Here is a 72,089-nt window from a genome sequence, read left to right on the forward strand (position 1 = left end):
TCCAGGATGTCTCTAGCTGGGACCCAACTTCTCTCCTCCGGACCGTAACCTTCCCAGTCCACCAAGTACTGTACTCCGCGTCCCCTCCGTCTCGAGTCCAGAATACGATTAACCGAATATGTGGGTTCCCCATCTACGAGACGCGGCGGGGGGGGAACTGGGACTGGCGGATTAATGCGAGCATAAAAGACGGGCTTAATTTTAGAAACATGAAAGACGGGATGGATTCTCCTGTACGCTGGAGAAAGATTCAGACGGACTGTCACCGGACTAATGATTTTGGTGACAGCAAACGGGCCAATGAATTTAGGTGCGAGTTTATTAGAAACGGAGCGGAGAGGAATATCCTTAGTAGAAAGCCACACTTTAGAACCGACGACGTATACGGGAGGCTTCCGCCGGTGGCGATCGGCTTTGGCCGTGGTGCGCACCCCCGCTTGGAGTAGAGTCTCACGGGCTCTAGTCCAAGTGCGGTGACACCTCTGGACAAAGGCGTGGGCGGAGGGGACCGCGACTTCGGATTCCAGACTGGGAAAAATAGGTGGCTGGTAACCTATACTACATTCAAATGGTGAGAGGCCCGTGGCTGACACTGGCAACGTATTGTGGGCGTACTCCACCATAGAAAGTCGCTGACTCCAAGAGGAAGGATTCTTGGACACCAAGCATCGCAGTGTTCGCTCCAAATCCTGGTTGGCCCGCTCAGTTTGACCATTGCTCTGGGGATGGAACCCAGAGGACAGACTGACCGTCGCCCCCAGAAGTTTACAAAACTCTTTCCAAAATTTGGATATAAATTGGGGTCCCCTGTCAGAGACCACGTCCGTTGGGAGGCCATGAATCCGAAAGACGTGGTCAATGACAGTCACCGCTGTCTCCTTGGCTGAGGGTAATTTGGGCAAGGGAATGAAATGGGCCGCCTTCGAGAACCGGTCCACCACGGTCAAAACTACCGTGTGACCCTGGGAGGGTGGGAGGGCGGTGATAAAATCTAGTGCGATATGGGACCAGGGTCTCGAAGGCACCGGCAGCGGTTGGAGTAACCCGTCCGGAGGTCGATTGGAAGTCTTACCCGTGGCACAAACTGAGCAAGCCAATACAAAACTGCGAACATCACGAGCCATGAGAGGCCACCAGAATCGTTGCTTGACTAAAAACATAGTGCGATTTACTCCCGGATGACAAGCCACATTGGAACAATGACCCCACTGAATAACGCTGGACCGTAAACTCTCCGGTACAAACAAACGGTTCGGTGGGCAACGAGTCGGAGGCGTTACCCCTTCTAAGGCCTTCTTGACCTTCGATTCGACCTCCCATGTGAGTGTAGAGATGAATAGATTCTCAGGTAAAATGCACTCGGGAGTGGACGGGCGATCGGAACGGTCAAAAATGCGCGATAAAGAATCGGGTTTGATGTTTTTGGAACCCGGGCGGTATGAGATAGTAAAGTCAAAACGTCCGAAAAAAAGAGCCCACCGAGCCTGCCTGGAATTGAGTCTTTTAGCCGTACGAATGTATTCCAAATTCTTGTGATCGGTCCAGACGATAAAAGGTACCCCCGACCCTTCTAACCAGTGGTGCCACTCCTCCAATGCTAACTTGACCGCCAACAACTCTCTGTTGCCAATGTCATAATTGCTTTCGGCAGGGGATAAACGATGGGAGAAAAACGCGCAAGGGTGCATCTTGTCGTCTGAAGGAGAGCGCTGGGATAACACTGCACCTACCCCCACCTCTGACGCATCGACCTCCACCATGAACTGACGTGATGGATCAGGGGTTATCAGGATGGGGGCTGAAACAAAACAACCCTTCAGTTTGGCAAACGCAGCTTCTGCTGCGTCTGACCACCTGAACGTCGTTCTGGGGGAGGTCAAGGCGGTCAGAGGCGCGGCTAGTCGGCTGAAATTGCGAATAAAACGTCGGTAAAAATTGGCGAACCCCAGAAACCTCAGTAGGGCCTTACGGGAATCTGGACTTGGCCAATCCACCACAGCCTTCACCTTGTCAGGATCCATGCGCACTCCCTCAACCGAGATGATGTGACCTAGGAAAGGAACAGACTGTGCATGAAACACGCATTTCTCCGCCTTGACAAAAAGCCCATTCTCCAGCAACCTCTGAAGCACTCGTCGAACGTGTTGCACATGTTCCTGGAGAGACGAAGAAAAAATCAATATGTCATCCAGGTAGACATATATGAACTGATCGACCATGTCTCGCAACACGTCATTGACAAGTGCCTGGAAGACCGCTGGGCTATTGGACAAGCCGAAAGGCATGACCAAATATTCAAAGTGCCCCCTAGGGGTGTTAAATGCGGTCTTCCATTCATCCCCCTCCCTAATGCGGACCAAATGATAAGCATTTCTTAAATCCAATTTCGTGAAGATAGATGCTCCTTGCAACCTCTCGAAGGCTGAAGACATCAACGGCAAAGGATAAGTATTCTTTACCGTGATGTTGTTCAGCCCCCGGTAATCAATACAAGGTCTCAACGATCCATCCTTCTTCCCCACAAAAAAGAACCCCGCCCCTGCTGGAGAAGAGGAAGGGCGGATGAACCCCGTTGCTAGAGAATCAGAAATGTATTTCTCCATGACCTCTCTCTCCGGAATCGAGAGTGAATATAGTTTGCCCTTAGGCGGAGACGTACCTGGCAATAACTCTATGGCACAGTCATAGGGACGATGCGGAGGGAGAGAATCAGCCCGAGACTTACTGAACACCTCCTTCAGATCCTGATACTCCGTGGGCACGTTTGATAAATCCACCGTCTTCTCCTGTAACATATGAACAGAAACAGACGGACAGGCAGAGACAAGACAGGACTTATGACAAAAACTGCTCCATTCTGATATTGCGTTGAGTTGCCAGTCTATCTTGGGATTGTGACGGGTGAGCCATGGGTGACCAAGGACGATGGGGGCTAGCGGAGTGTCCAGGATGTAAAATGAAATGGTCTCTGAGTGATTGCCTGAAGTGGTGAGAATAATGTCTTCCGTAACCAGGGATATAGTGGGGAGTTTTAGACCATTGAGGGCGTGAACGGCGATCTGATGGGTGAGTGGTTTGAGGGGAACTTGGTGATTGCGTGCGAAATTGTGGTCCATGAAGTTACCTTCGGCTCCCGAGTCCAAAAGTGCATGACAATCGTGAAGGTGGTTGGACCATCGGAGTCTAACCGGAAGGAGAGTTGATGTCGATGAGGTCTTCTCGGCGGAGATCCCACCCGATAGTAGCCTCATACTTACTACCGGGCTGGGCCTTTTAACGGGCAGTTGTAGGCAAAGTGTCCCGCTCCTCCGCAGTACAGGCAGAGGCCCTGGGATCTCCGCCTCTCCCTCTCCTCCCGGGAAAGCCGGGCTCGACCTACCTGCATGGGCTCGGGATCGTGGATGTGACTGACCGCGTCCCCACCTCCGGCACGAGAGCCCTCGGATTCCGCCGAGGAGCGGCAGTTGTATCCTCTCCGCTCCACTCGCGACAATCTGGCGTCCACTCTCAGTGCCAATGCGATCAAATCGTTGAGCTTGGTAGGTAAGTCCATCGCGTAGATCTCTTTCTGGACGCGGTCAGCCAACCCATGCAGGAACATATCCCACTGCGCCTCCTCGTTCCATTTGCTCTCCGCCGCCAGGGTCCGAAACTCGATCGAGTAATCTGACACCGAACGATGTCCTTGGCGCAACTCGGCCAGCAATCTGGCCGCTTCTCTGCCTCCCAAGGCACGGTCGAAGACCCGTTTCATTTCGTCGGAGAGCTCTTGGAACGAGTTACAGCAGTTCTCCTTGTTCTCCCACACCGCCGTTCCCCATAGCGCCGCTCTCCCAGTCAGCAGTGTCAGCACATATGCCACTTTGGTTTTTTCCTCTTGAAAAGTTCTGGGCTGGAGAGAGAAGTGCATGGAGCATCTGGTAAGAAACGCTCGACAAAAGTTCGGCTCACCTGAGTATGTCTCTGGAGTAGGTAAACGTGGTTCCGACTGGGAGGGGTCCGCTGGTGGAATTTGGGGAATCGGCGGTGGAACTGGCGCAGCGGGAGTACGTAGCTGTTGTACTTGCTGGGTGAGCCCGGACACCTGCGTCACTAACGCCTGCACCGCACGAGCAGTCTCGTTGATGTTCCTCTCCTGATTCTCCATCCTCCGTCTGCTGTTATTGACGAATTCCTCCAGCGTCTCGGAATTGCCACTCGCTGCTTCCATAGTTGGTCAGATCGTTCTGTTACGTAAAGACTTAGGAAGCAATAGCAAGTAAAAATGTTTATTTAACACTCAGTACACTGTCCACAGACAAGCAGAATGAAACTCCGTTCACAGTCCTGGGACTAACAGTAACTCCTTCCACGGTCGCAGACCAGCAGGGTAGTGACGCAGGGACTCGATGGTCAGATGGATGAGTGCAGGTGAAGCGGGGTGACGAACGACAGACAATCCAGAACATCCACGGGAACACAGACGGGAACAATGAAGGATACTGGAACGCAGGGGGATCTGACACCGGACATCACAAACAACGATCTGACAATGGAGATGAGAAATGGGTGAGATTAAATAGACCGGGGTGATAGACTGCAGCTGGTGGTGAGTGATGAATGAGTGAGCTCTGATGAGCGGCCACGCCCCTCTAATAATCACACACACACACAAAACAACAGAAACACGAGACCTGGGGCTCGTTCTTCGTACGTCGCTAACTCAGTTAGCTGGATTTGATTGTTGGCGATTTGGCATGATCTTGGATCGTTTGGTTCTTCGACGCTCATCCTGGACTTGCTGTCATAGCAACAGGTCCGTCAGCTTGAACCTGCTCGCGAGCAGGCTTATTTCATGTAAACAGGATTAGATCGCGGCTGATACGGGAAGTCCTTCAGCGCAGCGCGATAGTGTGTAGCCTAATTTCTGAGATTTATTTTTGTTTTCTCGTGAAACGATCGTCGTGAGGGTGTCGTTTAAATACATTATTATTTTGTTGGAAATGCACATTAATGTTTGATTCGATGTCGGGCTTCAACAACAGTACAAAATGTTTGCATTGCCCTAAAATTATTTGCGAGTGGTTTCCTTTACACTACTGGAGATGCGGAGAACTTGATAAGCTTTCTGTCGTGCCATTCACAAAGTAGTGCTCTTAGTTTTTTTTTTTTTTTTTTGCCACAATGACATGCTTTGGCCAACTAAAGGGAAGATTTCAGGGTCTAAAAAGCCTGAGGGTTGCACCTGACAGGGCCTGTGACATTGCATGTGCCATATTACACAACACTGCCAACATCAGAAAGAAAAAAAAAAGTTTCATTAAGCCTAAAATAAAAGACAAGACAAATTTGCAAAACTCTATTTGCTTAGAGTTTTATTTCAATTGTTCTTTGTAAAGAAAAGCCAGTTATTCAGTCATCTTTTTAAAAGATATTATGCAAGGTCAGCAATAGTACTCTGTGATTTTACTCTGAAGTTTATTTTGAAGCAATTCTATTTCTAGTGCAATTTTTTCTTAGTCAAGTTCTGTTTCTCCCCCTGATTTTTGTTTTTTCAAAATACTCTATTTTCTGTTGAAGACTCATATAGGGGACGAATTTAACCCTGTGTCGTTTGTGTCACACATGCCTCATGCAACAAATAAAAAGCAAAAGTTGTCTCTACACTGCCCTCCCCTGTATCACTGCTGTGTGCAGACTCTTCTGTAGGCCTTTCTGTACATGTGGACTCCTCTCAGAAATAACAGGCATAGGCACAAGTAGAAATCAATTAAAGCCATCAATTAAATTAAAGTTCTTCCTCCAAAGGACAGTCATCTGAGAAGTTTTCTTCATTCTCCAGTGCAATGTGATTGATAACTCATGGCAAAATATTTTTACATTAACATAAGTTTATCAGTTTTTACTTTCAAAAGACAAAGCAATTTATCATTACTCAAGATTTAACAGCTGAAATGACTAAACCAGCCAATTTGGATTATAGGTCTACTTCATTTAATGCAGCAACAAATTATTTCACAGTGTACAAAGATAATTTAAATCTCATTTCCCAGTGATGAAGGTGTTGCTGCTGCTGGTCCCTGATGTGAGTCTGGAAGAACTGAACCCAGGGATGCCCTTCACAACAGGGCAATTCACATTCAACCCAAGGGTCAGCTCTTCTGCCAGGGTCAGGAGCATCATTATTATTTTTTTCTCAGCCTTTTTCCTGGTTGCTTTTATAAACAGACAATCATTTATTTAACAGTGCCTTTTTAAAAGAGACTAGTAGGCCTATAAGGCCTAAAATTACCATTAAGTAGAATATTTTTGTACTTCACTTTGACCATGTCCATTATTATAGTGCGGTGACTCGACATTACAATGAACAAAGTAATTATGAAATTATAAAAATAAAAATATAATAATAATAAGTTATTAAAACATCTAACATGGTCACCACAAACGCATTTAATTTGTCTTCTAGTTTTGCCAGCACTCTCTCCTGGCTTTTGCACACTTTGAGGTGTTCCCTGGCGTTTTAATTAAAGACTGAAATCGGCATAACCTTGCATTAAAAGCGCTTGCTCTGCTTGGGAGAAAAACTGGGCGTGTTCTTTGGCCATGCTGAACAGCCAATAGCAGCGCTGCTGATCACTGGTTCTGCTATCGATACATGTACCCTTTTAAACCAACGCGAGAACGCGCAGTTATCTCAGATAACTCAATTCAGCGATACTAATCATAAACAACAGGTGTGTTCGAAGAACCCAATTAGCCGGATCATGATTAGCACGATGATATCATCTTAGATCTCTCATTTGATCTCGGATGTTTTAAGCAACGTACGAAGAACGAGCCCCTGAAGAAGACATAGGATTTACCAACCGTGACAATAACATTAAGTTGATAGACGTCAATGGCTATCCAACGTTATATTAACGTCTATACGTTAACTCGCTTTAGTGTCAAATCAACAGAAACGCCAGTAATCCACAGAATATCGTCATCAACTTCTGAAAATATTTTAAACTAAACCCAAAGTGAGAATAAAGCCAATTATACTAATCACTTAACTAATAAACTTACCACCAAGAAGTAAGATCTTTTCTGGCAGTATCTTGCTCTGTCCATGTCGTGGCGGCGCAGCTCTGCGTTGTCCTCTTCACTGCTAAATTGTTCGCGGGAGCTGAGGACCTGGTAATCTGCTCGTGTGTTCTCTCAATATTAGATCGGTGCTATCCACATTCACTAGGTCCGAGTCAGTGAAATAACAAAGCAAAATTTGGAAAATACATGATTTCTGTTGAAATATCCGAAGCTATAATGGAATACCACAGACAGTCAGTATCCGCTGTCTGCGCCCCGCCCAACATGTAAGTTCAAATAGCAGTGTGTGATTGGACAATTGCCGGCAAGCTTGTTTTGAAAAGATTAGCTCTGATTGGTCCAAATGAATGCAACTGGAAATACTAACTAACTAACGGCCACAAAAAAAGAAACAACTATGTTAATATAAACATAACATGCTTTATAAACAGGTTTTTTATTCATTTTGGCTAAACAAATGTAAGAATCAAGCTTTAACAAATTTATTTAGTTTTTCTAGTATGTACACCTGATCTTTTATGTTGATGTGTGCAAGTACTGGTATTCACTTGTTTTGTGGAAAAGACTATTTGATTAATTAATGCAGAAGTATAGAAGTGCATTACTTGTAATTTTTAAACTTTATATATATATATATATATATATATATATGTCTCATTTGTTTTTCACAATATTTTTTTAAAGCAGGGCTGAAGCACATGCTACAGTATAACATAAATATTAAAAATATATTGCTCTAGTCCTATACAAGGTTAAATAAGTTATAAGGTTACAAATTGCTATACACACAAAGTAAACACAAAAAATACTTTAATTTAGCAACAAGTATGCTTTCTGTAAATACACTAAAATTTCACTAAAACTATGTTTGTTTTTAGCATATTTCTAAAAGTGTAATTAAGTGTACGTATATTTATTAGCATTGCGTTTCTAGTAAAACATTTTTAAATACAATTAAAATATGTTTGTATTTAGCATATTTCTTAAAAATATAATGAAGCATACATTTATTACCAATGTACTAATAATATACTTTTTTAGAAATACATTAAAAGTATGCTTTTCTATAGTGTATTTCTTAAAAGTGTATTTAAACATATTTATTACCAATGTAGTTCTAATATACTTTTTAGAAATACATTTAAAGTATAATTATCATTAGCATATTTATTAAAAATATAATAAAGCATACATTTATTACCAATATATTACTAATATACTTTTTATAAATACATTAAAAGTATGCTTTTCTATAGTATATTTCTTAAAAGTGTAATTAAATATATATTTATTACCAATGTACTTCTAGTATACTTTTTAGAAATATACTAAAATGCAATAAAATACATTTTTAGTACACTTTAAATAAGCATGTTGTAAATACAAATGTATTATAAACACACTATTTGTATTTCAAATATATTTTTATTACATTTAATACAACGTCTTTTTCACCTGGGTGGAGTATGTTAATCCCTCAATCACTGCTAATCAAGGAAGGAAATTGAATATAAGGGTGTGTGTAGTACCTGGGAAAATGCGCGTCACCCGTTTGTGCATTGAGAAGTTTGCAGTGAAATCGTGATGGATTGTTGGGGAGAGACGGCTGCTTGTCGATCTGTTGCTTCCTGTGGTTGAAGTCTGGTGCAGCGCGAAAGTCGTTGCAGTCTCAGACAAACGAACATTGAGCTGTTTTAACGACAAGCCAGAGCTGTTTTATCCGCTGATCTTAGTGTTGAAGAGGACACTCGATACTCACCAAACTGTTTCTTGCCTGCAAATGTGGTCAGTACCTTTACGCCGCCATTCACACACGCACGCACCCACTCGCATTTCACATTTGCACATTCAGTGTGCTTAGTTTTGTTTTTGTTTTTTCTCATAAATTGTTGTTGCCTGTTAAAATTATTGTTTGATGTTGGTGATTTACAACGAAATGAATGAGTTGGTTACTTTCTTTTTCTCTTTTCCTTTTTTTTATGAACAATTTGTGAATGAATGTGGACACGAATCTGCCAACGTGGATTAGTGACGCGCGAGGTTGTCTGCACCGTCTGGTCTGCACGGATTTAAATCTGTTTGTGGAACTTGGACTCAGGAACTTCTGAGAATCTATTTTGTTATTAGTATTTGTTGTGAATAAATATTCTTTGTGAAATGATTTTTTTTTCTTTTTTTTTATATATATATATATATATATACATTTATTGTGTAACAGGTGGTTACATTCTGGCTATCCTGGGTTAATGTAAATTTTGACAGGTTTTACCTTGTCTGGCGCCCGAATTTTTTCTTTAAGAGAGTTATTTGAGATAAGGCGGCGACCACCGTTACAATGGGTTCTGAATGTGAAAAATATATGGGGCCCATTTTGATAAACCGCATGAGTCAGACATGGGCAAACACAAACAGTCCCATTTAGGCTGCCTACATGGGCCCAAGGTAGTTCCTTCATAGGTAATCTCTATATGGGTTCTGAATGTGAAAAACATATGGGGCCCACTTTGATAAACCGCATGGGTCAGATATGGGCAAACACAAACAGTCCCATTTAGGCTGCCTACATGGGCACAAAGTAGTTTCCACATAAGTAATCTCTATATGGATCCTTAATGCGGAAATATATACAAGTATAATTGTGAATATAATGAACTATGGAATAAATATAAATTGTGCATCTGTAAATGACTTCATACTTGTAAAAAAAAACATATCTGTGCAATCATTAAAACATTTATATACAGTATATTTATGATTTACAGTATAATCCTTGTTAAAATACCACTAACAGTTGACCATATTTAGTAGTGAGGAAATTTCACAAATGGACTTATTCCACAGGTGGAAACCTATCATGGTACCACGCTTGAATTCACTGAGCTCCTGAAAGCAACCTATGTTTTTACACATGTTTGTAGAAGCACCTGCATACCTAGGTGCTTGATTTTATACAACTGTGGCCATGGAAGTGATTGAAACACCCCCATTCAATAACTTGGATGGGTGTCCCAATACTGTTGGCAATAGTATTGGTATGTGGATACAGTATAGGCCACGGCTCTTCAAATCCAGTCCTGGAGTGTTGGCGTTCAGCAGATATTAGTTCCAACCCTAATCATTGACACTAAATATTCAAAGTGTCAACTTTTAGTGGTTTAATTTTGTTACTGCAAAATTCTGAGTTACTGCAATATGCTTATCTCAATATAGTTATTTTAAAATGTATACAAATGGTTCAAAATATCCCGAAAATGGTCACTGTACAATATGAAGAACGGGTTACAGAAGCTACTTATCTATCAAAATATTCTAATGACTTGAGATGGCTAGAATAAATCAAACCCCTAGCATCAGCCAAATGCCCTTATTCAATGGAAATACTCAAGAGTTTTCTGGTCAGTCAGTTAGTGACAATGTAATTCTAGAGATTTTAAATATTGGGGTTAGGGTTAGGGTTTTGATTATTGAAAGAGGCTCAGTCCAGATGATGAAATAGCCCAAGTAAAAAAAGTTAGAATGCAACATGCAGTGTTTGAAGGGAAAATCAAAACTAAATTCAAAAATCACATTTGCAGCGAGTACAGAATGCACACAATGTACACAATGTAACATTTTAATGCTAAACAGTTGAATTTTTTTTATCTGTTTGTTGAATCAATGTCATGTCTTCAAGAAATCCATAACATTTAAATTATTATTATTTCTAATTATTAATTAGGGGTTCAAGCACGAAGTGCTGAAACCCTATTGTTTTTGTACTGATTTTTAGGGGTTCAAGCACGAAGTGCTGAAACCCTATTGTTTTTGTACTGATTTTTAGGGGTTCAAGCACGAAGTGCTGAAACCCTATTGTTTTTGTATTGATTTTTATTAGGGGTTCAAGCACGAAGTGCTGAAACCCTATTGTAATTGTATTGATTTTTATTATTATTATTATTATTCTGCCGTAAAACGCATCGTGCAGACCAAACCGTAAGTGCTGCAGCTCTGAAACTTTGTCAGATGGTAGTACAAAAATCGAGGAGAGGTTATCAAATTATGAGCCCGATTGGCCCATAGGTGGCGCTATAGCGACCAATTGCGCGAAACTGCTCATAACTCCTAGACCGTAAGTCGTACACTCAAGTGTCTTATATCGTTGGAAAGCTGGTCACCTGACGAAAAAAACGTATATATCCGATTTCATTTCCGTCATGATAGATTTTCCGCCATTTTGAATTTTGTCGAAAAACTACTTTTGCGAACTAGTCCCTGGATTTTTGCCCGATCGGAACCAAACCAGTGCAGAAATGTTCTCTGGAGTCTGAAGATCAATAATTATCAAAAAAATGTTGAAATTTCTCGTTCCGGTCGCTAGGGGAAGCAAAATAAACGTTGTGGGAGGAGCCTATTTTACTAAAATGGCTATAGCTCGAGAAGTAAATGAGATATCTTCACCAAACTCGGTACACATGTGTAAGAGTTCAATTTGAGGTGACAGTAAAAAAATCGCGACGATTGAACACTAGGTGGCGCTATAAAATGAAAAAAACAGATAAACACCTGACCGTCAGTCCGATTGACTTGAAAATTGGTATGCAGTGTCTTGGTCCAAGGCCTCATGTAAGTCTATAAGGACATTGGTGTATCTCAAAAAACATGGCCGCCATCGGCCAATGAAGTTTGAGGATCTATGAAACAAGGTTAACGAAGGCCGACCGGAACGAAACTCGTTGGGAATGTTCGACTCATGGCCTAAGAGGTCTGTAAAAATTTTGAAAGAAATCGGCCACTAGTTGGCGCTAACGAGTTTTATGGCTCTGTAATCACGTGGTGTTGCGCATATCCCCACAAAATGCATATCATTTGATAGATCTCCTCATGATGAACAACTTTGCCTCAAGAACCATTGCTGTCAATCAAATCGTTCGTTAAATATTCACAAATATGTCAAAAACCTACTTTTGCAAACTAGTCCCTGGTTTTTTGCTCGATCAGAACCAGACCAGTCTATGATAATTCTCTGGACTCTCTAGATCAATAATTATCAAAAAAAAGTTGAACTTTGTCTTTTGTTTTGCTATAACAGGGTCATTTACAAAAGGGGACATGACAAAATGCACCCAAAAGCCTATAAATCCTAAAGGAAAAGTCAGAACTTCACAAAAATTGATGAGCACATGTGTCATAGCTTATTCAACAAGCATGCAAAGTTTCATGGAGATCGGACTATAGATGGCGCTATAATTGTTAAAAATGTTAAAAACAATATATACCCTATGGTAAATTGCCATTATTGAAACTTAAAACTTAATGTCTTTTGATGCTTTTGTGCTTAAAGGCCTTCAAGGCCTAAACTGCTTGAACCCCGCTAAATGCTGCTTGCAGCTTTAATTATTATTATTATTATTATTATTATTATTCTCCCCTAAAACGCATAGTGCAGACCAAACCGTAAGGGCTGCAGCTCTGAAACTTTGTCAGATGGTAGTACAAAAATCGAGGAGAGGTTATCAAATTATGAGCCCGATTGGCCCATAGGTGGCGCTATAGCGACCAATTGCGCGAAACTGCTCATAACTCCTAGACCGTAAATCGTACACTCAAGTGTCTTATATCATTGGAAAGCTGGTCACCTGACGAAAAAAACGTATATCTCCGATTTCATTTCCGGTATGCAAATTTTTCCGCTATTTTGAATTTTGTCGAAAAACTACTTTTGCGAACTAGTCCCTGGATTTTTGCCCGATCGGAACCAAACCAGTGCAGAAATGTTCTCTGGAGTGAGAAGATCAATAATTATCAAAAAAATGTTGAAATTTCTCGTTCCGGTCGCTAGGGGAAGCAAAATAAACGTTGTGGGAGGAGCCTATTTTACTAAAATGGCTATAGCTCGAGAAGTAAATGAGATATCTTCACCAAACTCGGTACACATGTGTAAGAGTTCAATTTGAGGTGACACTAAAAAAATCGCGACGATTGAACACTAGGTGGCGCTATAAAATGAAAAAAACAGATAAACACCTGACCGTCAGTCCGATTGACTTGAAAATTGGTATGCAGTGTCTTGGTCCAAGGCCTCATGTAAGTCTATAAGGACATTGGTGTATCTCAAAAAACATGGCCGCCATCGGCCAATGAAGTTTGAGCATCTATGAAACAAGGTTAACGAAGGCCGATCGGAACGAAACTCGTTGGGAATGTTCGACTCATGGCCCTAGAGGTCTGTAAGAATTTTGAAAGAAATCGGCCACTAGTTGGCGCTAACGAGTTTTATTGCTCTGTAATCACGTGGTGTTGCACACACCCCCACAATATGTATATCAATTGATAGATCTCCTCATGATGAACAACTTTGCCTCAAGAACCATTGCTGTCAATCAATTCGTTCGTTAAATATTCACGAATATGTTAAAAACCTACTTTTGCGAACTAGTCCCTGGTTTTTTGCCCGATCGGAACCAGACTAGTCTAGGATAATTCTTTGGACTCTCTTGATCAATAATTATCCAAAAAAAGTTCAACTTTGTCATTTGTCTTGCTATAACAGGGTCATTTACAAAAGGGCGTGACAAAAAGCCCCCAAAAGCCTGTAAATCCTAAAGGAAAACTCAGAACTTTACAAAAATTGATGAGCATATGTGTCATAACATGTTGAAGTAGCATGCACAGTTTCATGGAGATCGGACCATAGGTGGCGCTATAACTTTTAAAAAGCTTTAAAACCATGTATTTCCAATGGTAATTTGCCATTATTGACTGTAAATGGTGTTTTCCATCTCTGATCATATCATAATGTTAAAACCAGTGCAGTACAATTCTCTGGACTCTCTAGATAAATAGTTAAAAGAAAAAGTTGAACTACGTCATGTGGATGACTATAATAGGATGGCTTCAACATTTAGTGTGTTGAAGCCATCTATTACTACACTTTCAGTGTCCCTGAAAGCGTTGATCTCTTCAATAAACAAGTCAGAACATGTGACATTAAATAATCATGAACATTTTCAGACAGATCTGACAGAATATGCCTAAATAACAGTTAAAAAGGTGAAATGATATCAATATGATGGTCTATTAAGCCAATAAGTGGTGTTTTACTGCCCTCTGCTGTTCAAAATAGTAATTGTCTCACTACTCAACTATAATTAATATTATGACTTTATTAATTAACTATTTTAACATTTGCAATCACATTTAGTCAAATATTGAACACAATCATTTTTTTTGTCAAAGTTTATCACTTCAGTTGGTCTGAATCTTCACATAATTGCTATTAACGTGGTAAATAGCTATACTATATTCCTAGAATCACATTAAAATCCAATCATCCAAGCCCCAATCACTGTAAATAATGATAAATCATGCTAGAACGTGGTCAATTAATGTACACTATGGTCAGAGGTGTAGTGGTAAAAAAAAGAGGTGGGTAAACTATAAATTCAGGTGTATTATTTTGAATAATAAGACACTATGGGCTGTTACTCTAGGGTCTGATCAAATTAAATCATTTACACTGAAAAATCACAATTGCATAAAATAATGTTATGACATTTATTTAAATTTACATAAGAAACTGGGAAAGAATGATACTACTTTTAAACATTTAACACTAAACCGCCAGTAGGTGGTGGCAGGCGACCGTCTTAATGAGTGAGTCATTCAATTCATTCATTCAAACGATTCGTTCAAACGGCTGATCATTCAAGAATGAGACCGATGTTTTTGAATGTGTCTTTGAATCTTTGACTCAATCGATTCGTTCAAAATGCTGAATGATTCAGTAATGAAAACACGTCGAGTGTTCCTGTGACATGTGCCGTGGTTCTGTTGTGATTATTGTTTGGAACTATTTTCGCTGCTGAAACACAACAAAAACAGCCAATATAGCATCTAAAATGTAAGTGATTTAATTTTTTACTGTTTATTGAACTGTTGTAGGAAATCAATGTCACATTTTCAATCGTGATGGTGTTCAGGAAAAATAAGAGACCCCATTTACACCTGGTATTAAAATGCGATCTGTATCCAGACAAGTTATCCGGATAATAAGTAGCGATTCCATTTACACCTGGCCACATAAATGTGTTTTTGCAAAACGGATATAAATCCGATCTTAAACTCCCGCGTATGCAGATTTAATGGATTGAACGACACCAAAAGCAACAGATATGAGCTGCATTTCGTTGATCATCAGCTAATTTCCAAATCAGAGACATCAATAAAAGAGTGGCAACACCGCTGGTAAGATAATTTCGTTTCTTTACTTGAAGATGATTGTGTGTTAAGCCTCTGTGACTTACTTTCACTTTTATTTGCGATGTTTGCACGTTGGCTCGATGAATAGACGCTCAGCTGCTCATCTGCGGTGATGGGTGATCCGTGTCGCAGTAGCGCCGTCATATCTGACAATATCATGACATATAGCCTATATAACAAGCTCGCTCGTTTATTTTTTTGCCTTTTTGGGAGGATTAAAATATACATATGTGGTTTCAACAACCAGATTGCGTTTACACCTAGTAAAGATCCGGACACAATGCGAGCCAGACTACCTCCAGATGTGGTCAGGCAGATCCGATCGCGATCACAACGCATTTACACCTTGCATTAACATGCGTTTTTTTATTATCCGGATAACTTATCTGGATACAGATCGCATTTTAATACCAGGTGTAAATGGGGTCTGAGTGTGTTCTGCGCTCATTTGTGTAGATTTCTGCTCGAGAGGCTGCGCGAGGGTCAACAGTACAACCTTACCGTCAGTAATAGTCAACAACACAGTGATGCAGCGCAATATAAGATTTCGTCTTAGGTGCCTGTTGACTTTGGATCAATGCATTGTTTGTGTGTTGTTGCATAAGGAGATAAAGAAATAATACAATAAAAAAATCATTGAAACAAACAATCTTTCAACATGGCTCAGGGCACATGTCTGGCAAACAAATTAATCAATTAGCAGCGCACAGGCTGACAGTGACATTAAATCATAAAAAGGCATAAACAATGTAAACACAATCAAATTAATAGATGGACTCACGTAATTCATGAAGACACACACAGTTATGCATCAAAATGCCAGGAAAGAGTGCAAAGAATGAGCCAAAGGGTTCACAATCAATTTATAGGCAACAGGTGAGTCGTGCATGGTGAAGTGGCAGAGTCTCATTGAAAAAGCGAAATGGAGTTGAAAGAGATTAGAAAGGAAATCTTTTCAATTACTATTATGAATTATTTAATTATATCCATTATGCAATATTGGTTGGTGTTTTTCTATAAATCCAGCAATGAACATGTAACAAGAAAAGTCATTGAGAAGAAAATAACAGTCAGCCATTACCTCATGAACCATGGTTAAACCAACAACTAATAAAATACAATTGTGAACATTATGAACCCCAACACCATGGTGAAGGACGCATAATAAGTTAGGGATTACGCAAAGCCTGCGGGTTTGTATTCGCCATAACAACCGCCTCGCTCTACATTACCCTGCTTATTACATTGCTACCTACCAAGTAAATCAATAATTTGACTCAAAATATAGATATAAACAGGAGTTTATTGATTTAAAAAACGATTGCCGATAAAAAAGAAAAATAGTCCGTTCTGTCTCTACGTTTAGAATCCATGGCAACGCTCTGTTTTTCATGGCAACGGTGTGTTATACTTATAAGCAGCGGCCTGTTATAACAACAGACCGCACTCTACATTAGAATTCAACCAAGCCATATAAGAAACAAATAAATACCGTTACCAAGCTAACAGAGCTACGTAAACAGAGCGAACAGGAGAGCACTCGTCTGCAGACGTCAATAATGGAATATACTCCCGATCAAACTCCGCTTCCCGAAAGTTATAAACTGCCTCTGGAACCTAGTTAAGGTACAAACATCTATTCAACAAAAATAGTGATGCAGTTAAGTGTTTTTTCGCTCAGCCGAGCCCTCTCTGTTGCTGTGTGGAGCAGCCTGTGTCAGTCACCTCTTCCTGAACGTCACTTACTCAACTCGCGCACTGCGGTCTCGTGAGGAACGCAGCTTTTTGACATACAGTATTTCTTGTTCCCGAACACAAATATTTTTTAAGTATTTGTTCGGAATAAGTATTCGTAAAAAACACATTATTTGTGCCTTTCCGAATACCGTATTCGGCTCCACCCCTAGTACACACTATATTTTGCATAGTTAATTTATTTAACAAATTTCTTTTTGTTAATGTTTTGCAGTCAAACTATACATATACTGTACACACTATAAATGTGTGTGTGTTTGTGTGTGTGTGTGTGTGTGCGTGTGCGTGCGTTTGTGTGTAAGCATGCTTTATGAAGTTAACATGAAAAAAATGGTTTGCTTTAGTGCAGAATAGTGGAGAAACAAAGCATTTCAAAATGGAAGTGTGCCAATAAGTGGTCTTCTACTGCCCTCTGCTGGCCACTTTTCTTATTAATAGTCTTTTCACTTGCTATATTGTGGTAAACCATCCTATAACATGGTATATCAAGGTAAACTATGGAAAATCATGTTAGATTCATGGTAAATCATACTAGAACATGGTAAATCATGAAAAATAACATTGAAATATGGTTTATCATGGTAAATAATGCTTGCTACATAAAACTTAATGTCTTTTGATGCTTTTGTGCTTAAAGGCCTTAAAGGCCTAAACTGCTTGAACCCCGCAAAATGCTGCTTGCAGCTTTAATTATTATTATTATTATTCTCCCCTAAAACGCATCGTGCAGCCCAAACCGTAAGGGCTAGAGCTCTGAAACTTTGTCAGATGGTAGTACAAAAATCGAGGAGAGGTTATCAAATTATGAGCCCGATTGGCCCATAGGTGGCGCTATAACAACCAATTGCGCAAAACTGCCCATAACTCCTAGACCGTAAGTCGTACACTCAAGTGTATTATATCATTGGAAAGCTATTCACCTGACGAAAAAAACGTATATCTCCGATTTCATTTCCGGTATGCAAATTTTTCCGCCATTTTGAATTTTGTTGAAAAACTACTTTTGCAAACTAGTCCCTGGTTTTTTACCCGATTGGAACCAAACCAGTGCAGAAATGTTCTCTGGAGTCTGAAGATCAATAATTATCAAAATAATGTTGAAATTTCTCGTTCCGGTCGCTAGGGGAAGCAAAATAAACGTTGTTGGAGGAGCCTATTTTACTAAAATGGCTATAACTCGAGAAGTAAATGAGATATCTTCACCAAACTCGGTACACATGTGTAAGAGTTCAATTTGAGGTCACAGTAAAAAAATAGAGACAATTGAACACTAGGTGGCGCTATAATATGAAAAAAACATAAAAAGGGCTATGACCACATGACCGTTAGTCCGATTGACTTGAAAATTGGTATGCAGTGTCTTGGACCAAGGCCCCATGTATATCTATGAGGACATTTGCGTATCTAAAAAAACATGGCCGCCATCGGCCAATGAAGTTTGTGCATCTATGAAACAAGGTTAACAAAGGCCGATCGGAACGAAACTCGTTGGGCATGTTTGACTCATGGCCCTAGAGGTCTGTAAGAATTTTGAAAGAAATCGGCCACTAGTTGGCGCTAACGAGTTTTATGGCTCTGTTATCACGTGGTGTTGCACACACCCCCACAATATGTATATCAATTGATAGATCTCCTCACGTTGAACAACTTTGCCTCAAGAACCATTGCTGTCAATCAAATTGTTCGTTAAATATTCACGAATATGTTAAAAACGTACTTTTGCGAACTAGTCCCTGGTTTTTTGCCGGATCGGAACCAGACCAGTCTAGGACAATTCTTTGGACACTCTAGATCAATAATTATCAAAAAAAGTTGAACTTTGTCATTTGTTTTGCTATAACAGGGTCATTTATAAAAGGGGGCATGACAAAATGCACCCAAAAGCCTATAAATCCTAAAGGAAAAGTCAGAACTTCACAAAAATTGATGAGCACATGTGTCATAACTTATTCAACAAGCATGCAAAGTTTCATGGAGATCGGACTATAGGTGGCGCTATAACTGTTAAAAATGTTAAAAACAATGTATTCCCTATGGTAAATTGCCATTATTGAAACTTAAACCTTAATGTCTTTTGATGCTTTTGTGCTTAAAGGCCTTAAAGGCCTAAACTGCTTGAACCCCGCTAAATGCTGCTTGCAGCTTTAATTATTATTATTATTATTATTATTATTATTATTATTCTCCCCTAAAACGCATCGTGCAGCCCAAACCGTAAGTGCTGGAGCTCTGAAACTTTGTCAGATGGTAGTACAAAAATCGAGGAGAGGTTATCAAATTATGACCCCGATTGGCCCATAGGTGGCGCTATAGCAACCAATTGCGCGAAACTGCTCATAACTCCTAGACCGTAAGTCGTACGCTCAAGTGTCTTATATCATTGGAAAGCTGGTCACCTGATGAAAAAAATGTATATCTCCGATTTCATTTCCGTCATGATAGATTTTCCGTCATTTTGAATTTTGTCGAAAAACTACTTTTGCGAACTAGTCCCTGGTTTTTTGCCCGATCGGAACCAAACCAGTGCAGGAATGTTCTCTGGAGTCTGAAGATCAATAATTATCAAAAAAATGTTGAAAAAGTCTCTTTGCGGTCGCTAGGGGGCGCAAAATAAATGTTGTGGGAGGAGCCTATTTTACTAAAATGGCTATAACTCGAGAAGTAAATGAGATATCCTCAACAAACTCGGTACACATATGTATAAGCTCAATTTGAGGTCACAGTAAAAAAATCGCCACGATGGAACACTAGGTGGCGCTATAAAACGAATAAAACTAAAAAAGGGCTCTGACCAGCTGACCGTTAGTCCGATTGACTTGAAAATTGGTATGCAGTGTCTTTGTCCAAGGCCCCATGTATTTGTATGAGGACATTGGTGTATCTCAAAAAACATGGCCGCCATCGGCCAATGAAGTTTGAGCACCTATAAAACAAGGTTAACGAAGGCCGATCGGAACGAAACTCGTTGGGCATGTTTGACTCATGCCCCTAGAGGTCTGTAAGAATTTTGAAAGAAATCGGCCACTAGTTGGCGCTAACGAGTTTTATGGCTCTGTTATCACGTGGTGTTGCACACACCCCCACAATATGTATATCAATTGATAGATCTCCTCATGCTGAACAACTTTGCCTCAAGAACCATTGCTGTCAATCAAATCGTTCGTTAAATATTCACGAATATGTTAAAAACCTACTTTTGCGAACTAGTCCCTGGTTTTTTGCCCGATCGGAACCAGACCAGTCTGGGACAATTCTTTGGACTCTCTAGATCAATAATTATCCAAAAAAGTTGAACTTTGTCATTTGTTTTGCTATAACAGGGTCATTTAAAAAAGGGGGCATGACAAAATGCACCCAAAAGCCTATAAATCCTAAAGGAAAAGTCAGAACTTCACAAAAATTGATGAGCACATGTGTCATAACGTATTCAACAAGCATGCACAGTTTCATGGAGATCGGACTATAGGTGGCGCTATAATTGTTAAAAATGTTAAAAACAATGTATACCCTATAGTAAATTGCCATTATTGAAACTTAAAACTTAATGTCTTTTGATGCTTTTGTGCTTAAAGGCCTTAAAGGCCTAAACTGCTTGAACCCCGCTAAATGCTGCTTGCAGCTTTAATTTCTAATTATTATTGTAGCATTTTATGATATTTTGATCAAAACACCACTTCAAAAATATAAATTTGTGTTGAAATACAATTAGTATATTATTAACAATAATAAAAATAATGGATATAATTTCAATCTCAACAAGTGCAGAATAAACTTTTTTTTTTGCTTTGTGCGATTTTGTTTGGGGTTTACAATTTTGTGTGTGTGCCTAAAGTTTAGCTTGCAGGATTACATTTTTATTCACACACTTTCATAAAAACAGTAATCAAATAATATAGCCTACAAATTAAATTAAACACACATTTCTTTACCCTTACACGTTTTGTCTAGCAAGATAATCTTTACAAGTTAATCCAAAATTTATATACATTTTGAAGCCTATATAAAGATTTTAAAAAACACAATCAGACACAATAAAGTTTAAAAAAAAAAACACACGCAGGTTATAATTGTGTGTTCTATGTCAGAGATCAAAACGTGAAAATATTTAGAGGCTTTGTTCACCACAGACCTTATTTCAGGAGATTTAGCAAAAACCCATTCAAAAAACCCATAGACTTTAGAGCGAGGGAACTGTAATGCTAAAATGCAAATTCACTTCCGCGTTTTGGCCTAGAGAGTGACGTCGTAACTTCGGTTGTTTCACCTTCTTTGATCATGATTGGTTAATCTGACTGTCATCTATGTAACTGGCCAATGACAACTGTGCGCGCCTTTTTACTGGTCAAGTTTGAAAAATCAAATACATTTGAGTTGATGACGACGGCTGCTCAGCAAGATTACTCGGTCTTTCAATTATTATTTTGAACTAATTTGCGATGTGACATGTAAACGAAGGAGAACAGAAGATGTGAACACACAGAAGACGCTCAGACTGGATGCGTGAGATCCTGCAATATTGGCGATCAGGTAAGAGAACATTTTCTCCACTATCATTTTAGAAAATCTGAGATCCACTAATATAAACGTTTAGGTATTACATTCAAATAAGTGGATGAGAGTGTTAATATAGTTCATGGTTGAATATATAATGCAGATAAACAAAACGTATGTGAATGGAGTTCATTAACTACCCAGAAATGTTCTGTGTAACTTAACGTTAACGTTACATACGAGAGTTTTATAAACGGATAACGGACGTAGGCTACTAAGTTACCTGCAGTTGTGTTTGTAACGTTAACATAACGGGTAGCTAACCATATTTATCTGAAAGCAACGTTAGTGCTTCTGAGTAAGTGTATTTGATTGTGCTAAAGTGGAACTATTGCAAATATACTTTTGGTACACTTAATAGTGGTAACGTTATTACTTTATTTTTTTGTCGTAATATATATATATATATATATATATAAAATGTTCATTGTGTAATAAAGTCTTCTTAGGTGATGTGTCAATAATTATGTTAATGGCAATTTTGTACTAATTTCATCTGTTAACTCTCACTCATTACATGGCATTAGTGGTTTTAAAGGAATAGGAGTAGGTATACATATTCAAGGGCGTGCAAAGATGGGTGGTGTTTAAGATCATTTGTTGTGGGCCATACGTGTGTGTGTGTGTGTGTGTGTGTGTGTGTGTGTGTGTGTGTGTGTGTGTTTGTTTTTGTGGTTTACGAGGACATTTGACCTGAATACGCACCGGCACTATGGGGACATTTGGGTTTACGAGGACAGAGGCCATGTCCTCATAATTCCGACAGTGTAAACGCCATCTACGATGTCCCAGATGCTCCCTCTCAAAGTTTGGCGCCATGTCTTTATATACCACAAAACCCTGAAATTTTACCATACACAGTGTATCCCTGATTTCGCGAGTGTCGCCCCTGTAGCCAGGTCCCGGTATTACACCCGCGTCATCAAAAATTTGCATGTTTTACACAAGTGTATGCTTCGAGGCCTGTGATTGGACAGATCGGTACCGGTAGGCGGGAAATTGCGAAAACACAATGGCGCCGGTGGGCGGAGCTTCATTCAGCGTCAGCATAGTCTTTATAACAAGCAACTTAATGCAAAATAATTATTATTTAAGTATTTTTGCCTGTAATTTATTAATTGTGGATTAATTGTATGATAAATAAATAAATAAAACCCTGTTTATATTATGATAAGTTAGACGTAACTTAATCAGGTCACGGTCGTCACGGTCACTTCCTGTTTGAACGAGAGACAAACTCTGGACCTGAAAGGACCGAAAGGACATATCTGGACCCGATGAAAGCAACTGTTATGTGTTAGGTAAGTTATAATGTTGTTTAATTGCTTCTCTAATAGCACCTGGGTCTGTTTGGCTTGTTTGTGATGTCCTGTAGGCTCTTTGCTGCTCGTTTTACAGTTAGAAAGCAGCTAGCGCGTGATGCTAACGGAGCTAGCGGACTTTTAAGTTAGTGATTCTGTTTACAGACTGACATGAGGGAATCAGCGATGCTTGTGTCATTTTAAACTCGTTTTAGATTGAACTTTAATTGTAACTGCTACCTTTAATGATCACATAAAATAGTCTAGCCTTCATAATAACGCGTTGTCATGACTACAGTCTGTGTTTTTTACCCAGTACAGTATATTACTACAGTTATGCTTACATTAAGAAACATGTGCTCTTATCACTCCTGACTATAATTCAATATACTCTGAATATTAATATAACTGTCAGTCTGATTAAGTCTTATTAATACTGTCACTATTGCCTGTAATTTATCAATTGTGAATGCAATTTATTAAATGAATAGTTATGTTCAATTAACATATTACTTAAATATCATATAATAAAGTATGAAAATAACTTGAATGCCGTTTACCATAATTTATCGATTTATTTAAAACAAACTTGTTGAATAATATGTCAATAGGTCAGGATTACTCCAGGGCAGATTCAGCCATCATTATAAAGCTGAATTCAGTGTTTCCATGCTTAAGTGACACTGTTTAATAAAGCTGTGTCAGGTACATGATATGTTATTTACAGTTACTTGTTTTATTATTAAAGGTTAAAAATGACCCAATGCAATAGACAGGCACGATATTGCAAAAAACTGATATTGCAATATTTGTTGTTGTTTTTTTTCTACAATACATAATGCAACATATAAAAAGCAATTTCTACAAATGACTTAAATAGCTCTATTTGGCAATAATGAATCATTCTAGAATGATTGGCGTGATTTTGTTGGGGTTTGTATCTGTATAGAAAAAAATAAGCATAGATAAAAAAAATGTAACAAGGATGTGAAATAATCAGTGGCTCATATTTTCCAGGTAAGTCTAGCAACATTTAGGTACTGAAATTGAGTAAATAACTGTAAAATAACACTGCATCATCTTTAGGTTATGCATGTATAGCCTGACTTCACATATGCCTAATACTGCAGTGTCACTAGACTCACTACCACAGATAGGTATGAATGATAAAGCAATATATTGTGCAGCCCTACAGATTAATGTTCATGGCTTTAGTGCATCACATTACATGCGTGTTCATTACAGTATGTCAGGTTGTGTGTAGCTTTACACCTGGTTTATGAGGACACAGTTTTATGAGGACATCATAAGAACATGTTCCTGATGTTTGACTTGACTGGAGAATCTGTGTGTGTTGTGTAAGTTTGACAGAATCCTGGTCTATGAGGACACAGTTTTACCAGGACACAAATATGGAATATTAGGATCGATACTGATATACTGACCCATAATTCACAGCTCATTTTGTCAAAAGGTCAGGATTACTCCAGGGCAGATTCAGCCATCATTATAAAGCTGAATTCAGTGTTTCCATGCTGAAGTGACACTGTTTAATAAAGCTGTGTCAGCTACATGATATGTTATTTACAGTGTTGATTTTACTTGTTTTATTATTAAAGGTTAAAAATGACCCTATGTAATAGATCGGCACGATATTGCAAAAAACTGATATTGCAATATTTGTTTTTTCTACAATATACGTATAATGCAATATAAAAAGCAATTTCTACAAATTACTTAAATAGCTCTATTTGGAGATAATTAATCATTCTAGAATGATTGGCGTGATTTTGTTGGGGTTTGTATCTGTATAGAAAATAATAAATGGAAAGCATAGATAAAAAAATTTAACAAAGATGTGAAATAATCAGTGGCTCATATTTTCCAGGTGAGTCTAACAACATTTAGGTACTGAAATTGAGTAAATAACTGTAAAATAACACTGCATCATCTTTAGGTTATGCATGTATAGCCTGACTTCACATATGCCTAATACTGCAGTGTCACTACCACAGATAGGTATGAATGATAAAGCAATATATTGTGCAGCCCTACAGATTAATGTTCAGGGCTTTAGTGCATCACATTACATGCGTGTTCATTACAGTATGTCAGGTTGTGTGTAGCTTTACACCTGGTTTATGAGGACACCGTTTTATGAGGACATCATAAGAACATGTTCCTGATGTTTGACTTGACTGGAGAATCTGTGTGTGTTGTGTAAGTTTGACAGAATCCTGGTCTATGAGGACACAGTTTTACCAGGACACAAATATGGAATATTAGGATCGATACTGATATACTGACCCATAATTCACAGCTCATTTTGGCGAATACCAATATCAAAAACTATTTGTGCTTGTTAGATTAAATGTAATCATTGAAGAAGTTAAAAAATAGTAACCTCTGTTGAAATTGGCTTTCAATAAGTAATAATAAAATTTGTACTTGTTTGTCTTTATATATATATATATATATATATATATATATATATATATTATTTGCTCTTCTTTCTTTTTTTCAGATGATAACTGATAAGACCATGTTAATGTAATAATTGAGTTATTCCTTAAAGAATAGAACAGATTTCAGTTCCTCAGAAACAGATTGTTATCAGTCACTGAATTATGATTGTGTGTATAAGAAGTGAGTCATGATCACGTACTGTATTTCTAGCACAGGCGCAATGTCTCGTATTATATCACTCTCATACATAAACATACTTAAACTCAGGGTGCCATCCAAATGTTTCTAGTTACCAGTGTCCTGGTAAAACTACTGTCCTCATAGACCAGACTTCTGTCAAACTTACACAACACACTGAGATTCTCCAGTCAAGTCAAACATCAGGAACATCTCATCTCATCTTATGATGTCCTCATAAAAAAATGGTGTAAGACACGTGACATTCTTTAATGAAAACACTTGTAATGTGATGCATAAAATCCATTAAAATTACCTTGGCTAACATTTAAATATTGAAATGTTTTGTAATCTTGTATATTATCTCAAATCAATATTTCATGTGGAAATAAGTATTGATAGGTAGCTGTGTATCGGGACCCTGATTATTAATAACTGGCTGACTACATTGTCCTTATATATTATTTATGATTTTTTTAAACTCTTAGGTGAAGTGTTCTGTATGTAACGCTTTATTTCATATTTTCAGATGAGCCATAAGACCCAGTTGTCCTCAGGCAGTGATGATTATGTGCTCTGACTCTGGGACTGCACGAGGTAAGTGAGAGTTGTGCTGGAAGAGAATGAGCAAACGAAGCAGACACATTGTGAGATCTAGTGTTCACATATTTACACCAGTGTTTCATGTCTACTTTTATGTTTTGTAGACTCCCAGTGAGGTTGATCGCTCCACTCTCGAAATCAACACTCGAAATCAAGTCGGAGATGAACAGAAGGTATTGTTTTTTATTTTTTTTATTTTTGGAAATCAAATTAGGGATACACAGATATGAACATTTGGGCCGAGTTCAATAACTGATCATTCTTTATATTTGAAAGCCGAGATCTGATATATTGGCAAATTTTATATACTTTGAAAGGCCTAATTACAAAAACGAAACGATCATCATTAAAAGCCAATCTCCCAAACACTTCAACATGAAACAAACAAATACAGTACAGTAGCCTAGTTTGAACCAGTGAGGAATTAATTAACTTTAAAATTTATTTTACATTCATATTTCCATTCACTTTTTTGAAAAAAAATGTTAGTGTCTTGTTAGTATTAGTTAACATTAACTAACAATGAACAATAGTTCTACAGGATTTATTAATCTTTCTTAAAGAGCCATTAAACCCCAAACCAAATTTTCTGAGATTTTAACAGAGGTATGTGTGTTGAACACCATTGAAGACAATGTTAGCATCTGTTAGATTTAATAGTAGGGTTAAAATGGTTAAATTTAAGGGGTATTTTTCCACTTTTTTCGTCTTCCAGTTTTAAAATCTTCATCGTGGCAGTGCGGTGTTAGTGCGTTGATGACGGAGAAACATCTCCGAGTGTTGTTCTTTGCTCGGGTTTTAACAAAAAGGAAACGTTCAAATCGCTTAAAACCATAGACTGTAAAAGAAATGGCTGAACGACTGCGCAGGCTCAAACTGAGCTTGACGACGGAGATGAGACTTGAGTAACCTAGTAGCGGTGCAAAGAGAAATCTGAATCATTCCCTTCCGAATCTTGCAGAGCCGGAGAGCGCGAGTAAGAGCTGTCCATGAGCTCGCAGCAGGAGCAACTCTACAGCTCTCTATGGGCTTCTCCCTTGACTTTATGCCTCCACGTCCCCCCGAATGCTGAGCTTCTCCTCCACTCTATATGGTAATTGCTCTAGTGTGCGACAGAGTCTCGTGACGCAATCGTTAGCCTATTTTTACAAAAACATCTTCTAAATCGGCCGTAACGTAAGATACAAAGTAATGGGGCCTTTTATACATTGTCATGTTTCTTTAGTAGGGTTTGGTATCGTTTGGGTTTTATCCGATACCAGTACCTACTAGGTATTTTTTAAACGGTTCCGGTGCCTAAATGGTTCTTGAAACGGTACTCAAGAAAAGGAAACCGCACACACTTTGTCAAAAAAATAATATCCCTTTATTTACAGGGCCAAACTGGACACAATATTAACTTACAATATAAACAAGTAACATATGTTAATAATAAATAAACCAAATATAAAATAAAAAATCATATTTACATAATATCAAATAAAACAATATTATATCAAACAATATAATTATACTGGAGATTAATAGAGATTACTACCAGGGTAATATAATATCGACATGGCTACAGGTTCCCATGTTTTGTCTGCTTTAACTAGTCATGTAAGTTATCTGGTCATTTACTAGTTAAGCTCTTATCCAGTTTTATATTTCGTTCCCACTGCATATGAACATATGAAAGAGAACGTCTCTGTGTAAACCATGTTCTCTGAATAGGGAACGAGATGCTCCGTTCGCTGCCAAACTCCTCGCGCTGCTGACAAGCTTCTATAGATATCTGAGGAGCAGAGCATGCGCGCACTAATATAATATGACGACGTGAGCGTCAAGGCGGTGCGAATGGTGATTCTATATGGGCTTAAGTTCAGACAATCGTTCTGACGCGTAATTTTACACGTGAAATGCAGCCAAACCTTGCAGCGTTTTGTCTTCGGCATCTTCAATAATATCCTCGCTATCGGCAGACGTTCCGGGAGTCTCCCGCATATTGATAACGGCTCCTGGATAATCGCAAATTAGTTCAAATCTCCCGGAATCTAGAGCGAGCGAGCAAAAGCGCGTGTGAGACAGATCAGACAGTGCTTCAATAAACCGTATAGTACGCGCACGTTGGAGAGGGAGAGGGAGACAGCGAGAGACTGCGTGTGTGCGCCTCATGCCATAGACTTTGGTTACTACCCAACCCTTTTCTTTAGAAATAAATAATGGACAAATGGAGTCTTTGGACATCTTCGATGTAAAGTTATTCGCTGTCACCAAAATGATTGGGAGTCAATGGAAGCCAACGTTTCTGATAAGTTCCGCGATTTTGACGGATTAGAAATAGGCTTGAATGAGGTCTATGCCAGACTTACTTGCAGAGTAAATCTAAATTTGCCGGAAGTTGTCTGGGTTTTCCAAGTCCACTCCGCACACACAATAAGGGAATGATTTTACTCAAACCATATTGTTGATAAATGATACAAGAACAAAAAAAGTACTAGTTATGAATAATAACGCATCAGTGTTTTTTAAACATGTAGAACTTTTTAATATTAAACATTTGAATATTACAGTAAACATCTTTAATATTTCTGTTTCAAATAGCGTTGTGTTTGAGCTGTGCTAAAGCTTAAGAGCTGAAGGAACACCCATAAACTGAAGCTTTATTAGATGGTTTTAGCTCAACGGAACACAGCCTATATATGATTGATTAGATATACAAAATCATGCAGACATTAACTTGAGAAAACTTACATAGTGAAACTCCTGTTGTGGATGAAACAGCAGCTAAACTCAAAGAATTCACAAAGTTTTTAATGCAGTAGTTTGCTCATTATAATGTTATGTATATGACAGTCCCAATCATAGTTATTATTGTTCTGCTTTGCTGTTTGAGCGCATGTGCTAAAGGAGATGATCACCGCTAGGCCTACAGTGAAGCGCTTTACTGCAGCGATCATTTACTCAGCCAAATGATTTCTATATGAGATAAAGTATATATATATATATATATATATATATATATATATATATACATATACATATAACAAAATAAAAGAGATCACAGATTTGTGATTCAAACTGTTCACAACCATCATGGGGAACAGCGCACATCTGAAGCTGAAGGACATAATCCATTATTCATCAGTTTTAATCAACCTAATTTTCCTATCGAATTGACAACGATAACATTAAAAATTTATTTTCCAATACTGATATGGAGCCCTATATATCATACATCTCTGAGTGGTTATGACCATATATCTATAGGGTGTTAACTATATACAGTTTAACTCCTCACAGTTGTGTATATACATGATCACAACTTACGTATGTCACCCTGTTTTAAAACTGAAGTCCCTATTCATCTCATTAATTTGATCACTATTAATACTAAGTGGTTTGAAATGTACCATCATGCCTGAATTTGTTTTGGCATGATCAGCCTTCTTTTGCTCAAGTATATCATTGATAATGTGAAATTGTTTTAATCTTATGTTTTATGACAGTGATCAGTCAGTGTTGATGGAGTCAAGTATCTGTGCTGCTTCATTTGGAGAATCTCTGAGTCCTTTGTCTTTAGTAGAATGTTAATTTTTTCTTTCTTTACCTTGCTTTCAGATGAGCCCTGAGAAGGACCATATCAGATCATCATTGGAGGGTCAAGAGTCAAGACTGTGTTGACATGGTAATAAAAAGAGCATTGCATCATTTTAGAAATTGCTAGTCTAGTAAGATCTTTATCACATCATATTTTTTTTTTTACACCTGAGGCCTGTACCATGATGCTGATCATCAACTTTCTCTGTCAACTCAGGCTTTGATCCTGAGTTTAGGTGTGACATCAGTAGCCAACAGCCAATCACATGCTGAGAAAGAGAAACTCATTCAAAACTGAAATTCATTTCTCGCAAGAGAAGCAGCACAATTCACTTATTAAATAGAAATATTAAAATATTAAGAATTTAAACAAATTTACACAACAAGAAGAAAATATCTGTCTACGAAAGAGGACAACTAAAAGAAAAAGACTTGTCACTGTATATCAGTGCAAGTAAAAGTTGTGAAGTTTTATAGCTTCATATTTTTATAGCTATAGCATTTTATAGCTTTATCTATTGATTCTAAAGTATATTTATGTTACCTTTTATATATTTATTTATTCATTTAAAATCTGCATTGTAGTTGATGAACTAAAATTGTACATGTGTGATAGATTAAGGGAATAATAATTTCTAAATCATACAAATTTATTATTCTAAATAAACATTACTAAAAATTACTAAAAGACTTTCATGGTGCCTTAAACCCAGGGTTGGCGCAAAGTAAACTGAAACATAGCTGGCTAGCCACCTAAACCAGCTTCATGGTAAAGGCCCCGGGTCATTTCATTGTCAAAACAATTCCATTTACACCTGGCCACATAAATGTGTTCACAAAACGGATATAAATCCGAATCTTCAAATCCCACGCTATATCAGATTTAAAGGTGTTCACGTCATTGAAAGCAACCACTATGAGCCACATTTTATGTATCGTCAGCTAATTTTAAGATCAATAGAGAGAGAGTAACATCTGCACTGGTAAAATCATCAAGATGACTCTGTTGATCATCTATGACTTTAGTTTTCAATTGGTATTTTGCGCATCAGAATGCTGAAGAGATACTCAGCTACTCATCTGTAGTGATGCGTGTTGCAGAAGCACTGTCATATCTCACTATAACATGTCATTATAGCCTCTTAACTGTTTATTATTTGGCATTTTTTCGGAGTCAAATTTATACAGTGTTACCATTTATTACCTTTACTCTAGTGACCCACCACAGTTTGATCCAAATGAACCAAAAATATTTGTCTGTGTTTATTTTATATTATATCATATTTCTTTTAAATATTATTTATTTTTGGCAAAGCATCTCTCAAACAAACTAAAATCAAAAGTACAACATGGTTTATAGCGCCCTTATCAAATGGCAAAAGTCGATAATTAAGTAAGTGCTGAAGAGCACACTTTACTCGCTCGATCAGCTCATGATCTGCCTTTTTCCACGCCCTGTTTCTCAGGGAATGAATGCAGTGAACTCCATCTCTGAGTTTAACATGCATTTGGCACGCAACCAGCACCAGTTACATTATTTTCACATTCGCATTATATCCACATTTTTTGTGGTAATAAGATTTTGTAATAAGATGCGTTTATAAACCTGTTTTCACTGAAACTGCAGGTTTCTGCCAGTATAACAGCTTAAGTGACGAAATTAAGAAAGTATTATAACCTCCTATTGTAAAATAATATACGCATTATAAAATATTAATTTTTCATTGACAGTTTTAGAATATTACGGTCTTAGCGATAATTCGAATAATAGGCATCTTAGTGAAGTATTATAGTTTTTATTAATATTATTATTATTAAACGGCGTAATTTTTCATGTTTCGTAAATGACATCTGAATACAGGTTAAACTGAAGATGTTCTTGTTTTAAATGTCTCTTTTTCTCTTAGATGAGATCAGTGTGACGGATTCTGCTGCCAGTGATCCTGATGGAAGCGGTTCTGGAGGAGATGTTGCTGCTGGAGCTGCAGCGTCTCTAGTTATGTTGGTATGTGTCAACTAATGCTGGGTACACACCAAAATAATTTTTACATCTTATAAGATTTTCAAAATGTGATAAGATTTTCCAAAAATCCTAGATTTAACCATTTTGCTCCTATAGTTTTGCTCCACACACGAACAGGTTTTTAACCAGAGTCTCGACTGTGAGCACAAAATCTCGCAAGAGTTCAGAATACAGAATACAGAATAGTTTTTGGAAAGGTTTTACATAACACGTTGTATAAACATTCGTGCTGTTGCCACAAATCTAGCTGATCCTCCATCTCTGCTGTCCACAACAATTTCACTTTGTGCTGCGCCATGACTGCGTTTGTTATGGGTGTCGAAATGAATCGTTTCTACGATGCATCGTGATGCAGACGAGGACGATTTGGTATCGGTTCAGTAATAGACCATAACCGGTTATAATGCACTGACGCTTTTTTCTGACGTCATTTATCACGTATGTGCTTTGTTGCGGTAGCATACACTGGCAGAGGGAGGCGAGTCCCCCCGAGTGCGAGTCAATAAAACTACTTTAAAAGCCAACTACTTTAAAAGCCTACATCTGGCCACATTTGGCTTTTATGAACAACCCGGTAAGACCTGGAGAAGACACGCGCTGTGTGCGCTCATGTCACGCACACAGATTATGCAGGATGTAATACCACTAACTTGATAAACCGTGTTAGCCGTGTGCACCCGAGCTGTTCTTGCTTGCAGATTCACTGCTTTAGAGTAAGATGAGCTCCAATGTCACCCGAATCCACAGCCAAACACACATCATCCACACGCCCTAATAATGCTCTCTAACTTAAATATCCGCACCCAATGGTCAAATTAAAATTATACTGTGTTGCGTATATAACTGGCTTAATTGTTTTGAGCCAGTTGTATACACTGAAAACAATTATAAACGCAACACTTTTTGCCCCCATTTTTCATGAGCTGAACTCAAAGATCTGAGACTTTTTCTATGTACACAAAAGGCCATTTCTCTCAAATATTGTTCAAAAATATGTGTTAGTGAGCACTTCTTCTTTGCCGAGATAATCCATCCACCTCACAGGTGTGTTTTAGGCTGGCCACAATAAAAGGCCGCTCTATAATGTGCAGTTTTATCACACAGCACAATGCCTCAGATGTCGAAGTTTTGAGGGAGCGTGCGATTGGCATGCCGACTGCAGGAATGTCCACCAGAGCTGTTGCCCATGAATTGAATGTTAATTTCTCTACCATTAGCCGTTTCCAAAGGTGTTTCAGAGAATTTTCCAGCACATCCAACCGGCCTCACAACCGCACACCACGTGTAACCACATCAGCCCAGGACCTCCACATCCAGCCTCTTCTCCTACAAGACTGAGACCAGCCAACCGGACTGCTGCTGCAACAACCGGTTTGCATAGCTGTCAGAAAGTGTCTCAGGGAAGCTCATCCGCATGCTCGTCCTCCTCATCGGGGTCTCGGCTGGACTGCAGTTCATCCTTGTAACCGACTTGAGTGGGCTAATTCTCACATTCGATGCCGTCTGGCACTTTAGAGAGCTGTTCTCTCCACGGATGAATCCCGGTTTTCACTGTACAGGACAGATGGCAGACACCGTGTATGCCGTCGTGTGGATGAGCGGTTTGCTGATGTCAACGTTGTGGATCGAGTGGCCCATGGTGGCGGGAGGGTTATGGAATGGGCAGGCGTATGTTATGGACAATGAACACGGGTGCATTTTATTGATGGCATTTTGAATGCACAGAGAGACCGTGACGAGATCCTGAGGCCCATTGTTGTGTCATGTTGCAGCATGTTAACGCACGGCCCCATGTTCCTGGAAGCTGAAAACATCCCAGTTCTTGCATGGCCAGCATACTCACCGGATATGTGACCCATTGAGCATGTTTGGGATGCTCTGGATCGGCGTTTAAGACGGTGTGTTCCAGGTTCTGCCAATATCCAGCAAATGGACCAACACTGGACCAACATTACACACTCCACAATCAACAACCTGATCAACTCTATGCGAAAGAGATGTGTTGCACTGCGTGAGGCAAATGGTGGTCACACCAGAGACTGACTGAGGGTTTTTTGACCCCCCAATACAGTAGAACTGCACATTTTAATGTGGCCAGCCTGAGGCACACCTGTGCAATAATCACAGTCTAATAGTCTAATCAGCATCTTGATACGCCACACCTGTGAGGTGGATGGATTATCTCGGCAAAGGAGAAGTGCTCACTAACACTGATTTAGACGATATGTGAACAATATTTGAGAGAAATGGCCTTTTGTGTACATAGAAAAAGTCTTAAATCTTTGAGTTCAGCTCATGAAAAATGGGGGCAAAAACAAATGTGTTGCGTTTATAATTGTTCAGTGTGTGTGTGTGTGTATATATATATAATGCTATAGTGTTTCAGTAGGTAATATCAGATTACATTTCTTAACATTTCTTTTGTCATTAATTGTAATAATCAGTCAATAATCAGTTATCAATAATCAGATATTTGCACTATAGTGTGCACCTTTTCTAGAAGAACATTAATGGAGTCAGTGTTGCACCAACATTGTAATTCTGGCCGATACCAATACGTTGATGATGTTCATGTTGGTCTAAAACTTTAAAAGCATCTGTTTAACACAACATTTCATCTGAATGTCATTTGAAATGTATTTTTTAGATATCAGATGTAAAACCAGTTTTAAGCTCTAGATACAGGTTTGAGTTACATCTGAGTTTCTGATCAGTATATAACTGATTTCTTCCAGGTGTTCAGAAGATGCCCATCGAGAAAACCACTGACGTGCCTCAAGGTACCCGAGGTTTAAATTAGAATATGACCATCTAGTAAGCTTTATCTATGAGAGCTCATGTACTTACAAAGCATGTTGTATTCTGTACAGAGAATGAGAGTGAGGAAGAAATTGAAAACCTTGTGGAAAGGACAAAAAGTGTGCTGGTCAAATGCTGAAGTTACAGCTGCAATTAAACATGTTAAGGCACATATAACCAAAGGAAAACTGGCCACACTGACTGAATGGCAGAAGTGTAAGACCACTGAAGACCCTTTCCGTGGAGTTTCAATCTCTACCTCACTCTCATTCTCAGCGCAGGAGAATACATGCTTTAGTAAGCTCTAAACACACGGGAGCTCATGTACTTACAATGATAGTTATATTGACACTAGACGCTTCTAGAGCTGATGTACAACCCAAGCAAACTTTGTTAAATAATTTTCCTGTAAATCTGCTTTGAAACTTGACTTGACAATTCTGTTTATATTTTCTGGAAATAACAGAGGTAAACCGTCCGTTGTAATTTGGTTTGTTTTGCAAATGTATATATCGCGATATGCATATCGCGACGGCTTGCAATAGCTGGGGTCATGAACAAAAGAAAATCACTCACTGCTGTTTGCTGAATAACTGTATATATGTAAATAATACAGTGAAAACTAAGCAGTGTTTTATTTTCACATTTGATTATTCAGTTTCTGTTGTTAAATAATCCTAATGTAGGATAATCTGAACCCTGTGCTTTAGCATAAGAAGTATTATTTTAATATCAGTGTACAGTAAAACACTGATGTTCACTTTCAGAAGCTGATGTTTTCTTGTCACAAAAAGAATGTAAAACATTTATGTAAGGTTAAATAATAGATAATTTAAGTTTGTTTTACACACTTTAAACATTACTCTATCGAATATCGCAGTATTTAATGAGTTAACGCATATCGCTTTTTTCTTCAGTACTGTGCAGCACTAAGCAGCATCTATTGTATGTTGAGTGAGTTAATTTTATACATTTCAAAGCCTGTTTAATGACATCTTTAAAATGTGTCTGCTTCAAAGGGCTGTTTTGTCAATCATTGACCATGTTTTTAAGTTTGTGGATGTGACTTTACACTTAAAATGGCATGACATGATGGAATTACATGGTAAAACTGAAAAAAAACTCAATGTTTATGATGATATTATTGAAGTCATAATTAAAGCACTTGTAAAACACTTCTGTCCCTGTAATGTTGCAAGTTTTTTTGTGTATTGTATTGGAGATCCAGTACTCTTAAATCACCTTAGTCTTGGTAATACACCATCTCGTCAGGTTTGTGTGTGTGTGTGGGCATGTACCAGTAAAACACACTCGTCCTTATAATGTTGGATTGTGCAGTTGTGTATTGTGTTTAAGATCCAGTACTCTTAAATCACCTTAGTCTTGGTAATACACCCTCTCGTCGGGTTTGTGTGTGTGTGTGTGGGCATGTACCAGTAAAACACATAGGTCCCTGTAATCCACCGAAATGACATATTTTGTGTATTGTAAAATGAGTGTCCTCATAATCAGGTCGGGCCCCATAAATCACAATTATGTCATAGGCGGGAACATTTTAGGAGGGGGCGGGAATGTCCTTGTATACCACCATTTTTATATTTTCTGTTCTGTTGTGTGTATAGAACATTTGAAGTCAGATTTGTGATCTGCAGATCAAAACAAAATTTTTGATAGTTGTATCATCACTGTAGGGCATTGGGAAAGGTGTGTCCCTATATACCACCACCACACCGGTGCGACCTTCTATACCACAAAAACAAGTATGTGTGTGTGTGTGTGTGTGTGCGTGCGCGTGCGCGTGTATATGTGTTTGTATGTGAAGCTTTTAGGCTACTAAGTTTGTGCTAGTGAAACCACAAATGCACAGCCCCAGAAGTGTTGTTGACATCATGATCACACTTCATCTATATTTACACAGCAAAAACTCCAGTGTTAAAATAACTCTCCTGAGAATTCATTTTAGACCACACTAAAAACTGTTAAAACAAAGGTACATTAAAATCTCAATCTCATGAGCCCAACTTAAACACTGATCACTATAATGGTGACTTAAAGGTACAATATGTAGGATTTTTGCAGTAAAATATCCAAAAGCGAGAAAATTGCGATGATAACCAAGGAAACGGGGCGTGTGAGCAGGGCTGAGGGAGTTTCCAGTCAATGGCGTCATATCCACGTTACCCTCAGTTTCTGCTCAGACAACCACAGTAACCATGGCGACAGACGTCGAGAAATGGAGGAAGAGTTTTTTATCTGAGAAGAAAAAAATAAAACAAACTCAGTTTTTGCTATTGTAAATATTGTTGCAGATTTGCTCACAACTCACCAGTTTTTATTGTTGTATTGCAGGCATCTCTATTTCCTCCGGGTGTCTCGAGTCCTTCCTCCCTGCAAAATAAAAGCATTGCCTGACCTCTGGTGTGTGTTTATCATGATTGCAGATGTTCAGATCAGACGAGTGTGAATCTTCAGAGTGTGTGCGGCTCAAACTCACCAGCTCTTCTTGCACAGATGATCTGAAGAAGAATCACAGTAGGAGCAGCAAACACTGCCATCTCAACAATACTCACAATCACTGCAGGAAACATGAGAGGAAGAAGAGAAACTGGACATGACTGAAGTCAAGGGTCTTCATCTATCAACAGTTATTGATGAAGCATTTACAGACGGACTGATAGTGTAATGTTAGAAAGCTGTCGGTCTAAATCAACGTGTCGTACCTCTGTATAATAATCCAGCAGTTTCTGTGGGACGTGCTGTTACTGTAGTTGATGTAGTTGTAGTCACAACTATTAAAAATGATGGAAATAGAAATATGTCATATTTTAATACATGAACACAATATATCCTTTGAGGTTTCAATACTGAATTGATGTAATTATCCGGCTGATTTTACTGTGGTGTGATCAAACCACTGAAGCGAGAGTGATGATGTGTGCCAGTGGTCATGTGATCATGAACCTTGTGTAGGAGCTGTTGCTGTAGTTCTGCTTGATGTCTTCTCAGAGTTTGATCTGCTGACTGGAGTCAGTGTTGTTGAAGAGACTGGAGCTGCAGAAGATGAATGTTCACACACATCACCTGTAGGACATTAACATCCCAGATAGCAATGAGTCGGCGGGCCGCCGGCGGCGCTCCGGAGGCAGTAGAAGCGTCAGAAAGGCGAAATCGCAAACACGTTTGACGGCGGACCGCCGGCGGCAGCCGCTTTTTAAAAGCGTCTGCCGCCTTCCTACCGCCTTCGTTCCGCGGACGGCCCGCCGGCCAGCCACCGTTCCGCCGCCTATTATACCGAAGGCGGACCTTCAGCGGCCCGTCGGAGGCAAACGCTCTTTTCGAGCGAGCTGACCGCGGCCCGCCGCTTATTGCACTATATATTTATTTATTTAATTTAATATTTACAGCATGCAGTTTATCAAGAATAATGATTGCTCAAACCAGACAAATTTTCATTTGACATTTTATTTCCACATTTGAAAGTACAGTAACTGTCATTAAACAATGTCAGATCGCTGAAATATAACAGAAAAAAACAAACACACACAGCTTTCCAATACATTTTTAGTTAAAAAACACTATTTGTATATATAACACTATATAACACTGTATAACACTTACAATACTTGCTAATAACAAAGAGTTCAGCTCTGGGATGAAAAGAATTACCAGTAAACACAAGTAATGAGGATATTTGGTACCAAAGAAAGTGAAGGACACTAAATAATTTGAGAATATACCATTATAACTGCAATGCTGACCTGTGGCACAAGGATTTACAAGCTATATTTAACTATAGAATAACAGTTAAGCACTGTGACAGAATGAAGTAGAATATTTGGTACCAGGTAATGTGCAATTTCAAGTATCAGAGGTATGAAATAGTATTCCAAGCTATTTTTAATAGAATAACAGTTAAGCACACTGATGGAATGAAAGTAGAATTTTTGGTACTAGTTAATGTGCAATATCAAATATCAGGCATGAAACGGGATTTGCAAACTATAATAGGCTCTATGCACGATCACTTTCGGCTTTGTCTCAGGACGCCCAGTTACATCCGGTGCTGCGTCAGAAGCCGGTTTTGCATTAGGTGGAGATAGTGGTAAGTTACACTCACTGTTTACGAAAAATTCTTGCGGTTAACGATAATGATGTTAACAACACTGTGAGGAATTGAAAAGTGAAAGAAAATGAATTTTGTTAAAGTTTTGCCGCTATATACATTGCCTGCAGAATGCGCTTGTGGAAGTAAAGATGCTGGCTGAGATTCTTTTGGACATACGTCAGCAGGGTTCGTGCATAGAGCATGTAGAATCGTTAAGCACTGACGAAATGAAATAAGCCAATACTAAAGTCACGGCAAGTGGAATATTTGATACCAGATAATGTGCAGAAATCAAATATTAGATGTATATTCTAGGATTTACAAGCTGTATTTAAATAGAAGAGTTAAGCACTGTAACAAGCCTTTTTTAGATGTCTTGAAGTTACTGTCTGCAGGATAAAGAAAGGGTTCCAGTTGTCAAGTGATGCTGGGGTGTCAGTAGTCAGCCTAGGTTTAAGGGGTCGGCTGTGGGTCCCACTCAGCGGTGCCTTTTTCCACCTGCACGGTCAGATGCGCCTTTCAGGTGATGTGTAACGTTAACCTGGATCGCCTCATCAGTGGCATCCTGGGTCGCCGGGTTCTTTCGGATGGCTCCTGTAGAAAATAAAGATCTGTCATTCCATTTGAAAGGCATAAAGTCATAGACATCTACTTAAATATAAAAAAAAAAATATCCAACTTACTTTGAACAATGGTCTTCAGGAACATGTCTCTAAAACATGCTTTATCACCTACAATAGACCAGGTTATATTGATGGAAAGGTGATTAGAGAAGATACTCTGAAGCATTCGCCACACGGTTGTCTTTAGGTCCCTGTAAAAAAAAGTGTAACAAATTACATTTATCTGAAGCTTCTCATAAGTTTAAAATGTAACAGGGTGTGCATTCATACTGTAGTACAATCTTGCTGTGTACAATCTTAATTTTACTTTTTAGAAAGAAAAAAAACAACACTTTTTTTCACTATTGCGATATAAACGAAATCAGAACACTTACAAATTGTACATGGAGCTCTTTATCCTGCCTCATACTGTTGTCAAGTAACGCCAAATCTTCCTGGGTGTCTAGTGGGAGTAACAGATCCCCTGGTAGGGATAACTCAAAATGATGCAGCATAGTCCATTTTGTTGTCCATGCTGCGAACAACATCGCCCCAACTCTCCAAGACGTCTGCACCTACAGGGGTTCCCATAATAAAAGAATAAAGTAGTCAGTCCGGGTCCCTCAACTACTAATGGGCCCCATTGGGAATTAAACCAACAACCAATGCTTAAGTTGTTTGCAAGTTGTACCTGATTGCCCAGTGTGAGCAAACATCTTCAACATTATCCCAACTTGCTTCACCTGCTCTTGAAGTGAGCCGCTGTCATCTGACGCGACAAAATGAAAGGCATTTGGTAATTTTGGACCTACATCACACACAAAAAAGTTAAATTTAAGAAAGAGTGCATATTCTCACCTGCTGGTGCATTGCTTTCCCTTAGGGTTTGTTTTTCATTCTGGAGTCTCTGTAAATCTGCAAAAAAAATAAATAAATAAATACATCTAAAGGCACTGTTTTCAATACTGTTAAAACGATGGACACTAAGACATATGCCTAGACTATACCTTCATAGCAGAAAACCTCATGCTGTACAAGAGGTGACAGGGGAGTCCAAGGGCCAAAAACTGAGCGATGACTGTCTATTGTTTATTAAGACACCCATGCCAAGGAAGTTTTCAAATGGGAAGCATGATATGTTATCAAGGACACCATACTTTTTGGCTTCTTGTCTGAGGAGGTGCACCAAACCAATCCAGGCATGTTGTATGTCACGTTCTTTTCCATAAAGCTTGCTGCAGTGATCAAAGAGAACCAATATTAACCACTATAGCGTGCTAGCTACATTGTGAACTGAACTAGCAAAATACTAGTTCGGACAAACAAAATAATTTACACAACCTATATACAAGTTATACTTAGTCCATCTAGATGTAAAGCTTTGGCTAACTACTGTAAGTAGCTAATTACATTTCTACTAACGTTACTAGCAACGTGTCCTAACAAAGGCAAAACAGCATGTGTTAGCTGCGAACGTTAGCCACTCTAGCAACAGGACTAGCAGCGTACTGCAAGAACAAAGATGACTAAGTTAGCATATTTTAAAAAGATAAAATGAAACCAATGTAAACATAATATTGCGTTACAAAAAAAGGAAACATATACTTACTTATACGACGGTAGTCGATGACTTTGCTAGCAAGCAAACTGTGGGCTGAGTAACTTCTACTTCGGCAATCTTCTTCTTCTTCTCTTGATTATTGTCGGATTGCAACCAACTTTTAGGTGCATACCGCCACCTACTGTACACGAGTTTGTAACTTCATGCTGTGTTCTAACCATAGATCGTAAAAGAAAGGTTCTTACTGCGGCAAACTGATTGTCATATTGTTAGGGGCTCAGTGGCTTCAGTGTGTAATCGAGCCCCCGTTTACCAAAAAAAAAAAAAACATGAACACAGCAAAACTGTCAATTCAGTACTTCACAGTTCACAGTCTTGTAAAAATATAAACATTTAGATTGTGAATAGCATTTGTGAATAGCACTATTTTGTGAATAGCAAAATTATAGCTAGAACACATTTGTTTTAGCTATAGATTTTCTATGCACAAAATAGTGAATTAACATTCACAATCTAAATGATTCTATTTTTTAATTGCCTTTAAAATAAATAATAAAATAATAATAAAATATCTTCTAAATTGTTCATACCACGAATTAAATATATTTTGTAAAACCTAATCAGAAAGATATTTATTGCCAAATAAGTTTTATTGACAAATTATTTTTGGTTAATTGGTGTCTCAAATGTGCATCAATCAAAGAAATATAAATATTTTTTACCTGCATAAAATAATTACATATATTTTACATAGCCTATTTAATTTAAACGTAATTTCCTAGACCTTATGGAATCAAGAGTCAAGAATCTGTTATAGCCTAAAACCATGGAGCAAATAGTAAGCCATGGCTGGTCGATTTTGAGTGTTGAAATCCTTGTATTTCAAAGCGGTTTGCCGCCAGCCGGCCGCGGTCCATGAGACGGAGGCAACCGCCAGTGAAAATGAAGCAGGCGGCCCACCAGCTATTCGCCGGCGGCATCTCGCAAAAAATGGGAGTGACCGTCAGTGACGTTTTCGGCGGCAAACGTTTCATCGCCGCCAGCGGGACGCACCTATAGCCGACAGCGTCAGGCCGGCGGCAAAAAGAAGCCGTGCGGATATTTTTTACTATCTGGGATCATATCTTCACATTGATCATGACATGCAGTTTGTGTTCAATCATCACAGCTTACAGTGGCAGTAGTTGAGAAGAGAGATGTTACTGGATCATTTATTCCTGGTTTATATGAGAGTGAAACACAGTTGAGCTGCTTCCCATAAACCTTCAGCTTTTCTGAATGAAGGACATTATTAAGCCGTATAACTCCTAAAGCTGAACTCCTACATGGGTCATACTAGGCTTTAATAGACTATGATTTATGCAATTTATCATGTGTGAAATATATTGGGAATTATAAGGATTTTTATGCACTTTATGACTTACTGATGATCACTAATATTTACAATATCCAAACGTATGAAGTCATCATAAAGAGTAGAGCCAGTCTGTGGAAGTTTTCTCAAATCTGTCTTCTAACAGTGTTTCTCACCTGAATACTTGACAGTGTATGTGACTGACGTCTGGAGTTGAATTCTGCGAGTAACCTGACATCTCCACTCTCTGTTGTTATCTTCATTCAGGAGTGTTGTAGTCAGAGTGATGATGTTATAGCGATCTGATGATGATGATGATGATGATGATGATGATGATATCTGATATCTGGAGTCTGTCTTCAGATCAACACCAGCCTGATTCACCCACAACAGCTCAAATCCCTCAGAACGAACCCAATAATCACAGGAGATTCCAGTATATGAATACAACTGACAGGAGAGAGTCACAGAGCGGCCTGGACTGATCTCAGTCTGTGAGGATGAAGATGATGATGATGATGATGGAGACACTGAAACTGAACACAAGACACAAATCACAGACTCTTCAATCATCATCTGAGTTTAATAAAGAATCTGACCATTTTTAAATTGACCATATAATCATAAACTTACCATGAAGAACATGCAGATAAACACGTGCATCAGGTCCTTGTTGTCGTCCGTTCACATATTGTCTGCAGGTGTAAAATCCATAATCTTCTTCTGTGACGTTCTTGATGTTCAGAGAGCAGTCAAACTCCAGACTCAGTCTCTCATGTCTCTCTGTGTCTTCATTCTTTATTCCTAAATTAATCAGTTCAACTATCCATGAATGTCTGAATCTGTTATAGTAGATCCATGATGTTGATTTGCAGTCAGAAAGAGCATTATTACAGGACAGACGGACATCTACACCAGAACTGATGAACACATGATCATCATCCACTCCACTGGTGCCTGAAACACAGTAGATCTCAGTGATCATTATGATATTTATTAATAAATGAAACCATAAACCATACCAGCATAACAAGCAGAAGATTACAATCATACAGTATTTCTCCAGTAACGCTTTACAATAAGGGTATATGAATAATCATGTACTAATACCTGAATTAATACTTAATTCAACATGATCTAATGATAATTAAAAGCAGAGATGTAAAGTCCAGGTTCAGAAAGTAAAAGTCCTCCTCAGTATTTTGTTCAATCACCTGGATTTGCTCATTATCAGATCTGCACAATATATCGAAATATCGCAAATGTATTTATCACAATATGCATATCGCAACAGCTTGCAATAACTGAGGTCATGCACAAAAGACAAAGACAAAATCACTCACTGCTGTTGGCTGAATAACTTCTGTAGTTTTGATAAGATTATATATAAATAATTTTTATTAATAAACATTATATATTATATTTTAATTCTATTTATATAAGTAATTCATACAATGAAAACTACACACTTATGCCACAGTAAAACATTTTCACAGTTTATTGTCACAAAAGGAAACATGTATTATATAATTTAAAGGGGTGGTAATGTATGATTTGACTTTTCTAACTTTAGTTGGTGTGTAATGTTCGAGCATAAACAACAGTATCAAAGTTACAACGCTCAAAGTTCAAGCAAAGGAAGATATTTGAAAAAGTGACAACTTTAACATGCAATATAAAAATATCTGTGGGGTATTTTGTGCTAAAACTTCACACACACACACACACTCTGGGGACATCAGAAACTTGTTTTACATCTTGTGAAAATGGCATTTTACCTGTCACGATTACCAGTTGGAGTGCCCCAGAGAATCACCAGAGGGCACTCCACATCAGAACTGATCACTTCACCAGAACTCCGTTTCCCATAATGCCTCATCCCTGTGACTGATTACACACACACCTGCACCTCATCAGACTCTCCATATAAGCCACACTCAAATATGAACTCGGTGCGAAGTATTGCATTGCCACGGCTTGTAATTTCTGAGTGTTTATTCTGTTTCTTGTTTCTCTGGTTTTGATCCTGGTTTGTTTCCTGACTTCTGCCTGTTTGCTGCCTGCCCGATCTTCTGCCTGTTAACTGACAATTCTCTGTGCTCACTCTCTGGATACCCTGTTTTGCCGCTCTCTGACCCTTGCCTGTTCAACTACTCTCTATTAAAGCTGCACTTGGATCCTATCTCGTCTCCAGCCTTGTAACAGAATACTTCGCCACACAAGGATCCAGCGGCTTTCCCTGTGGATACCTACCATGAATCCAGCAGCACAACTGACCAATATGGATCTAAAAGGTACCATCCAGAGCCCGTTAAATAAACTGTGTTCTATTTATCAATTCAATCGCACCATTGAGGACTATGTGGAGGAGTTTCTTTGTTATAGTCACCTCGTTCCTGGTGATGAGGTTATGCTAAAGGACTGTTTCTGGAGTGGACTAGACCAGGACATTAGCTCAAATTTACCGGAGGAAGACCCCAGCTGGACCTTAGAACAGTATATTGACTCTATCCTGAAGTTTTGTGGATCCCACTTCACTGTAGGGAAGGTGGAGGAGAATGTTACCACAACCGCACTGCCTGAGAATCTTTTCATCACTTCAACCGTCAAGTAAGCCATGACATCGATCTATGGGTGTCCAGGACTGATGTCCACCGTGGCACAGCTGCCGCTGATGTCAGTGCGGAGGGCCAAGAAGAACGTCATTCCAGGGTTCCGTCTTCCAGGGTTCCAGCTTCCAGAGCCTCGCCACGTCTCAGCAGAGCTTCCAGAGCCCGTCCAGCCAGAGCCCGTCCAGCCAGAACCCGTCCAGCCAGAGCCCGTCCAGCCAGAGACGCCTCACGTCACTTCTGCCGAGCCAGAGACGCTTCACGTCACTTCTGCCGAGCCAGAGATGCTTCACGTCACTTCTGCCGAGCCAGTGTCTACGGACAAGATGGCCGTTTCAGAAACTGTTACCATTAATTCTGCCGAGCCTGGGTCTATGGACTAGATGGCCATTTCAGAGACTGTTCACGTTACTTCAGCCAATACAGACATTGTTCACATCACCACCTCCAAGCCAGTGTCTACGGACAAGATGGCCGTTTCAGAGACTGTTCACGTTACTTCAGCCAATCCGGAGACTGTTCACGTTACTTCAGCCAATCTGGAGACTGTTCACGTCACAGCCTCCAAACTAGTGTCTAAGGACAAGATGGCCGCCTCCGAGCCAGTGTCTACGGACAAGATGGCCGCCTCCGAGCCAATGTTTACGGACAAGTTGGCCGATTCAGAGACTGTTCACATTTCTTCTGCCAATCCAGAGACGTTTCACGTCATCGCCTCCGAGCCAGTGTCTTCGGACAAGATGGCTGCCTCCAAGCCAGTGTCTTCGGACAAGATGGCTGCCTCCAAGCCAGTGTCTTCGGACAATATGGCCGCATCTAAGCTGGTGTCTGTTCCTGTGTCTGTTTCTGAGCAGGTATCAGTTCCTAGTCCTGAACCAGGGTCTGTTCCAGAACAACCAATGAATGTTCCTGAGTGGATGCCTGCTCCTGTTTCGTGGCCGCCCGAGGGGTCCTCACCGCCGTGGCCGCCCGAGGGGTCCTCACTGCCGTGGCCACCCGAGGGGTCCTCACCGCCGTGGTTCCCTGAAAGGTCCTCACCGCCGTGGTCCCCTGAAAGGTCTTCACCGCCGTGGCCGCCTGAGGGGTCTTCACCGCTGTGGACGCCCGAGGGTCCCACAGTTCCGCCCTGGCCACGTCCACAGCCTGCTCTGCCCTGGTCATGCCCACAGTTTAGTTCGCCTTGGACGCCTGAGGGTACGACAGCTCCGCCCTGGCCTTCGCCTCGTCCTGCTCCGCCCTGGTCGCCTGCTCAGCCTGCTCCGCTCTGGTCGCCTGCTCAGCCTGCTCCGCTCTGGTCGCCTGCTCCGCTCTGGTCGTCTGCACAGCCTGCTCTGCTCTGGTCGCCTGCTCAGCCTGCTCCGCCCTGGTCGCCTGCTCAGCCTGCTCCGCCCTGGTCGCCAGCTCAGCCTGCTCCGCCCTGGTCGCCAGCTCAGCCTGCTCCGCCCTGGTCGCCTGCTCAGCCTGCTCCGCCCTGGTCGCCTGCTCAGCCTGCTCCGCCCTGGTCGCCTGCTCAGCCTGCTCCGCTCTGGTCGTCTGCACAGCCTGCTCTGCTCGCCTGCTCAGCCTGATACGCTCTGGTCGCCTGCTCAGCCTGCTCCGCCCTGGTCGCCTGCTCAGCCTGCTCCGCTCTGGTCGTCTGCACAGCTTGCTCCGCCCTGGTCGCCTGCTCAGCCTGCTCCGCCCTGGTCTGCTGCTCAGCCTGCTCCGCCCTGGTCGTCTGCACAGCCTGCTCCGCTCTGGTCGCCTGCTCGGCCTGCTCCGCCCTGGTCTGCTGCTCAGCCTGCTCCGCCCTGGTCTGCTGCTCAGCCTGCTCCGCCCTGGTCGTCTGCACAGCCTGCTCCGCTCTGGTCGCCTGCTCGGCCTGCTCCGCCCTGGTCGCCTGCTCAGCCTGATACGCTCTGGTCGCCTGCTCAGCCTGCTCTGCCCTGGTTGCCTGCTCAGCCTGCTCCGCCCTGGTCGCCTGCTCAGCCTGCTCCGCTCTGGTCTTCTGCACAGCCTGCTCCGCCCTGGTCGCCTGCCCAGCCTGATGCGCTCTGGTCGTCTGCACAGCCTGCTCCGCTCTGGTCATCTGCTCAGCCTGATACGCTCTGGTCGCCTGCTCCTCTTCTGCTCCACGGACCTGGCCCTCCATCCCACCCCCAGATCCGCCTCTGCTCCACCGCCCACCTGGACAGTTTTGTTTGTTTGTTTGTTTTGAGCGTCTGGAAGCCGCTCTTTGGGGTGGGGCTATGTCACGATTACCAGTTGGAGTGCCCCAGAGAATCACCAGAGGGCACACCACATCAGAACTGATCACTTCACCAGAACTCCGTTTCCCATAATGCCTCATCCCTGTGACTGATTACACACACACCTGCACCTCATCAGACTCTCCATATAAGCCACACTCAAATATGAACTCGGTGCGAAGTATTGCATTGCCACGGCTTGTAATTTCTGAGCGTTTATTCTGTTTCTTGTTTCTCTGGTTTTGATCCTGGTTTGTTTCCTGACTTCTGCCTGTTTGCTGCCTGCCCGATCTTCTGCCTGTTAACTGACAATTCTCTGTGCTCACTCTCTGGATACCCTGTTTTGCCACTCTCTGACCCTTGCCTGTTCAACTACTCTCTATTAAAGCTGCACTTGGATCCTATCTCGTCTCCAGCCTCGTAACACTTAAAGTGAGCTCATTTAAATTTATAAACACAAATAATAGGCCTAATAATAATAATTAGGCTATTATTATTACATTTAGGCTACAGATAGGCAATAAGACGCTTTTATCAAAAAAAGAAACAAAGCAATTTGTCAAATGTCAGTCATAATACAGTGTACATAGACAATAATACAGGGCTGAGATTATCACAAATAAACACAAGATTTTGACGCATGTCCACAAAAAATAAATAACAATGACTTTTTGCCTTTATTAAACATTTAAAATATTCGCAAATTAATATGAAAAAAAAGGACTTTCTAAAAACTATATTTTGCCCGCATTGCTAAATGAGAAGGGCATGTCTCTGGAACCATAGAGAGATGATTTATAGGCTGATCATAATAAATGTGTCTGAAAAATAAAGATGGATTTTTATTGCTTAAATAAACAGTTTTCTAGTGACGGGCGATCTCCATCTCCGCTGTAAAGCAGATACACCTTAGGGAAATGCACTTTTCGGATTGTATAGCCTAATCAGACGGTATTTGCTTTCGATTCGAATTTGTTCATTTAAAAGTGGACATTTCAAGCTTTAGATGTTTTTTTTTTTTTAGGTGGCTTTTGTTTCAGCTTATTTATGAGACGCGCTCCGGAGATCATGAAAGCGCGCCTGATGAACAATATTTTTAACAAAACAAAAATATTTTATTTTACAAATAGGCCTACACAACGTTTTCTTGTTATTGTGAGTTTACACAAATAAAAGTAGTAGCAAATAATTGTATTATGTATAATGTATTTTTTCTGTATGACCGGAAATGCTATTAGGCTATTTTAAATTGTTCCACTGTTATAGGAAGTGTTTGCGGCTGCGGCTCAGTGACAGTGCGCGCTCCAAACAAACACTTGGATATGCGTTTGTTTGTTATAATCTTAGCCCATTATTATTGTCTAAGACTGATTTGACGAATTGCTTTGTTCTTTTTTTGTGGATAAAAGCGTCTTCTAAATAGGCCTATGTAGCCTATAAATGGATTTTGATAGCTAACGTTAATTAGCCTATTATTTGCGTTTATTGGCCTACTATGAATGAGTTCACCGAAGACAGTAATATGTTTAACATAAAATAATTTATAACATATAACCAAATCTTTTACAGTTTTTGAACTGTGTTATTATTATTTTATTTATTTTTTAGCTTATTATATAGGCTACTGAGCTTTTTCCTCAAAAAAAAAATGGAATTTAAAGATAAAAGTAGCCTAAATGTAGGTGTTTTTTTTTAAAGAAAATGCAAGTAATTATCCATTTAAAAAAACAGGATTTTAAAAACAATGCAATGCATCCCGCATCTAAACAGGAGGCCTGGTTGAATCATGCGGCACACTCTGGGGGACGAGCCACAAACCCGTGAGTACGGATTGCGAAAGCGTGGGCACGGTTTATGAATTTGTGGGTACAGATTGCAAAAACTGAGGGCACGGTTTACAAATCTGAGAGTACGGATTAGGAACTCGCGGGTACGGTTTATTAATCCGTGGGCACGAATTGTTAAACCGAGGGAACAGTTTAAGAATCCGTGAGTACAGTTTATAAACTGAGGGGACGGATTGCAAAACCGTCGCCTCGGATTGTTTTTTTTTCCCCCCACAGGTGACTTCCCGGGCTCCGTATTATTCATATACCCTTATTGTAAAGTCTTACCGCTTTTTCTTTACTTAAAGCAAACAACACACTCTCCAGAATAAACTATGAGTGTTTATCAGAGAGCTGTTCAAATCACTGACACACTCTTAATATGAAGATCATTCTTCATCATCAGATGTTTGAGTGACACTATGTCCAGTATCAGGAATAATACAGTATGATCTGTGTGTATCAATACACAACTCTGAGATCACAACGTGAATGTGTGCAAGAATAAACTGAGCATGTTCAAATCAACTCTTTCCAGACTAATTCCACTAAATGTGTTTAGAGAAAATACAGATTTCTTTACCTGTGAGAAGTGAAGAGAGAATGATCAGTCCCAGCAGACACAGATCACACTGATCAGACATTTCTGCTTCTGTCTGTTTCTGTCCGTCTTTCTCTTCAGTATATATAGTTACAGCTCCTCCTCTTCAGTATATATAGTTACAGCTCCTCCTCTTCATTATATTCAGTTACGGCCCATATGACTCGCACATCAGCGGCCCATCCTGAATATGGGTTGGATCTTTTAATTTTTAACTCTCAAAGTGCGTCAGATTAATGAACAAATTTCATCGGTTAACTCTCACTCATAACATTGCATTAGTGGTTTTAAAGGAATAGGAGTATGTATACATATTCAAGGGCGTGCAAAGATGGGTGGTGTTTAAGATCATGTGTTGTGGGCCATGTGTGTGTGTGTGTGTGTGTGTGTGTGTGTATGTGAAGCTTTTAGGGCTACCAAGTTTGTGCTAGTGAGACCACAAATGCACAGCCCCAGAAGTGTTGTTGACATCATGATCACACTTCATCCATATATACACAGCAAAAACACCAGAGTTAAAATAACTCTCCTGAGAATTCATTTTAGACCACACTTAAAACTGTAAAAACAAAGGTACATTAAAATCTCAATCTCATGAGCCCAACTTAAACACTGATCACTATAATGGTGACATAAAGGTACAATATGTAGGATTTTTGCAGTAAAATATCCAAAAAACGAGAAAATTGCGATGGTAACCAAGGAAACGGGGCGTGTGAGCAGGGCTGAGGGAGTTTCCAGTCAATGGCGTCATATCCATGTTACCCTCAGTTTCTGCTCAGACAACCACAGTAACCATGGCGACAGACGTCGAGAACCATTCAATTCTGGGAACTGGGAGAAGACAAAGTGGAGAACTATGTCTAGCAGGACGCTGACGCTGTTGTTGTTTTGTTCAAACATTATGGACCTTGGCAAGCAAACTAGTCTTATATAGCCAACAAACAACCTAACTAACAACATTCAACTCACTCAAATGTCGTTTAGTGTGATAGTGTAACTGTTAGAGCAAATGAAACAGTGTTTCGTTAATGTTACCTCAAGTTTAATTTGTCTAATAAACTGACCTGTGTAAGTAATTCAGCACCTGTGTGTCATTCGTTAAAATGAAATGTCCTTATTACCTTATATCTGCGGGACTGTGGCGCTGGTATGTCACTCATTGGCAATCGCACCCTGCTTCATACCACAGTCATGTTAAAAACATCAATGTATTCACTAATCAATAAAAGATCCATCAGCTTGACGACAAGATCCATAATTCTGCTTAATCCCTTGCATCATCAATATACGCCTATACGCCTTTGTGTCACCAATATAGACCAATATTGTTATTGTAAGAGGTTAGCGACCCCTGGTGGCAAAACATCCAACATATTGTACCTTTAAATATTTTCTCCTTGAGTGATTCTGCTTGTTAACATCAGGTGTCTTCAATATTGGTCAATCTTGGTCAAAAAATGTGTAAAAAAAATATATATATATTTTCTCTTATATTTAAGCGAAATGCAAGATATTTTACAGACTATAAAGTGATGTCCCTCAGTCTGAACTCAATCCCGTCTTGCCAACTATTCTCCGCCTATTGAGAATGAGGAGAATGAGGAGTCACATGCCAATTTGGGCGGGGTCTGAGCCGGTCTACCATAGGAGAGCTATCAGTTGCCAGAGGCAACGCCTTCGCAGAGGCGCAACTAAACTTAACAGAGCACTTTCATTTTCGAGCATTTCGCACATCGAATACGAGAAAGAAAATGAAGAAAGTAAACCAATGCAAAAAGATAAGGCGAAAGAAAAGGCACCTTACAGGCAGTGCTCGAAGTGGGGCGGTATTCACGGGTACGCAGTACCGGCACTTCTACATTTTACTCTTCAGCGTACCTGCACTTCTTGTTGCGTACCGCTACTTCTTGCAGATATAGCTGGTACTCTATACCACTGACAGAAAAAGCTGAAGCTGATCGCGGGAATCGCAGCCACCGCAAGCGTGAGTAGCACGTATCTTTTTCGGCTTGCATGTTAATCAATGAGTGCGTTCACACCGCGAGGAGGAGCGTCGCGTGAGCTGCGGCCAGGGTTCGGCGCCGTCGTGCCAAGTCTACTTTTGTTGTGTTCACGCTCATTTAAGGTAAAAGCACACTTTTGATGGAGAAAATAAATATGATTTCATTTAAAAAGTGACCAAAATGCACAGAATTTGCATGTCTAGTGTGTTTTAAAGGGTTAGTTCACCCAAAAATGAAAATTCTGTCAGTATTTACTCACCCTCATGTTGTTCCAACCCCGTAAGACCTTCGTTCATCTTCGGAACACAAATTAAGATATTTAAGATATTAAGATCGCTCCTGCATACAGTCCATAGGCTTCTTGAGGGAATGACTCTTGCTGTCCCCGAAAAGTCATAAAAGACATCGTTAAAATAGTCCAAGTGACTACAGGGGCTCAATCTTAAGTTTATCAAACGACGAGAACACTTTTGTGCGCAAAAAAATAACAAAAATAACGACTTTATTTCAACTATTCGTTTATTTCTCCCTCTGCGCGAGTCAGGTTACTAGTTTAATAGCGTAAGCTTCTGTTATTGTACGTCACACGCATCACACACACATGACCAGCGTCGGCCAATAGTGAGCCTATGTGTGACGTAGCTCTACGCAATCACACTACGTTAACTGACTACAGGCTCATGGAGAAGGAAGTGAATAGTTGAAATAAAGTCGTTATTTTTGTTGTTTTTTTGCGCACAAAAGTGTTCTCGTCATTTGATAAACTTAAGATTGAGCCCCTGTAGTCACTTGGACTATTTTAACGATGTCTTTAATGACTTTTCGGGGACAGCAAGAGTCATTCCCTCAAGAAGCCTACGGACTGTATGCAGGAGCGATCTTAATATCTTAAATATCTTAATTTGTGTTCCGAAGATGAACGAAGGTCTTACGGGGTTGGAACAACATGAGGGTGAGTAAATACTGACAGAATTTTCATTTTTGGGTGAACTAACCCTTTAACAAGAACTGGAGTAGGCTACGTCAGAAAAGAAAAAGACTTATTTATACAACATATTTATACAAGATTTAGCCATTTAAACATCTTAATTATTCAGTTTGGGTAAAACTATGTTTTATAAATAAATAAAACAAGCAAGCTAGTCAGAATATAAGCTTTTCTTTTAGTTTATGTATTAGCCTACACAGACAGGTAGCCTACATGCCCAAATCAAACCTAGGCCTACTTTTTTATGCTTGCTGTCTTGTAAACATATCGAAGTATGACTGAAAAGACAATATCGGGAGCAGTTTTCTTGGTTGTTTCTGTTGTTTACCATTTACATGCAATTGTTGTATACTTCCCCAATCTTAACAAACTTCAAGAATCAAGTTTATTAATGACCAACTTCTAAAAAGAGAACGTTTCTTTTTAAAGAAATGCGCACGCACGCACACACACGACTTGTTTAAATACATTTATGTTGTTAATAAATAACAATAAATTGTTGTTGTAAGAGCAATATTTCCAAGTTTTGTTTTTCCCTTTAAAAATCTTAAACGTACAGTATGCGATTTTTGGCCACCAGGGGTCACTCGTTTAAAATAATAACAAAAGATGTACTTTGATGACGTCGGGAAAGAGCGTGGGCTCACGGGAGTTGTTGTCGCTGTCAATGACAACCAGCTCAGCTCATGACATGACATCATCGTTTCACAAAATATACGGATATACGGCATCTCTCTGTAGATTTGGCTTGTCAAGAAGCTTTAAATGCAACGCCAATGTTTACCTGTGTCATGCTTCTCCTGTCCCAAACCCTTCTCGGGTCATATTTTTCACCCGTACGTTTGAGCTTTAATTAGCTGGCTGTAGCAGCAGAACGTCAGGCAAAGCGTAATCGTGGTCGAATACAGACGAATATAAATATTAATATTACGCTCCTTCAATGAATGACCTATTTTAGAACATTTTTCATATATAGGGCGCACCGGATTATAAAGCTCATAAGATATTGCAGTCAAACTTGACTGGGTTTGCGTTATGCATCCACTATGTGCTAAAGGCTAAAGGGAATGTAGCGAGTGCGCGGCGCCGGAGGTGAGGCGTTTATTTAGTAAGTATGAGCGCGTTGAAGCGGGCACGTACATTCGCAGCCTGACTCATATGAGTATTCAATGTGCGAGGCTCGCTAACAGCAACAGTTAGCTGTTTTGAATGAGACGACACGGTTACCGTGAACGGGGAGCGCTTTATGCGCGAGCAGCACCGGGGACAGTGTGTCTGTTAAGAGTGAGCGGGCACGTGATTTACACACATAAAAATACGTACTACTTTTTTTTCTTCGTCATTTTCTTTGCTTTATTGGCGGTAGTCCAGTGTTCCCCTTTGTGTTTGGCGGTTTCCGCAAGGAAGTTACAGAAAATAGAGGAGTCAAAGGTTATATGACGCCATACACGGGCGACGAAACGGAAATAAAGAAACGTCCCGTGTCTTCGAATTAAACTATAAGTTTCTCCGTATTTGAAAGTTGGTGGAAACTGTCGGGATAATGTAAGTACACATCTAACAGAAATATATAACATAGATACAGCTATTTTTGCTATTTTTAAAGCAGAAAAATTACATATTGTGGCTTTAAATGTCATGATTTGCCAATGCAAGAGAGTACCGGCACCTTTTTCCCCCACTTCAAGCACTGCTTACAGGAACAAGCTCACACCAAGCGCAAAACAGCGGTATTTGGAGAAGCTTTCAGACATCCAAAATATCGACCCAGACAAGCTCGCTGCGGCGGAATGGCACAGAGACCTGGACCATATACCTCCATACACATATATGGACATTGTTAATTATCTTGTTTTTGGTGTAAGTTACTACACAATGCAGGAGTTTAAAAGCCACAAGTCTTTAGAAAGTTATGAGGCTTTCTGCTGTGACTGGGCAGCACTTCAGGGTTTGCAACAACATTCGGTAACGTTAACCTGCACTTCGTAGCTTTAAGAGACAACAACATAAAGACATTTTTTGCAGAGAACACACTCTCATCGACTGGGGGGTGAGATCGAAAGTAAAGTCCTTTCTTATTGCTGCCAACCAAGCAATCCGGCGTCTCCTCGTCAGGTCAGAGACTCTCCCTGATGCTGTGTCCATTTCGGTAACCTGTAAACTGTATTGCATTGTTCCTATGTTTTCCATTTGTATCGTGTGAGGTACTGGAGCAGTTTTTAATGCAGCAGTGACTTGCATGGTTGAACATGGTAAAACAGTGCGGAATTAAGATAACCTCCTCTACTACCGAGCTAACAACACACGTAAACAATCCAGTTTTGCCGCGGGATATCCTACTAGCATGCCTGTGCAATGACGACAACTCCTCACTCTCAATGATAATTTAGACTCAGCCAATATGTGACCTAATATCATTTACTAGAAAAAACATCATTCAGGTCTTTTTAACAGGTTTGCATAAGATGGCAAGTGTAATACTTTTCATTAATATTTTTGTGGCCTGTTGTATCCAAGGGAGGGTACTGCCAAGCTTAAAGGGGTTGTGAACTGGCTTTTTAAATTTTATTATATTGTTGTCTGAGGTCAACTTTGTTTTTGCATTCAAAAACATCAAAATGAATAAGTAATAGGCTATTTTGTACCCAAGTTGTGAGCCTTCCTGAAAAACGGTCGGTTTTTATGGGCGTGTCGCACTGAAGACTTGGAAGTAAACACCCACTGCTGTGAGTGGAGAACAGTTTTGCATATTATAATGAGTTTAACTCACCCGTCGGTGTACGTGGGGGAAAACGTCCGATATTGTAAAATGACAACCGGATTCGCCCATACATGTTCGACCCAGAGTCCGTGTGTTGCACAATTCCTGTCAGATCCAATATAGACGACACAGCACCGTTCTTTACTCTTTATCGCTCTGCAAATCCAGTCTTGTTTACAAAACAATCCTCAGTGAAATGAAGCGAACAGACGACGATGTTTTACCCTCATCAGCTGGAACGTCATTAAAAATAAAGTTTATCCATGCAGTCCTATTGGAATCCAGAGGAAGCAGTGACTGTCTTCTTCCACAACCAGGCACTGCACAATCTTCTGTATCGCTCGGTAGCTCGATCCGGTTTGTCATCACGAGGTAGGCATGTATGTTACTTAGCTATGCGTGTAATGCGTGAATCGGTGGGCGGGGCTAAACCGGCCGTGTTGAAGTAGGCGTTGATCTTCTCCTGCGGGGGTGGTGTTTTATCCTCTTTGACGTCATACTTCCCCACTTATAAAAACGAGTCGTTTTCAGAGGCTGGTGTCAATAAAAGCTTTTATTGGACTAACAAGGACGTTTTCAGTTCTCAAACTTACAGGATATTCTTATAATATGAGGACCTCTTAGATGTCAAAAGCTCAAGGAAAATTTGATTTCTCAGTTCATCACCCCTTTAACAACTCAACCCCATCATATAAAAATTAAGATGGAAAATGCTTTTTTAATGCTGATCATTGATTCTACAATATATGGTGTGAAAACGTCTTAGTGCTGCCCTCTTCAGGTTGAACGGTGGCTACTGCAGTTGAATTCTTTGTGACGGACGCAGGTTTCAGCTTCGAGCTACAGCTACCACGCCCTCAGTAGTATAAAAGTCAACTTGTTTCGTTAAAACCACTGCGAGTCAAGAGTTGGAATTACGAGTTTTGAAAACGATCAGGATAGAGTATTGTAGCATCTATTTAGCATAGCATTTATATAGTTATTTAGATTATTTTGTGTAGCCTAGTTAGTTAGCAGCATAGTACAGTTAGGATAGCTTCAAGTTAGCATAGATTTATCTGTGTTTAGCGGTAACGGGATAGAGGTGGACATGGGCTTCTCCACACAGCTCCACACGCAGTGCCAAACACTGCTCGTCCTGCATGGACTCCTCCACCGCAGCGGCGTCTTGATGTGAGTGATCATGGATATTTTAAGCACAATTTATGGTTAGGCTAAAGTTAATCCTCTGGGGTTAAGAAACGTGCCGGCGCATTTTGCTGGATTTTTTCACATAGCGGCAAAATATCAATATGAATATATGCCTACAGAGAGCGCGCTATTGACATCAACTGACACAACTCATTAGATGCCGATCGCGATGCGGGAGTTAAGACCGCAGTTTGAGCCAGCGGCTGGAGTTGATATGGCCCTGTGTCCACAGACAATTTACCCAAATCACTTCAGGTGAAGGTAAGGGAGAAAAGTCCTGGACTTCAAATGACCGCTCTGTTGCAAAGCTACTTGCGTCACTCTCCGTTTTAGAGTCTGACAGCAGCTGTCACTCACTGCGGGTCTCAGGTGCACCCCCCATCCCAAGGCGTCATATACGACGCTTTTGCAAAAGCATAAACATCCAACGCACATGGCACCCTTTAACGTCAAAAGAGATGCAGCTATATTTGGGCAGAAGGCGCCTCCTAGTGGTCTAACCCTAACACTAGGGTTGGGAATCGAGAATCGAGTATCGATTGGAACCGGGACTAACTTTTCGTTTTTCCCGGAATCGTTCAAAAGTTAACATTTTGATTCCTAGTTTCGATATTCACAGTCCGCCGAGCGGAAGAAGAAACCGCTGAACACCAACGAACGAAGAAGCGTCTACCGGAAGTGTTGCAGGGTCCCCGCAGGTCCTTAAAGGGTTAGTTCACCCAAAAATGAAAATTAAGTCATTAATTACTCACCCCCATGCTGTACCAACCCCGTAAGACCTTCGTTCGTCTTCGGAACACAAATGAAGATATTTTTGATTAAATTTGAGAGCTGTATAACTACCACATTGGCTCCTAAAGGACTGCCTCTTGACGGCCCAGAAAGTCAATGAAGAAAATGTTTAAATATCCCAAGTGACTACCGTGGCTCAACTATATGTTTATCAAGCGACGCGAATACTTTTTGTGCGAAAAAACAAACAAAAATAACGAGTTTATTCGACTATTTCTTTTCTTCCTTGTAGGCCAGAACGAGACTTCCTTAGATTTCCACGACGCATGCGCGAGAATTGCGATCTGCTTACACCAGCTTACACTACTTCAGATCGCAATTCTCGCGCATGCGTCGTGGAAATCTAAGGAAGTCTCGTTCTGGCCTACAAGGAAGAAAAGAAATAGTCGAATAAACTCGTTATTTTTGTTTGTTTTTTCGCACAAAAAGTATTCGCGTCGCTTGATAAACATATAGTTGAGCCACGGTAGTCACTTGGGATATTTAAACATTTTCTTCATTGACTTTCTGGGCCGTCAAGAGGCAGTCCCTTAGGAGCCAATGTGGTAGTTATACAGCTCTCAAATTTAATCAAAAATATCTTCATTTGTGTTCCGAAGATGAACGAAGGTCTTACGGGGTTGGTACAGCATGGGGGTGAGTAATTAATGACTTAATTTTCATTTTTGGGTGAACTAACCCTTTAACCATAACCGAAGCGTTAGCGTCTCATTTGACGCTAAAGGGTGTTATGTGCGCTCGATGTTTATGCTTTCGCAAAAGTGTCATATATGACGCCTTGGGATGAGAATGTTGACAATATCGACCCTGGGAAAAACCTATATTGCTCCGTGACTCGCTTTGGCCAGGTGGTATTATAGCAGAGGGGGCGGAGCTTATATAAAGAGATTGTAACGTTTGGATGGAAAAAGGACCCAACAGCGAGGATGCGGTCAACTGATAGTCTTTAATGGATAGTAAGCAGACCAACAGTAATCATCAGAAGTTCAGGGGAATAATAGCAGAAAACAGTCACGGCCACACGGCACTAAATGAGAACAGAAATCCCCACTTCTGGTGAGCCCCGAATGCAGCCACGGACGGCGACTCGCTAGGCAGAGAAACCCCGAACCTCCCGTGAATGAGGTGAGGTCAGCAGTAGGTTGGTGGCGAGGCAGAGGACCACAGCTTCCAGTGCAGCACTGAAGTCAGAGAGCAAAACCACACAGTAACATATGCAGGTAGGAATACAGCTCACAACCAGGATAGGACAGGACAGGACAAAGTAGAGTGAGATAATTCCGGCGTCAGTATTATGCCACAACATAGAATAATCCGACAAGGATCTAGGGACAGAAAGCGCTAGAAGAAGGAGAAACAATCAGGGGAAGAATGGAAACAGCTGGTGTCGACCAGCACAGATAATAGGAAGAGTAGCATCAGCTGAAAGAGATGAGATAATGAGATCCTGAGGGCGTAATGCCAGAGAGAGAGAGAGAGAGTGAACAAACGGCCACAAGAGGGAGACAGAGAAAGAGAGAAGAACCAGGATCATGACAGTACCCCTCCCTCAACGAGCGCCTCCTGGCGCTCCCAGGTCTGAAGACCGATGAGACCGGAGGAAATCCTCGATGAGCGAGGGGTCCAAGACGTCTCGGGAGGGAACCCAACTTCTCTCCTCAGGACCATACCCCTCCCAGTCGACTAAATATTGGTACCCACGACCCCGTCGGCGTCTGTCCAAAATTCGCCTGACTGTGTAGACAGGGACGCCCTCAACACGAACGGGGGGGCAAGAAGGGCGGGAGGGAGGGCGAATGACCGGCTTAATACATGAGACATGAAAAACAGGGTGGACTCGACGGAGATCGGACGAAAGACGAAGACGGACAGTGACAGGATTGATGATCTTGATAATGCGGAAAGGACCAATGAAACGGGGTGCCAATTTACGAGACTCGGATTGGAGAGGCAAATTTGCCGTGGAGAGCCATACTCTCTGACCACGAATGTAACGAGGGCTCCTTACCCGACGCTTATTAGCCGCTGTTCTCATGCGTCTCCTTGTACGACAAAGTGCTGATTTAACTCTCCTCCAGGTGCGTCTACAGCGAGCAATAAAACCCTGAACGGACGGACACCTAGACTCCGCCTCCTGTGAGGAGAACAGAGGAGGCTGGTAGCCAAGGCAACCGTGGAAAGGCGAAAGGCCCGTGGCGGAAGACGGATGCGAGTTATAAGCGTACTCAGCCCAAGGGAGCTGTTCAGACCACGATGCGGGATTGCGAGAAGCCAGACTACGGAGAATGCGAGCAATGCTTTGATTCGCCCGTTCGGCCTGCCCATTAGTCTGGGGGTGATAGCCCGACGAAAGGCTGGCGGTGGCCCCTATAAGGCGGCAAAATTCCTTCCAGAACAATGAGGCGAATTGCGGACCTCTATCAGATACTACATCGGAGGGTAACCCATGCAGCTTAAAGACATGGTTTACCATGATCTGAGCAGTCTCCTTAGCAGAGGGAAGTTTAGGGAGCGGAATAAAGTGCGCCGACTTAGAAAAACGATCGACTACAGTCAGGATGACCGTGCTCCCTGCTGAGGAGGGAAGTCCGGTGATAAAATCAAGCGCTATATGCGACCACGGACGAGCAGGCACAGGCAAGGGTCGAAGGAGACCGGCTGGGGGAGAATGACCCGACTTGGTCTGCGCGCATACGACACAAGAGGCAACAAAACGACGCGTGTCATGTTCTAACGTGGGCCACCAAAAACGCTGACGGATAGAGGCGAGCGAACCCCGAACTCCCGGATGAGCGGCTAATCTGGAAGAATGTCCCCATCTAAGGACCGCTTGACGCGCTGACACGGGAACAAAAAGAAGATCCCTAGGACACTCAGGAGGGGCAGTGACTCGAGAGAGAGCCCTTCTGACCAGTCTCTCGATTCCCCAAACAATAGCCCCCACGAAGCGCCCTGGGGGAATCACCGCGTCATTATTGACTGGCGCAGAAGACGAATCAAAAAGACGGGAGAGAGCATCGGGCTTAACGTTCTTAGAACCTGGGCGGTAGGATATCGAGAAATCAAAGCGAGTAAAAAACAGAGCCCAGCGAGCCTGGCGTGCGTTCAAACGCTTAGCAGAACGGATGTATTCCAGGTTACGGTGGTCAGTCCACACTAGAAACGGAACAGTGGACCCCTCTAACCATTGTCGCCACTCCCCTAAAGCTAGGCGAATGGCGAGTAACTCCCGATTACCGACATCGTAGTTACGTTCAGCAGGTGAAAGGCGGTGAGAGAAAAAGGCACAGGGATGTACTTTACCGTCAGCGGCGGATCGTTGGGAGAGCACAGCCCCGACCCCCACCTCTGACGCATCCACCTCCACTATAAATTGTCTCGAGACATCGGGAGTGAGTAGGATCGGAGCCGTAGTAAAAAGGGTCTTTAGCCGATCAAATGCCGTTTGAGCGGCATCTGACCACCTAAAGCTGGACTTGACGGACGTCAGAGCCGTAAGGGGCGCGGCTACCTGGCTGAAATTTCGGATGAAACGACGATAAAAATTCGCAAATCCGAGAAATCGCTGTAACGCGACACGGGAGTCGGGTATGGGCCAATCGGTAACCGCCGACACCTTGCCTGGATCCATACTGACCCCCTTTGCGGAGACAATGGAGCCTAAAAACGAAATCGAAGACACGTGAAAGGTGCACTTCTCAGCCTTGACAAATAAACGATTCTCTAGAAGCCGTTGGAGGACTCGGCGGACGTGCTGAATATGGACCTGAGGGGACGGAGAGAAAATCAGAATGTCGTCCAAGTAGACAAAGACAAAAATGTTGAGCATATCGCGGAGGACGTCATTAATGAGAGCCTGAAAAACTGCGGGAGCGTTGACCAAACCGAAAGGAAGAACCCTATATTCAAAGTGCCCCAGGGGTGTGTTAAACGCAGTCTTCCACTCGTCTCCCTCCCTTATTCGAACTAAATGATAAGCGTTACGGAGATCGAGCTTAGAGAAAACCTTTGCTCCCTGTAAGATGTCAAAAGCTGAAGACATCAGTGGCAAGGGGTAACGATTCTTGACAGTGATCTCGTTCAGCCCTCGATAATCTATACAAGGGCGCAAAGAGCCATCCTTCTTCTTGACAAAGAAGAAGCCGGCACCTGCAGGAGACGACGATGGAACGATCAGACCAGCATTTAGAGATTCTGACAGGTAATTCTCGAGCGCCTTACGTTCTGGAGCTGACAACGAGTATAGTCTTCCCCGAGGAGGAGAGGTCCCCGGGAGAAGATCTATGCTACAGTCGTACTGGCGATGAGGGGGGAGAGAAGTGGCCCGAGCACGGCTGAAAACCTCCCGCAGATCGTGATACTCCTCCGGTACTCCTGTCAAATCACCCGGCTCTTCCTGGAAAACAGAAACAGATGACACGGGGGGAACAGCAGAAGTCAAACACTTAACATGACACGACAGTTTCCAGGATAAAATACAGCCGTTAGACCAGTCAACATGGGGATTATGTTGAACGAGCCAAGGGTGGCCCAAAACTACCGGTGTAAAGGGAGAATGAAAAACTAAAAAAGAAATAGTCTCATTATGGTTCCCTGAGACGGAGAGAGTAAGGGGAACAGTCTCTCTCCGCACCCTAGGTAGGGAACTGCCATCTAGGGCGAACAGGGGGGTGGAGCTCTTTAAGTCAATGAGGGGAATACCCTGTTCACGAGCCCACGTCTCGTCGACGAAATTTCCCTCAGCACCGGAGTCGACCAGAGCGGTCCCGGACACTGAGGTTGTAGACCATCGAAGGAGGACAGGCATAGTGGTGCAGGACTTGGACGGAGGGATCCTAGAAACAGCGCTCGCCAGTAACCCTCCGCCTACTGACGAGCTCTGGCTTTTACTGGACAGTCTGAGACAAAGTGTCCAGCGGCAGCACAGTACATGCACAGACGATTCATGATACGTCGCTCACGTTCCTTGCGGGAGATACGAAGACCTCCGAGTTGCATCGGCTCAGGATTCGGAGTGGCAGGCTGAAAAGGAGTACCCTCAGGCGGAGCGAAGAGGGCGGCTTCCATTCCGCGGGCTCGACGGCGTGAGTCAAAGCGTCTCTCCACGCGAATCGCCAGATCGATGAGAGCGTCGAGTTGGGTGGGTGCTTCGCGTGCCAGAATCTCGTCCTTGAGCTCCGGGTTAAGAGCCTCCAGAAAACGGGCCACCAAAGCCGTATTGTTCCACCCACAGGTCGTCGAGAGCGTGCGGAACTGGATGGAGAAGTCAGTCACCGAACGCCTCCCCTGACGGAGTACAGAGAGCAAGCGCGAAGCCTCCTCACCATAGGCTGAGCGATCAAAAACTCTTATCATCTCCTCCTTGAAAAGAGAGAAGTCAAACACACAGTTGGTCTCGGCCTCCCAGTTCGCCGCGCCCCACTCCCGTGCCCGGCCAGTGAGGAGTGAGATGACAAAAGCGACCTTAGACCGGTCAGTAGAATACGTAGAGGACTGGAGAGAAAAGACCACCTCGCACTGTGTCAGAAAGGAGCGGCATTGCGTGGGCTCACCCGAGTAAACGGGCGGGTTATTTATCCGGGGTTCGGACACTCCGCGGGTCTCAGGAAAAGAAGGTGATTCTGAGCGTAACTGGTGAACCCGCTGAGAGAGACCCGTCATCTGAGCAGCCAGTGACTCTACAGCCTGTCTTGCCGACGAGATGTCCTCATCATGTCGGCCCAGTAAAACACCCTGCATCTCGACAGCCGTATGAAGGGGACTGCCACTCGCTGAGTCCATCGTGGTCGGATTATTCTGTAACGTTTGGATGGAAAAAGGACCCAACAGCGAGGATGCGGTCAACTGATAGTCTTTAATGGATAGTAAGCAGACCAACAGTAATCATCAGAAGTTCAGGGGAATAATAGCAGAAAACAGTCACGGCCACACGGCACTAAATGAGAACAGAAATCCCCACTTCTGGTGAGCCCCGAATGCAGCCACGGACGGCGACTCGCTAGGCAGAGAAACCCCGAACCTCCCGTGAATGAGGTGAGGTCAGCAGTAGGTTGGTGGCGAGGCAGAGGACCACAGCTTCCAGTGCAGCACTGAAGTCAGAGAGCAAAACCACACAGTAACATATGCAGGTAGGAATACAGCTCACAACCAGGATAGGACAGGACAGGACAAAGTAGAGTGAGATAATTCCGGCGTCAGTATTATGCCACAACATAGAATAATCCAACAAGGATCTAGGGACAGAAAGCGCTAGAAGAAGGAGAAACAATCAGGGGAAGAATGGAAACAGCTGGTGTCGACCAGCACAGATAATAGGAAGAGTAGCATCAGCTGAAAGAGATGAGATAATGAGATCCTGAGGGCGTAATGCCAGAGAGAGAGAGAGAGAGTGAACAAACGGCCACAAGAGGGAGACAGAGAAAGAGAGAAGAACCAGGATCATGACAGAGATGACAGACAATTGTCTATTTTTAACTTTACTCCCAATAAAAATGTGAAAAGTATCATAAATGTTACCTTTATTAAGTTGTTTTGAGGGACACATGAATTTCACCAAATTCAAGCCAACATTTGGCTTGAATAAGCCGTATATCGCATAAGCCGTATATCGATCAAGATAAAATCCGATGAGACCGATCGTATTTCATTTGAGTTGATATTCATGAAATTCAATCGAATTTTACTGTTTCCATATTGCATTTTTTTTATTTGATATCACTTAATATGGATAAAAACGTGTGGATGGAAACAGCTAGTGTTTATGCAGGACAGTTATTAATCAAACATCGTTCCCTAGACAGATGACTTTGGATTAGAGGCAGAAATGTGGATTATATTGTTAATAAATAATATTTTAAATAATGTTTTAATATTTTAAAGCTTTAAATAATGTTGGGAAATTATCTTATAAATGGGTGATTTAAATTATCTGTAGAGAAAAACAAATATATTTTCTTTACAACAATATAAATCTAAAATTATATAATAAAAAGGAATTAGAACAATGTGTTTTGACAGAATAACATGGATTCGGATTTCTCTACATGGATTTCTCAAAATTTAAGAGGATTTTAGGCGTGTATCAGGCCGTGAATCGTGGGCTGATAGAATGAAACTAAAACCAATTATTCAACAATAAGAGCAATACTAGACTATGGATGTGTGGTTTATGATCAGATTTTCTTTCAGTTTCGATATCACGTCATGACTCATGCTGCAGCACGGATTGGCGTGGTTTAATTTCTCAATGGCGCAGAACTGCAGAAGGAGAAGCTCCACGCACACTTAGGCTATTGATGCTTATCCAATTTCTCTCTAATTTTCCTAATTGTGATTTAGACAAACTTGAACAGCTCGACTCCTGGTGAGTTTGCGTTTCCTGCTGCAACGTGTTTTATGCAGATGTGTTGATACATTGATAAGGACTGATAAACATATGAGATTGTTGAATGTATTTATTGTTGTTTTAGGAAGTAGCCTATTTTCCTGCGCTGTGATCTTTACAGTAATCGATACACTAATGGCGACGGGGTCTGACACTCCTCCCGGTAAGAGAATATCCCACAGGATTTATTAATGTAAAAACAGCGGAGCTCCTAATGAGACGCGTGATGAGGGGGAACTATGACTTGGAAAACGTATTAGGTATTCCAAATGTATTAAACGTATTAATATACGTAAAACGTATTAGGTAAAGCCACACCCTAAGAAAAGCGTGCTTGTCTCTCTCACTGCGTTCAAGCCAGCCGCAGAAAAAGCGCGTGCACAGCAGAGAGAGAGACAAACACCTAATATAGAAAGCTTTATCTTTGACTCAGCTAACAGAGTTTTGTTATAAGATTGTTTTCCGAATATTCAGTGTTGGTTCTGGGAACATTAGTCAATATTCCTCAAACGTTCTTTTCAACTTTATTGCAACAACATAAATACTAGAATGTTATTTCTAGTATGTATCTAGTATATTATATTTAACCCTGTGAGACACAAATATATATATATATATATATATATATATATATATATATATAAAAAGACTTAAGATTTATAATCAAATATAAATATTGAATACAAAACATATTGAAAACTGTGTTCAGTGTTCACTAGCAATGGTAGTCCAAAAAGCAGTTCTTGAGATTGCACGTACTTCCTGCAGAGCGTATTCGAATATCCCTTTTTTTGCAGTATCTGCAGCGTCCTCTCATTCTGAAATTTAAATAATAGTTGTCAGAGTTAGAGTATGTTCAACATATTTATGTGATACATTTCACCGAAGTCACACAATTCTAAAAGGAATTTAAACCCCCAGACCAGCCCCTTTTTATCAAAAGACCAGCCCCTTTTTATCAGGTGACGTCGGTGACGTCATGAAGTGCAGACCTATAGTGCCCTTAGCGCGAGTCTTCGAGGGCGCATTGAGAGGTATTTTTGGGACAGACTCGATCGTCACGCCGGAAACAGGAAGACGGTCTGGCAGTATACCAAAACAGGATTTATTTTATTTTCCCATATCTTATGTCCATGTGAACTACGCAGCCTGCTTTTAAAGTTCTATAATTGCATATGCCACCTGGGCATTACAATAGATGTCATGGTTATGTAAATGATAAAAAAAAGTTGTACATAATAATATATAATGTTCAATTTTAACACAAAATAAAAAAATTAGTTTAAGAAAAATGTAGGTTTCAATATTCATTATACGTTTATGACTCAGTAAAGCCAATACATTCGGTTCTATTTATGTAATAAATCATATAATGCGATCATATTATTTAAAACGCTTTTATTATGTTTGACATATCAACCACTGGTCTCTAAAGGTCGAATAGACTGTAAGTAACGACTGGTAAAATGTACGCCTACACTCAAAAAAATGATTTCAATTTCATTAATTAAAATGAGCATATACGACCCAATCCTTCATAGAAGTGATTGCAGCTTAATTTCATTAAACGTAATCAATGTAATCTTTTAAAAATTTGGTTTACCAATTTTTTTTTAATTGAGTCAACATGAATATTTTTCGTTCGTCTTAAACGGATGTCACTCAAAAAATGAATTTTGGCCTGTTGTTAAAATAATTAATTCAAAATAAGCAAAAGTAACATGATCGTTTAATATTGTCACAACTTAATTTAATCGTGTTCAATCAACCTAATTCATTTGTGTGAAACCTACGTGAATCATTGTTGTTGACATCTAACTGGGCAGTGGATCTGTAGTTCCCAGCATGCTTTGCAAGGGACTGCATTAAGAGGGTCAATTTATGGAAAAAGTGTCATTTTATGTGTTTTTCAGTAAATGGAAAGATGTTGTTAGTTAATGTTAGAGTTTTATGTTCAGTTATGTTAGAAACTTAGAGTACTTTCGGCAATGTTTTTGAATTTTGTGGTTACCATTATGCAGAAGAGTGGTGACTGTGTTTAGGTCAGTATTGTGTAAACCTCACTCACAGTCCTGCACAAGTAATATTATATTACTATGTAAAAAATAGTTTAAAAGAGTGTATCATTAAAAGTGACCATAGAGTCAAATAACTCAAATTATAATGTTTGTGAATTAAGGCAGGACAACACTAAATGTAGTTAACCTGACAAAATTTTATCCAGTAGGAATGACCAAATAAATTTAAATTCATACAACAAGATTACAACTAATTATTTCAATTCAAACTAATTTGAATTTGTTGGAAAAATGTAATTTAATTTCGTGGAAAACCTTTCCTTAATTTAATTAGTTTGTTCAACAGATTATTTTTTGAGTGTGACACAAAATGACACTTACACCTTTAATATTCCATCTTTACAGTCCGTGAGCGAAATCTCCTCCCATCTGTTGTCTGATTGGCCTTTCGCAAGGATTCCTGGGTAGTTAAAGTGCGTGGAGCCTGCATCTATGGGGCTTCGTGGAAGACCGCTTCAAGGGTACAAAGGGGGCGCTGCTGAGCACACTTCAGAGCGTTAAAATGCCAAATGGGACAGCCTACGGACTCGTAGACTCGGCGAGCATGCGCAATTTAAGTCCATGAGACCGCAAGTCCGCGTGAAGTGAGCGATTTGGGACAGGGCCTAAAGTTACTTAATTGATACAAGATATGTTAATTAACTTATTTTATATACTAGTTCTGTCTTATCTTTGTCATTTTAAGTCATCTCGAGGCCCACTGAGTAAAGGGCCCCTATTGAGCAATGACAAAATGCTAAGTTATTATAATTCTTAAACCTCTCTCTTTAACAGATCTGAGGATTGTGCTGTTGGGTAAAACTGGATCAGGAAAGAGTTCAACGGGAAACACCATCATCGGCGACTGTAAGTTTAATGAAGGTGTGTCCCCTGAGTCTGTTACTAGACACTGTCAAAGACATGTGACTAAAGTGGAGGATAAAACCATCTCAGTGATCGACACTCCAGGACTATATGATACGGAAATGAGTGAAGAAGAACTGAAGAAAGAGATCGAGAAGTGCATCTACATGACTGCTCCTGGTCCTCATGTGTTTCTGCTGGTCATCAGAGTGGGCGTGAGATTCACAAAAGAAGAGAAGAAAACAGTGAAATGGATCCAGAAACACTTTGGAGAAAAAGCTTCTCATCACACCATCATTCTGTTCACTCACGCTGATCTGAAGAAGCTTTCATTAGAAGAATATATCAGTAAAAGTAATGATCTCAAGGCTCTCGTTAAGGAGTGCGGTGGCAGATTTCACTCATTCAACAATGAAGACAAGAGTAATCGCTCTCAGGTCACAGAACTGCTGCAGAAGATTGATGAAATGGTGAGGATCAATGGAGGACAGCACTACACCAATGAGAGATTTCAAGAAGCCCAGAGACGGATTGAACAAAAACTGAAAGACAATATGCAAACAGCACTAACAGCAACAGGAGGTGGGGTAGTGGTAGTAGGAGCAGCAATGGGAGGGGCAGCAGTAGGAGCGGCATTAGTACTAGTAGGAGTAGGATTAGGATTGCTAGTAGGAGGATCAGCAGCCGGAGTGTTTGTAGGAGGAGTATCAGCAGTAGGACTGGTAGTAGGAGGAGCGGGAGCAGGGGTAGGAGGAGGGGGAACAGTAGTACTAGTAGGAGTGGGAATAGGTATGTTAATAGGAGTATCAGCAGCAGGAGTGATAGTTGGAGGAGGAGCAGCAGTAGGACTGGTAGTAGGAGGAGCGGCAGCAGCAGTAAGAGCAGCAGTAGGAGGGGTAGGAGGAGGAGGAGCAGTAGTACTAGTAGGAGTAGTATTAGGATTGTTAGTAGGAGTATCAGCAGCAGGAGTGATAGTTGGAGGAGGAGCCGCAGTAGGACTGGTAGTAGGAGGAGCGGCAGCAGCAGTAAGAGCAGCAGTAGGTGGACGAGGAGCAGTAGGGGCAGCAGTAGGATGGGCAGCAGTAGGAGGGGTAGTAGTAGGAGTGGCAACAGTAGGAGCTGTAGCAGTAGGAGGGGAAGTAGGAGGAGGAGCATTAGCAACAGCAGTAGGATGGGCAGTAGTAGGAGGGGTAGCCGTAGGAGTGGCAGTAGTAGGAGTGGCAGCAGTAAGAGCAGCAGTGGTAGGGGAAGTAGGAGGAGAAGCAGCAGCAGTAGGAGAGGGAGTAGGAGGAGGAGCTGTAGGGGCAGCAGTAGGATGGGCAGTAGTAGCAGGAATAACAGCAGCAATAGCAACATTAGCAATAGCAAAAGGAAAATAAGGGCCATAATTAATCTGATTGAACAACAAAGGCCAAATCTTCATATCCGAATTTCTAGATTTGATGAGAATTGATGAGATTTTTGAGATTGCCATGTTCATGTTCGGCTGAGTGAGTCCCATGCGTTTTCCCCATGGTTTTCCCTCCAGCGGAGCAAGTTGATATATTAAACTTTCGCCGTATGCGGTCGTCAAAACTATGAACGCATCTTCCTGTTTTAAGAATGACTTAAGTGACGTTCTCTTAACTCCAAGTCATCCGAGTCGCGACCAAAGCCGAATCGAAAGACTGCTGTTCGCCAGCTGCATCTTGTTTGTTGTCAAGTATCAGGGAAATCACGGCGCAGAGCCGTCACAACTCTGCCGTCATTGTGTTAAGCCCGCCCACCAACTCTATACACGATGTGATTGGCCTGACCAGAGTTTGGTTTTTCCACTTCGAAAGTCAACGGAGAGTTGCTAGACCACACTTTGCTGCAAAATCATTTTTTCTGCCGCTAGGGTGCGTCTAGATTTCTAGGATAATGTTCAGTATATACTAGTATTGATTATTTAATTGGTTGTATTGTGATTGTAAAAATCTGAAAAATATATCTCTAATTTTTTTTCCTAAACAAAAGTGCTATTTTATAGACAAAGTCATTTCTATGTAAACATTCAATATAGTTACTTTTTCATATACAATTATTTCTGGTTCCTTTATTCCTTTATTCACCCAGTAACCATTGCTAAGTTGGGGAGATTTAATATTCACCAATATTATTGATCTGCCTTCATTGACACCATCACATGAGAAGTTAATTGAGCTGGACGATGACATGCCGGTTTACTCCAGAGCGGCTATATTTATATATATATATCAACTAAATTATTACAACAAAAATGAATCATCATTGAACTTACTTATTACGTGAGTATGTGTCTGGACAGACGTCCATGACATGCGGAGTCCCTCAAGGCTCGATTCTTGTGCCTTTCCTGTTCAACCTGTATATGCTCCCAATGAGCCAAATAATGAGAGAGAACCAAATTGCTTACCACAGCTACGCAGACGACACACAGCTCTACTTAGCCCTATCGCCAAACGACTACAGCCCCATTGACTCCCTGTGCCAATGAATTGATGAAGTAAACAGTTGGATGTGCCAAAACTTTCTGCAGTTAAACAAAGACAAAACTGAAGTTATTGCGTTTGGAAACAAAGATGAAGTTCTTAAGGTGAATGCATACCTCAACACTAGGGGTCTAACAACTAAAAATCAAGTCAGGAATCTTGGTGTGTCTCTAGAGTCAGACCTTAGTTTCAGTAGTCATGTCAAAGCAATAACTAAATCAGCATACTATCACCTGAAACATAGTTCAAGAACGAGCAGACAATCTGATTAGCTACTTGCTCTACGTTTATTTAAAAGCAAAAAATATTAATAACATGGTTTTGACGGTTATAGAGTTCTAATGACGGTGTTCAACTATAACCGTCACAACCCTTTGTGAATTTACAAAATCTGCTTCACTGTCGCTGTGCTGTCGTCATCGTGTAAAGCCCGCCCCAATGTTTCTGATTGGTGCTGCGATTTCTGCGGACTGGAAATGGGTTTGAATGAGCTCTTTGCCAGACTAACTTTCAGAGCAAATCTAAATTTGCCGGAAGTTGTCTGGGTTTAATTTCCCAGGTTATGGTAAATAAGCAGTAGGCATTAAAAGGTTATGTTAAAAAGACGAGATAAGAATTCACGAATCCGCACACACGGACATACATCTTAGAGTATAAGTTTATCAACTATTCATATTTCTAATAGAAGTATGCACAAAACTTTTCATGGCTCTCTTAGTCCTGAATGATCTGTATCTCTGACCTGAGGGTAAAATACTCTAGTGACTGTGCAATGTGTGAGTGGTGTCAGAAGCTATTTGTGTTACTTTTGTTTTTGTCCTCCTGTTGTAAATACTAATAAGTGATTCCCGCACCCATCCGATTATTTTACTACTCATTGTTATGATTTTGTTTAGTGTGTTGCGATGAATATTGGGTAGTGATCCAACCCAGGCTGATATGTTAAAGGTGATTACAGACTCAATGAAGCATTTATAGAAGGGTATCAGGACTGACTGGTGAACCTGAAGCCTACGGAGCTTCCTCAAGAAAAAGAGGCGCTGCTGACATTTAGAAAAAATGTTTTCACTGTTTAGTCGGAAATTAAGTTTATGATAAGTACACCAGTCCTCCTTACATTTAGGATTGCTTTTAAAGTATTATTACTGGTATATAAATCATTTAATGGGTTGGGACCTCAATATATTGCAGATATGCTCACTGAATATAAACCCAACAGATCGCTCAGATCACTAGGATCACATCAGCTAGAAATACCGAGGGTTCACTCTAAGCATGGAGAGTCTGCTTTTAGCTATTATGCTGGAACCAGCTTCCAGAGTCAAATCCAGACTCAAAACACTTCTGTTTAGCTGTGTATTTACTGAATGAGCACTGTGCCACTGTTCGACTGTTTGTACTGTATTTTATTTAATATTTTTTTCAAAATGTTTTAATTATTCTGATTTCTTTTGATTATTTGAATTTCTTCTATGTAAAGCACTTTGAATTACCACTGTGTATGAAATGTGCTATATAAATTAAACTTGCCTTGCCTTGCCTTACTTAAGCTGGACTGTGTCACTATTTTCTTCTACAAAACAAACTGTGATGCATTATTTTCCTGTTATCTCTGTAAATCTGTTTTGTAAATTAAACTATATAAATAAAGGTGATTTGACTTGACCGTTGCACCATTTTCTTCACTCTGCCTGCTGCGATTGTCACGGCGGTCGAGCAAATCCAATTTTTTTTAAACTACTGTTGTTGTGTCACGAAATGTAGTTTTTAGGCGAGAAAGTAGTTAGACCTCAAATATGTGACTAATATATAATCATAGTGCCTATTTTACAAACTGTTGAGACGCTTTCTCAGATGTGAGCTCCAGGCCATTCAGCGCTCATGTACTCACAGAGAACAGTGTCATCTCGGCCCAACCCGGTATCACGACAAGACGTGAAATAATCACGTTGGTCGACTTTGGAAAACGTGTACATGTCACGGTTTAACACCCTCAGACGTGAAACTTACAGTTTTGCGTTAACACGTTCCAGTGGAGAAATACCCGAATGTTGACCTATTCTACACGCTATCGCCGTGAGCTCTGCCATAACGACCTATTTTGGTTT

General features: G+C 40.8%; 1 protein-coding gene, 1 long non-coding RNA gene and 2 pseudogenes across 4 annotated transcripts; 2 read left to right on the forward strand and 2 right to left on the reverse strand.

Annotated features, from left to right (window-relative positions):
- Positions 1–22,282: 22,282 nt before the first annotated feature.
- Positions 22,283–35,735, forward strand: LOC120483648 (uncharacterized). Its single transcript, XR_005623638.2, has 6 exons — positions 22,283–22,913; positions 26,086–26,153; positions 26,264–26,332; positions 29,760–29,826; positions 31,646–31,743; positions 34,497–35,735. It is a non-coding gene; the product is annotated as an uncharacterized LOC120483648 (long non-coding RNA).
- A 1,151-nt stretch (positions 35,736–36,886) lies between these two features.
- Positions 36,887–49,504, reverse strand: LOC120475484 (uncharacterized; annotated as a pseudogene). The gene is made up of 6 exons (XR_016155306.1): positions 49,429–49,504; positions 42,359–43,139; positions 37,522–37,641; positions 37,281–37,349; positions 37,055–37,135; positions 36,887–36,948 (listed from the first exon to the last, which is right to left on the reverse strand). The product of XR_016155306.1 is annotated as an uncharacterized LOC120475484 (transcript).
- Positions 38,515–40,470, reverse strand: LOC148981854 (uncharacterized; annotated as a pseudogene). The gene is made up of 6 exons (XR_016155347.1): positions 40,425–40,470; positions 40,275–40,349; positions 39,959–40,182; positions 39,663–39,842; positions 39,349–39,479; positions 38,515–39,259 (listed from the first exon to the last, which is right to left on the reverse strand). The product of XR_016155347.1 is annotated as an uncharacterized LOC148981854 (transcript).
- A 14,925-nt stretch (positions 49,505–64,429) lies between the features above and the next one.
- LOC120475485 (uncharacterized) lies at positions 64,430–69,548 on the forward strand. The gene is made up of 3 exons (XM_039666172.2): positions 64,430–64,547; positions 64,654–64,731; positions 67,421–69,548. Exons 2-3 carry the CDS (start codon positions 64,704–64,706, stop codon positions 68,866–68,868), a joined length of 1,476 nt encoding a protein of 491 aa, XP_039522106.2. The 5' UTR covers positions 64,430–64,547; positions 64,654–64,703; the 3' UTR covers positions 68,869–69,548.
- Positions 69,549–72,089: the final 2,541 nt, after the last annotated feature.

Source organism: Pimephales promelas, chromosome 3, assembly GCF_988280905.1.
Source record: "Pimephales promelas chromosome 3, fPimPro1.hap1.1, whole genome shotgun sequence".
Classification (NCBI taxonomy): domain Eukaryota; kingdom Metazoa; phylum Chordata; class Actinopteri; order Cypriniformes; family Leuciscidae; genus Pimephales; species Pimephales promelas.

Excerpts from the sequence above, each read along its gene's own strand:
- LOC120475485 (XM_039666172.2), top strand. The coding sequence starts at position 64,704 with ATGGCGACGGGGTCTGACACTCCTCCCG. Across the intron at positions 64,732-67,420 it reads GGGGTCTGACACTCCTCCCG|ATCTGAGGATTGTGCTGTTG; the intron begins GTAAGAGAATAT and ends TCTCTTTAACAG.